Raw genomic sequence first — 72,089 nt, 5'->3', positions numbered from 1 at the left:
ATGCTCATATTTTCAATATATCAGTTCATTCTTTATGCAAAAACTTGCAACCCGATTTTGCTTCTGACAGTGAGGTAATTTCATTATGCCCATCATTTCTTGTTCTTGAATCCACTTCTTACTTTAACATCTGGTCATGCACAGGATCTTGAGTTTACTCCCCCAGCCAAAGCAATCCAGTACTATTCGGCTGGTCCCAAGCCTGCTCTGGGGTTTGATGCTCCAAACTTAAAGGAATTCATGAAAACTTCTGCAACTTTGGATTCAGCACCTCTAAAGGCACTCATGAGAACTCCTGCTACTTCAGCTGCTGCATCTTCGAGAGGAAAAAGCAAAAGGAAAACACCTGAAAGTTTTCTCTTACCCAAAAAACCAAGGACCAAGAAAGCCAGATTATCCCTTAAGGCATGAATCTTTTGTTTTCTTATCAGGTCAACCATCTCACTTAGCAGTAAGCCTGACTACCTCTATATTCATTACTTCATTGCAGCCACAAGTCGAAATTCCAACACTGAGCAATACCTCAGCGCCTGCAGAACCAACCCCTAAAGTTTCTACTGAAGATGAAGAAATTCATGATAGCGAAATTTCAGAGACTCATGAAGCTGAAGGTTCAAAGGCTCATAAACCTGATGAGACTATAGGTAACATTGTTCAACCAATTCTCCTTCTCTTTCTTTTTAATAACATCTATTCTCTTACGCTCATTATCATTTACTTCACTGAAAATAGATGAAATCTTAGATGAACTGGCAAGGGAAACCTCTCCTGATCAAGCTCCAAACCTGTCCCCTCTGAATCTTCAGCCAAGTTCCCCATCAAGCCAGGGTATAACCCATCCCGATGATCAACCAGCTCAGCAGGTAATTCCTTGTTTCACACTATATTTTAGCAAAATTACCCAGTCGGCTAACACCTTCTTTCTTTTCTTTTCTTTAGAAGAACATCACTAAACCGACCACCAGTTACTCCTTCTCTATTGAGGACTACATCATTGAGAAAGGTGAAGAAATTACTTCCCACCAAACCTTATCGCTGGAAAATCAGGCCCGGCTAAAAGAGGTGATCATTCTGCTAAACAAGGATACCATCAGTCTAGTTCAGGATGCAGACCAGATAAAAGACCTCCTCGAACTCATTGATCAAGATATCCCCTCTGCTCTCAAGGCCCCCCTAGAATCTGCAGCCCATCTTGATGACCATTTTGCTATGGTGAGAAGGGCAACCAAAAATATATCTTCGAGGACCGCTCTGCAGAAGGATAGATCTCTGAAAAAGCTGGAGATTAAAGATCTTCACTCTCATATCCAGACTACGAGAAATTCCTTGGCAACCTTGGAGCCTGAACTGAAAACCATGGAGGATGAAAAAAGCAGACTAGAAGCTCAACTAGCCGAACTGAATGCCAAAATTCAGTCTCACAGGGCCCATATAACTAACTTGCCGAAGAACATAGAAGCAGCTTCACTAAAGATAGCTTCGACCATCAAAGAAGATCAGCAGATCAAAACTAAGTTATCCAGCATCCAGAGTTCTGAAGATGAAGATCAAAAAGTGCTAGATAACGTTAGCCGAATCAGGACTGAGGCTATAGATGCAATCAATCATCTTCTGAACCAGTAGACATTGGGTTTGTAATAAACTTAAGTGTGATATCTTCTTTTCCTTGATTAACCAGCTTTATGTTCACTTATTTTTATTCATTCGAAAGCAATCGGCCCCTTTCCCTTTAATTACTCGATTAGAATGTAGCCGATTGTCTCCATTCTTCCGATAGCCGAACGAATCCAATTCAAATATTGTGAGGGTATAACCGAACAATGTCGGCTCCAACAAACCAGGGAGATATTCAAGCGACGTTCGACTTAACCCATGCCTGGCCCAGCCCAGCAACGGCCCAGCCGAAAGGGAAAAAACCTACTCCGCCGTTCGGGATTCTCGCCCCACAACCCCGTGGAATTCGCCACGATCCTTCGCTTCGGCTTATAAATAGACCTTTCCGTTAGCCTTCATCGCTATCTTCGCCTTAGCGTTCTCACATCCGTCTCCTCCACTTCCTTCGTTCGATTCATTCCAGAAGAAAACCCTAACCTCCATCAAAGCAAATGACGAACAGTGGCAACCGTGGCAAGCGTCCTGCCGATGGAGAGGCTGAAGGAAGCAGAGCATCGCGCTGCCGGCGTCGTGGGTATGATTCGGCTCTTTGCCCCCTTTGCAATTTCCTTGTTCATCTCTTAATTTCGATTTTTCCTTCCTCACTGATCAGGATAAGGGTCATCAGCTCCAGTCAATACCATCTCCTTCCCCCGGTGACGGCAGCTCAACCGGGAACTCCATCATCCGGCTCCTCCGGGTCTTCCAGCTCTTCAAGTTCTTACCATTCCAATCCTTGGGGTTCGGCAGAACCAGCAGATGCACACCATCCATACTCTCACGAGGAGGCACTCAAGTTTCGCCAGGAGAGGGACGAAGCCCGGGAGGAGCTAGGCGACGTCTCCAAGAAGTTCGGCATCGACCAAGCCGAATGGGAGGACCAGCGGAAGCAATTCTGCGACGCCATCACCGGTTTGATATCTTCATTTAGTTTTATCATCCTGACTTCCTTTGCTTGCCGACCCATTTCTTCTTTTCTGCCCAGCTCTTTCCGCGGAGAATGACCGCTTGAAGACGGCGGCGAACAAGATTGCCGACAAGGTGAATGCTCAGGGGGAGACATCCGAGGCACGCCTTGATGCTGTGGACGGCCGCATTGATCAGGCCGTCATCCAAGGTGTGCACCTCGGTGCTTCTCTCGGGCTGGCGGCAATGACCTCCCAAACCAACGAGGACTACTCCTCTCAGCCAGTTGGCTTCGTTGGAGGACGCCCGGACGAGGTCGACGACATCGATGAGCGTCTGGAGGCCTACGACGATCATGCTGCTGCCCTTGCCGAAATCACAAACCCCCAATCCGTCCTCAACAAGTTATTTGAGGAGTAGTTTGTATTAGGATGAACTTTTATAAATAATCTCGTCCTTTGGAATAATATTCACCTCTTTGACTCTTTTCGGTAAAATTCCACTTGCGACTGTCAGAAAGATGCTGAAAACAACCCAGTTTTGGATAAACATTCTTGTGCTAGAGGCGATGCAAACTGCATCGGCTATTTTGTGCTAAAGGCGATATGAACGATATCGGCTATTCTCAGCCTTGTATCCGATCTTTAGGTTAAAGGCGATTTTCTCTTTGTCGGTTTTTCTGATTTACATTCATGAACCAACCTCAACACTGGGGTAGTATTTCTTAAGAAATCTTCCATTGATAGCTCTGGTAAACCCCTCCCCAAATAAAGTCTTCAATATGTATGCATTGCCAGGTACACATTCTACTATTCGGAAAGGACCTTCCCAATTTGGAGACCATTTGCCGAACGCTCTATCCTTTGTTCCAACTGGCAATATAGTTTTCCAAACCAAATCTCCTTCTGCGAATTGCTTCAGCCTAACCCTTTTGTTATAATACCTGGCAACGCGTATTTTATTTTTCTCAATATTTTCCAATGCCTTGAGACGAATCAAATGTAAATCTTCCAATTCATCCATCATCAGATTCTTATAATCTTCACCTGCCAATTCTTTCTGTAACACAACTCGCCTTGAATCTGACCGTAATTCCCATGGTAGTACGGCATGATGCCCATAAACCAGTTCATAGGGAGACGTTTGAGTGGATCCATGACAAGCCATTCGGTAAGCCCACAGTGCTTCACTAAGAACCAAGTGCCATCTCCTTGGTTTTTCATCAATCTTTTTCTGAATGATTTTAATCATAATCTTATTTGATGCTTCTGCCTGACCATTAGCTTGTGCATAATAAGGAGAAGAATTATACAACTTAATCCCCATACTTTCGGCAAAGTCACAGAATTCTGAAGAAGTAAACTGAGTTCCTTGATCAGTTGTTATAGTCTGAGGAATCCCGAATCTGTGAACTATATGTTCCTTAACAAAACTGATCATATTTTCTGACGTTACCTTCTTCAAAGGGATAGCCTCTACCCACTTGGTGAAATAATCCGTGGCCAAGAGTACAAATTTGTGTCCCTTACTAGAAGGAGGATTGATCTGACCAATTAAATCTATACCCCATCCTCTGAACGGCCAAGGCTTGATTATAGGATTCATAGCAGACGCTGGAACTTTTTGAATATTGCCGAATTTTTGACAATTGTGACACCCTTTGTAATATTCAAAACAATCTTCCAACATAGTTGGCCAAAAATAACCAGTTCTCCTAATTATCCACTTCATCCGATAAGCTGACTGATGTGCACCACACAATCCTTCGTGAACCTCATACATCACTTTCTTGGCCTCTTCTTGACTTAAACATTTGAGCAATACTCCATCGATGGACTTGTAATATAACTGATCATCAAGAAACACAAATTTGAGAGCTTTGTACCTGAGTTTTCGGGAAACCTTTTGAGATGGATTTTTCAGATAATTGGTAACTTCGCATCTCCAATCACCATCTACTGGATCAGTATTTAAAACATCTTCCTCCATAGCAAAAACTTCCCGACTCTCTCGATATCCAGAAGCAGCTTGAGCTAATTTATTTGCTTCTTCATTGTACTCTCTAGGGATATGATGCAAGGTCACCATTAGAAAATTCTTCAAAAGTTCTCTGCACTCTTCATAATATTCTCTTAACACATTGTTCTTGCATTCATACTGATCATTTAGTTGATTAATCACCAACTCAGAATCCCCAAAGATTTCAACAGCAACGGCCTTTACTTCTATAAGAAGCTGAAGCCCTCTAAGCAATGCTTCATACTCTGCCTGGTTGTTAGTAACATGAAATTCAATAGGAACTGCATACTCAAAAGCTTTTCCTCGTGGGGAAATCAAAAGAATACCAGCACCACCACCTTTGCTACAAGATGATCCATCGAAGAACAAGGCCCAAGGCACAATGCTTATCGCCTCAACAGAAAGATCCCGATGTTGGGTAATAAAATCGGCAATAACTTGACCCTTTACCGCCTTTGCCGATTCATATCTTAAATTAAATTCCGACAACGCTAGAATCCATTTGCCAATTCTTCCATTCAAAATCGGCATTGATAGCATATGTTTGATTACATCAAAACTAGAAACCACCACACATTCGGAATTCAACAAATAGTGCCGAGATTTGGTACATGAGTAATACACACATAAGCAAAGTTTTTCTGCAGCCGAATACCTTGTTTCCGGGTCTAACAGCTTTCGGCTAAGATAAGCTATGACTCTTTCTTTTCCTTCAAACTCTTGCATAAGGGCCGATCCTATCGTCAGGCTATCGGCCGCTACATACAGCTTAAAAGGCTTGTCAAGTTGCGGAGGTACCAGCACAGGTGGAGCCTTCATATATTGCTTGATTTCATCAAAAGCCTTTTGTTGTATGTCACCCCATACAAATTTTTGATCCTTCTTGAGCTTTAATAAAGGAGAAAAGGGCAAAACTCTCTCTGATAGATTGGATATGAATCTTCTTACAAAGTTGATTTTGCCTAACAATGATTGTAATTCCGTGAGATTAGTTGGTGGCACAACTTTGTCTATCGCTTCCATGCTCTTTTTCCCAACTTCAATTCCTCCTTTATGAACTAAAAATCCCAAAAACTCACCAGCCGAAACTCCAAAGGCACATTTGTTTGGATTCATCTTCAAGCCATGCTTTCTTGTGCACTCCAGAGCCTTTCTTAAATCGGCTAAATGTCTTTCATGATCTCTAGATTTGACTACTACATCATCGATGTAGATTTCTACAATCTTGCCGATCAGCTCGTGAAAAATATAATTCATAGCTCTTTGATAAGTTGCACCGGCATTCTTTAACCCAAACGTCATGACTATCCATTCGAACAAACCAATATGACCAGGACATCTGAAAGCTGTTTTCGAAATATCTTCTATTGCCATAAAAATTTGGTTATAGCCAGCATTACCATCCATGAAACTAATGACTTCATAACCTGCTGCTGCATCTACCAGCAAATCGGCAACTGGCATTGGGTAACCATCCATAGGAGTAGCCTTATTAAGATTTCTGAAATCTATGCAAACTCTCATTTTTCCATTTTTCTTGTATACCGGTACTATATTTGAAATCCACTCTGCATACTTGCATGGCCGAATGAAGTTTGCTTCTATTAACCTTTCAACCTCTTTCTTCACATCGGCCAATACTTCCTCTTTGTATATCTTCCTTGGAGGTTGTTTATAAGGACGAAATCCAGGTTTAATGGGTAATCGATGCTCAACAATGGAACGATCCAATCCAGGCATTTCCGTGTAATCCCAAGCAAAACAATCTTTAAACTCTTTCAACAAATCTATCAACTTTGATTTATATTCTGGGTCTAACTTTGCACTAATATACATCGGCCTTGGCTTAGATCCATCACCAACATTAATTTCTTCCAATTTATCAGCCGACATAAAACCACGTCCCAACTTTCCTTTGTTGCCATCGACGGGATTTCCCATTAAAAATTGCTATGAGAGCCGACTGCTTGGATCGGCTGTTGGCCTTCGCTGAAAACATTTACAGGACCTTCTTTCCACACCTTTCCAGAGAAACAATCGATGCCCTCATACTCCCAATAGGTAGATTCTGTGGCAGCAACACTCACCGAATTATCAGCATGTACAACTTCAACATCATCTCCAATCCATTGAATGAGAATTTGATGCATAGTTGAAGGAATGCAACAATTAGCATGGATCCAATCTCTGCCCAAGAGTAGACTATATGCCCCCTTGCCATCAATGACAAAAAAGGTGGTAATCAGAGTTTTTGACCCAATAGTCAACTCGACATGGATAGCACCTCGGGTATCAGAAGGATTGCCAGCAAAATCCCTAAGCACCATGTCAGTTTTCAACAATTCTTCATTAGTCATCCCAAGTTTCCTGAAGGTAGTATAAGGCATGATATTGATAGCAGCCCCTCCATCAACAAACATCTTGGTCAAAGGCTTGCCATTGACATATCCTTTTAAATAGAGTGGTCTCAAGTGACGATTCTTGATTGGTTTGTCAAAAACAGCTTGCTGTGTTAATACAAGCTGAGCCATCAAATCCTGACATTCACTTTCATCAAAATCAGAGTACACCTCTTCTTGGACATCTTGACTTTCGGGAGCTATAAACTCTGATGGGAGGAAGAAAGCCATGCAAGCATTAGCCGAAGGACCACATCCATCAGGCTTCTTTTTAGGACGCCATATTTGCTTTGTTTCGGTAACTTCCAGTTCCAACTCCCTATTCCTCAACCGTTGCACTCTTCTTTTCTGACTTTTCCTCAGGCCTGGAGGACACCACTGTCCTTTTTGCCATACGTATTTATAGAAGTCAGCTTCTTCATCATGCACTCTATCATGAATCCAACCTGAACCTGCAACTCTTTTCCTTTGCTGATTCTCAAAGCCACCTATTTTTAAGCGCCGATCATCTTCAGGAACCTTCGTTCCAAGTCTTTCATAGACGGGACGGCGGTTGACTCGAGATTGCCTATACTCGGAGTACTGAGCACTACACTCCGGACAATTATTTCTTGCAGGCAACCTCAAACCTTCATTCCAACAATGCCTAAAGAACGAACAACCCCAATGAGACTGCTCCTGTTCTGTCATAGTATTCTTCTTGCTCCCTTCGGTATACTTCTTCCTCATACCTCCGGCATTCTTCCATAAACCATTGTTTCTTACGGTATTCCTTCTCTTGTTCCCTCTGCCACTTGTTTAGCAAAATACGTGATGTAACTCTGGGTTTGGAAGTTTGACCTTTCTCGGTTCGGCTACTCTGAAACCGAACTCGTTGCTGCAGCTCTTTACTGGTGACTTGCCGATCCGGGTCAACAGCACCACTCTCCTTTGCTCTATCAGAAGTCAACACTTTCACCTTGCCTTTACCTTTGAGATCATTGGCAGAGACCATATTCACAGAGAAAGAAATCATATTTTGTGGAAAAGGCTGATCATCAATTTTCATTTTGCCATCAAACCTCAAGTGTCCCTCTTGGATAGCTTTCTGGATTCGTATTCTAAACACTCGGCAATCATTGATAGAGTGAGAATTAGTGTTATGAAAGCCACAATACTTTTTGTCTTTCACTCCTTCAGGACGTAACATAGGATGTCCTTCTGGCAACTTGATGCGTCCTTCCTTTATCAACAATGCAAAAAGTCTGTCTACTTTAGTAACATCAAAATCATAGGTTCCCTTTTGTTGTTTCAACCAGCGTTGACTAACTTGGGTGGGTTCCTTTGCCCAATTTAACTCAGCTGCAGCTATCTCATCCTCATCAATATATTCAGTCGCTTCATCCAGAAAACCTTGATACACCTCATTAGTGGCATTGTTTTTCTGAAAGCGATTATCTCTCCTGAATCCTTGGGCTTGATTACTCATAGCTGCTAAACGCTGTGCAAGTTGGCCAAGATCATCAAACTCTAAACCGAACAACTTCTCCCTGATATTCGGCAACATTCCTGCTATAGCTATTCCAGGTAGTTGATCATCTGGTAAATTTAGAGAATAACACATATTCTTGGTCTCCCTAAATCTGCGAAGATACTCCAATGGTGTCTCATTCGTTCTCATCCTCAGACTCATGAGATCAACCAACTTCTTCTCATTAGTACCCGTATAGAAATATGAATGAAAACTTCTGCTCTAGTTCTGCCCACGTACCAATGGAATGAGCTGGTAGAGACGTGAACCATGTGAAAGCTGGTCCTGTAAGAGACAAAAGAAAATATCGAATTCGCCAAGCTTCATCTGAAGCAGCCTCTCCAAGCTGCATTAAGTACCGACTGACGTGCTCTATGGTACTAGTATCATCTTGACCAGAAAACTTGGTCAATCTGTTGGAGGCTTCACCCTTGGAGGCAACGCCACTCTGTTGTACCATTCTGGATAAGGAGACTTGTATGAATAGGATTGATTCTTTGGCTTCAAGCCGAACTGATTTTGCATCATATCAGCCATCCTGTGCATCAAAACATCAATGCCTGGATCCTAATTTCCTTGTACTTGCACTCCAGAAGGCAATCCTGAAACACTTCTATACCCTGGATTTGGCACAGCATTGATAGCATTGTAATCAGTAAATTCCTGATACCCATCTCCATACATATTCTTCTGCAATCTGTTTGATGCTGGAGAAACTCTATAAGCTGAAGGTGGCACTTCTCCCGTGGTACCAAATGTTACTTGGCCATAGGTGGGATGTGATTGCTTTTCAGTGTGAGTCAATCCACCTATATTTGAAGGCGACGCTACTTCTTTTCCAACAGGCTTCTCTTGATGCTTTGGAACATTGAAAAGCGTCGGTCCACTGAGTGGTCCAACATTTTCTTCGAAATATTTATCAACCATTGGACCAAAAGTACTGATCATGATTGCCCGAAAGGTATTCAGAAAAGCTGTGTGATGATTTGTCATGGTTTCTCCCATAGCTTTATAGACCAGGGCTGTCATCTTCTGAGCATCCTCCTCTTCAATGTAATCAGTTTAATGCGGAAGAAGAACCCTTGGCATTGATTGCTTTCGAAATACTTTATTGCTCTTGTTTTTGGAAAAAGACATCAAGCATTTCCGTTGGTATTGCTCACATGCTTGTAGCACTAAATCCTTATAATTATCTGGCAATTCTGCCATGCTTACATCTAGAACATGATCATTGTTGATCTCAGATGCCATCTTAAACTAGCAGATTGTCCCACCGGGCGTGCCAAAAAGTGTGTTGACACAAAATGTGACGCACTGTGCCTCACACACAGCAAGCCGAAAAGCGTAGCTTCAATCGGGTTCCCGGGTGTTTCGTTATCCGGAAGCGTGCCAGTCAGTTTAACCTGAAAACTAACAAGGGATAAACAATTAAATGTCAAACTGGAACATGTCGGGTAATACCAGACAGTTCCACATATATGGCCCTGAAGCCACTTACAACGACATACAGCTATAGAGAGCTGTCTGCCAATGAGTTCATAATCTGTTTCGGCTAATCATAAAATAAATGCACGTGGAGACCTGATTGCCGAATACACGTGCATGGGAAGACATGTTTGAACAAGTGAAATTAATTATGAGTTAAGGCATAACCAAGCTTGGCAATCCAGCCAAGTTGGGGTCCATGAAGAAGGAACGTGCAAATAAAAACGATTAAACCAATCTAAAACCTGCATCTGCCGCACGACACCTGGTTTCGTTGAGGCTTAAACATGATTAACATGCATGAACCCGCGACATGTAACAATCTAGATTAAAATAATTCAGCCATTATGAGCATGTTATCTATTTGCAAAGGCAATATAAAAGGCGATGATCTTTGAAGCACGAATAAAACCAAGAGAGAGAGAAGGCCAAACAATATCAATCTAAATTGGGCAGAAGTGTGTTACAAATATAAAAAAGGTTTAAAACATGCAACACTGGATAACTTAATGAATCTATTTAGATTTGCCATATCTAATATAGAGCCGATAACTATCTCGCTTTCACTAAGCATATTGAGTAAACGCCTGCCGCACGGTATCTACTCATACACAAAGCATAAGCAAAGACTTCTTGATTGTCAAGCAAAGATCCGCCGCACGACCATTAAAACAAACAAGACTACTTGCATCACGTCTAAATCCACCGCATGATACTAAACATGATAACAAGGTTGTCGGAACTTACGGAGGTCGACGGGTCGATGACTCCTCTCGAAGAACTCGACGACACGACAAAAGGACTCGAAAGTTGGCGCGGGGCCGGTTGTATTGATTTGGTTGTGAACCCTTATTACAATGGTCGAGGGTCAATATTTATACCCTAGACAAAACACGAGTCCTAGAGGACTACGATTTTACAAAGGAACCTTTAAATAAACTTAGAAACTCACGATTCCTTACCCTAAACTTTTAGAGTCCTTTACTATTACAACTTTCACCTTTTCGATCGGCCTCGCCTGCCATCTTCTGTTTTTCCCGAATGGAGTCACCGCCTTCTGGAGCAACCGACCGCAATGCATTTAGCCGATCGCTTGCTTTGTTTGCCGAATACCCTTCTTCCCGCATGTGGGTCTACCTGTCATCTTTCAAAATCGACCAAAATCCAGTGTTAACAAAAACCATCACATTTGGAGTTAGTATGAGGGAGAACAACTAGTTACAAAGTTTACCCATAGATTAAAAAGAGAAATCACACTATTCTAGATGATCCTTACATGATCATAGTGAACAGTGTGATTTCTCTTTTTAATTTGTGGGTCAACTTTGTAACTAGTTGTTCTTCCTCATACTAACTTCAAATCTGATGATTTTTTTCCTAAAATTTTCTAAAATCATTCTCTATCAATTTATTTTGTTGGTTTTGTCAATATATATATATATGAAAAGTTTGAGCAATTTAAATTTTGAATTTAAAAAAAATGCAACTTCAGACAAGATTTTGGTACCCCAAATGATTTTAGCTGAAAAAGTGATAAATGCCAAAGTTGAATAACTCATCAAGATCTATAACTTTTGTATTGGTCATTTCTTCATATGACAAAATGGTAATGACATTGTTCACAAATATGACACATCTCTCATAAGGTTTTATAAACTATATGAGACATGTGTAAGATTAGTGAACAATGTGTGCTAAGAATTTATCAAATAAAGAAATGACCAAAATAAAAGTTGTATATATTCATGAGTTGAACAACTTTGATATTCATCACTTTTATGTTGAAATCAATTTGTGTCTCAAATTTTGGTTCAAACTTGTCGTTTTTCAAAATTTCAAATTTGAAATGTTCAAATTTTGTCAAATGACAAGATGACTAAAATAAAAGTTGTAGATATTAATGAGTTGAACAACTTTGGTATTCATCACTTTTTATGTTGAAATCATTTTGGGTCTTAAATTTTGGTTCGAACTTGTCATTTTTTAAAATTTCAAATTTGAAAGGTTCAAATTTAGTCAAATGATAAGATAACCAAAATAAAAGTTGTAGATCTTGATGAGTTGAACAACTTTGTTGTTTATCAAATTTTCATTTGAGATCTTTTATTATCCTTGATAAAAATACGATGAGATATAAACTGTTTTGAGTGTCTTTTTTTTTAAAAAAATCCGTGCGACCGTGCCCACTCCTTGCGCGGCAAAATTTCGCAAGTTGCTGTCGCTGGCCCGCGAAGGCGGAGGACATGGGGCCTTCCATCGCGTTCTGCCGTCCAGGTCATTTCCACGGCTGGGCCTCAAAAGGCAGCAGGCCTCGGCGGCCTTCTCGCGCGACTGGCTAGCAGCTAGCGGATAAAGAAGCTCTCCCTCTCGCTGAGCCCACCTACTCCCACTTGCATTCACCCGACTCCGCTGCTGTCCCTCTCCCCCGCCGTCGTCGTCGTCGGAGGCGGCGCCGCAGGAGGACCCGCGATGTCGCACTTCGGGAGGGTCGGGTCCGCCGGACATCCTTGCGCGGCCTTCTCGCTCCTCGTCCTCAACATCAGCTTCCGTGAGCGAGACCTAACCCTAGCCCCTTCAGCGCCGCCGCGCGGGCACCCTCTCTAATCGCTTCCGTGTGTTCGGGCGGGCGAGGGGGTTGCTTTAGGGTTTCGGCGGGTGCGGTCGCCGTGTAGGCGGTGGTAGGGTTTTGCCATGGCGGAGAAGGGCTGCCTCAAGCGGCTCCAGAAGGAGTACCACGCGCTCTGCAAGGTGAGCTCCGGTTGGATTGGGGTCGATTGGTGCGCGTTGCTTTGATTCGGCTTCGTCGTGGCTCGATTTCTAACGGTTGGTTTTGGTTTGGCTGGATTGCAGGAGCCGCCGCCGCAGATCGTGGCTCGCCGGCTGCCCAACGACATATTGGAGTGGCGTGAGTAGCCTCCTCCGCTGACCCTGCTACTTGTAGATTCGATTCGTTGCCTTTTGGTTGGCTAATGTTTGCAGTGAACTGGGTGTGATTGGTTGATTGTGCTCAATTTTGTCGGAAGCGATGGTGTAGGCATAACGGTTTAGGCGTAACGCGTAAAGCGTTACGTTCATGTTGGGTTTTTCGAAGTTTCTATATATGTGTGGTTGCTCCGTGCATTGCGTGATGTGCTCAGCTCATCAGCTCACTGCTTACGGTTCCTGAGCAGTGCGTGCTGCCTAGCAATTTATTGTTTAAAGTTCAATTTGTCGGATGTGAGCCTTAGTTCTGTATAGTGAGGTGAATTGAGTATACTGTTCGCTCATATAGACTAGCTCCTGGCAGTACTACACATTAGCAAGATTCAAATTCTACTGCATGTTGTGAGGGTCAATCATTGTGCATATAGAAAGTTCAGTGCCAAGAATTCTGAAAATAGGAAACAATTGTGTAACTGATTGTTGTTTTGTTTCAATCTTTCTATCTGAAAATAGACAATAGTGCATCAAGGTGTTTGCATGGCATGCTTGTGGTGCAATGTACATTTGATGCATTGGTTAGATATTTGTTCAACAATCATTTGGATATCTGGTTTAGTCGCACTATTGCCTTATCTAGTCATGTGAGAGATTGTGCTTGTTCTGCTTATGGTGCATGGCTCTGGGACTAGGCTTTGTTGTTGTTGTTGTTGTATGTGATTGCTATAGGTGTCTATGGAAAGGTTAGAAGTTTGTACTTCTTAGGTATTACACCTTCTCTGAATTTGATGGTTGCGCTTTTAATAAGTGATGCATTTATCAGTGGCAACAGAATACCCCTGGCCCTGTATTTTTGCCTCATGTATGCCTCGATGCTGAAGTGTCCTTACTCATTTGAAGCTTTGGTTTATAGTTACAATCCGTTTTATTCTTCAGATTGTATCTAGAAGGCTCTGTATTTGTCATGCTTATCTTAATGCAATACCAATTTTCTTGCTTTCTTTCAGTGCTATATTTGCCTGTTTGGTACTGACTTGTGTTTTTTTTCTTTTAATGCCAGACTATGTACTTGAAGGAAGTAAAGGCACACCCTTTGAAGGTAAAGATCATACATACTATACCGCATTATCTACTACATCCAATTTTTGTTTTGTTGCTTATAATCTCTAACAATGTTTTTCATGTTTTGATTTCCCACCTGTAGGTGGATATTACTATGGGAAGCTCAAATTCCCACCAGATTATCCTTTTAAACCTCCAAGTATCTAGTGCGGAAACCTTTAATGTTGTTAATACATGATAAATGTTTGTGTTTTAATGGCATGTTGCTTCTTATTAAAGTGTAAAGATTGAAAACTGTAACTAGAAGATTTTTATTAGATGTAGATTAAAATGCTAATTCTTTGTTTCTGTTTCTAATTTATTTAATTGTTCAGCATGACAACCCCTAGCGGCAGGTTTGCGCCACACAAAAGAATATGCCTGTCAATGAGTGACTGTAAGTTCTGAACTTGTTTGCGGATCATACCTTTTGTTATTACCTCTGAAATAATGCTCGTTATTACAATGCTTCGCAGTTCATCCTGAATCTTGGAATCCAATGTGGTCTGTTGCAAGGTACGCACATACCGATAACTGGCTACATGGTTGTAATGTGTTTTTGAAGCTATAGTGTACAATTTTTCTGCTACTGTACAATGTACAGACTCTAATTTCTGCTAGTCAAATCACTACTTTGTGGTAATCCGCAATCATTTCAACTTCTGTTGCCATGAGATGGGACAACTGAAACTGATAGGCTAGCCTTAGGACGTTGATGACAATGTGGACTTGTGGTATGGTTTGGATCAGACTTTGTAACGGTTTGGACTTTGTTTTGCATGTGGATTTGTGGATTTCTTAATGGACTATGTTATAATGATGGACTTCATAATAGACTATGTTGTAATGATGGACTTTATAGTGCATAATTATGACTTGTGATGATGGTCTAAATAATGGTCTTGTGTTTGTGGATGTATATATGTATATTTGTGACGGTCAGATTCGAATTTGAATTATATATATATATGCGGTCAGATTTGAATTTGAATTATTTTTTTTTTGCTGGAAAATCCACTATAGGGGCGGTTCTTGATTGAACCGCCCTTACAAATACACACAGCAGGGGCGGCTGGTGATACAGCCGCCTTACAGAAGTCCACTACAGGGGCGGCTGAAAACACCAGCCGCCCCTACAGAGGGCACTGTAGGGGCGGCTGAAAACACCAGCCGCCCCTACAGAGGGCACTGTAGGGACCCTCTGTAGGAACACCCTGGGAAGGGCGGCTGGCGTAGCCGCCCCTATAGAGTCTCTAGAGCCGCCCCTACAGTTAAATTCTGTAGTAGTGACGGTAGCTGGCGAGGACACCGGATGCCCGAGATCTTCAGTGCGGGATTGATGGAGAAGCGCAAAGCGGCGGCGCCTGGGGCTAGCGGCGCTGGCGGCGGGGTGAGAAGTGCCGTATTTAGACTTGGGGCGGCAGCGCCTAAGGCCTAGTGGCGCCGGCGGCGGGCTCGGCAACGTCCTATTGAGGCCGAGTGGAACATGTCGCAGAAGGACAAGAGGGTTACGTCAAAGTTCCACAAGCTCAATTACTAAAATACCCTCTATAATAGATTTCTCAATTAATTAATTAGAAAATAGAAAAAGATAAAAGAATCTGGAGCTACCAAGGTACTTTCTCAACCATAGTAAAAGATCTCATCTTATAACAGTAGATGTTCTAAGATGTATAACAGATAGGGATGAAAACGGATCGGATACGAACGGATATCACTGATATTACATTTGTTTTCATATTTCTGTCCGGATTCGGATTCGAATACGGATAGTGTCAACTATGTCGGATAGGATACGATTAGATATCGACATCATAAACATGCGATTTGAGTATTCGGATACGGATACGGTATCGGATGTTGGATATCTGGACTCGGATATGGACAGATCTCAACCCCTCTAAACGGATTCGGTTTCGAATACGGTCGGAAAATATCCGTATCGTTTTCATCTCTAATAACAGATACCAATACTTAAGTTAAAAGACCTTACTACGACTCATAGAAATAGAGATAGAAGATGTACTGGAAAAGAAAAAATATATATATTAAGAGAAGATAAATATGCGAAGCGAGAATGACAACTGCGATAACTTATGAGAGTATATTAATATAAGGGTTAAGTTCAATTTACACCCTCCAACTTGCAGCAAAGTTCAGATTTTAACCTTAAACTTTAAAATCGGACAACTTTGGTCCTCCAACTCTCGAAAAAGTTCAACTTTCAACTTCGGGCGGTTTTTTTGGGTGAATAGTAACTTTTGATATTTTCGAGAGCGCCAAAATTTTATATTATTTTTTCGAGCATCTTAACGTCCTCAAATGAAAAAACTCAAAACTACAAAGTTGTATATCTCATCAAGGTCTACAATTTACATATAAAAATTATCTTCATCCGACATCGTATTGAAGGGTTTTCTATTTTTTGAAATTTGAGTCTCATCACGCGATAAAATATGGTGCTGAAATTTTATATTATTTTTTCGAGCATCTTACTCTCCTCAAATGTAAAAACTTAAAGCTACAAAGTTGTATATCTCATCGAGGTCTACAATTTACATATAAAAATTATCTTCATCCGACATCGTATTGAAGGGTTTTCTATTTTTTGAAATTTGAGTCTCATCACGCGACAAAATTGTTTCACCCGCAAGTATAAGGTAAGTATTTTAGAACGGAGGCAGTACGCTGAAATCTCTCTGATACGGAGATGTAGAAGATACCGTACCCGTGCTCTGATGGAGGCGACGGCGGTTATCAAGGGGATGAGGATGATGTAGCTGTCGATCTCGTCTTTGGTCTGCCGAAGCATGGCTCTGCCATGTCGGCGGCCATGAACATCTGCCGGAACTGGCTCGCACCCTTTTGCTGCTGGCTGCAGGACCACACGAGCACGTACCCACGGAAGAGCGCCGAGCGCAGCTCGTCCAGCGGCCACTGACGATCTCCACCTTCTTCGCCAGCTGCTGGCACAGATCCCTGTTGCGCCGCGCGGTGCGCGCCGCCTGGATGATCATCGACACCATCCCGAACGCGTCGACGCCTGTCAGCTGCATCACCCTCGCCGCCTTTCCCAGCATATCCCGACGCCATCCACTACTAAAAAAAAAAAAATTATGGCGTTTTGAAAATAGCATGGGAGGCTGGCAGATAATTCAACCGTCATTAACTGAGGCGGTCACAATCAACCGCGGTCACAATCAACCGCCTCAAAAAATAACCGCCTCCTAAAATATATTAACGGAACTGGCCCGCCTAAAAAATACATCCATTTTTTGAGGCGAGCCTCCTAACTTAACCGCCACAGAAAAAAAGGCCGAGGCCCAAATAGGCCCAGATCGAGGCCCGATAGGCGCCTCCACTATAAATATGCAACTTAGGGTTTCAGTCGGCAGTCCACTCACCTCACCCTCTCTCGAGCGAGCGAGCTGCTGCCGAGGCCTGATAGCGCGCCAACTCCCTCTCGTGAGCGCGCCACCACCTCCCTCTCGCGACTCCTTCTGAGCAGCGCCGCCACCCTCTCCTCCTCCCTCTCCCTCACCGAGCAGCGCCATCATCCTCCCCTTCCTCCCTCTCTCTCAAGCCCCTCCCTCCCCTCCCCTCCCCGGCTCCTCTCCCGAGCTCCTCCCACAACGAGGCGGCACTGGCGGCACGGGCGTGGCGGGCCGGCGGTGCGGGCAAGGCGGTGGCGCTCCTTCGGCGTGGGCACGGGCGAGGTGGCGGCCGACGAGATCCGGCCTGAGGAGGTGGCGGCCGGTGACTTCCCGCGTGAGGACGCGCCCTCCTCGGCGCGTCCTTCTCCGACGATGGCGCCCTGCGGTGGCGCGCGAGGAAGGTTTGGTCCTTCTTCGACGACGGGTCTGGATACGGCCGCGGCGGGTCTAGATCCGGCCATGGCGGGTCTATATCCGGCCACGGCGGGTCCAGATCTGGCAGCGGGGAGGCCGGATCCGGCTCCGGCGAGCGACGGCAGCGACGGCTCATGGATGGGCTCGGCAGGCCCGTGGATGGGCTCGGCGGGCCTGTCCACGGGTTTTTTTTTTCTTCTATTAACCGAGGGAGGCATTTGAACCGTCTTGGTAAAGGTTTGATTTATCGTGACCTTTACATCGAAGCGGTTGCAATGCCCGCCTCGGTTAATCCAGTTTTCCCGCCTCACAAAAGTTTTTCAGTAGCAGTGATCTTGTTGCGCCGATCCTATCACTTGGCGAATCAGTTAGCTGCATGCCACCATAATCAATGTAGGACTAGGAGTAAACTGAATGCAAGCTCATCAAATAAAATACAGGAGGCAGAGCTCAACCGTCAGTTTGCAGCTGGTCTTGTTGAGCTCTTCTTCTCCTCCGACGATGGTACTGTCCTACCGAGAGCTGAGATTTCCTGTCGTTCTCCTTGTTCTGAGAGGTATGATCTCAAACGATTCCGCAATAATAACCGTAGTTAGAACGCGTTCCACACCACCGGAAGCTGCAAGGAACATTTCTGCAAAAGTAAAGATAGTGCGCGTGCGTTAGAACAGGGGAAGTGCCGCCAATAATTGGCATCGACACTTCAAGAGTCAACATCACAGAGTTAGACATGATAATTCCTTGAGTCAGGTCATGAAAAACGCCACCAAAAAATACTCGGCCCGAGACCGCCATGGGCCGATGCAAAAGATTTAACCTTGGCCCGAGCCGGCGGGCCACCGGCTGACCTAATGACCCGGCATTGGGGCGCCGCCGCTGCCGCGCTGCTCCACGAGCGCCACAGCCGTGGGCACCTGCTGCCCCTCCGCACTGCCGCCGTCATGGCCTCCAGCAAGCCGACGTCGTAGTTGGGAGAGAGTAGGCTGAACTCGTGACAAGGGGAGGAGGGCGAGACCGCGAGAGGCCGTGCTCGTGGCTTGGGGAGACGGGAGAGGGAGGGAGGTGCTAGCGTCTGAATGGGCGGACAGCAGCCTCCGTCCGATGGTTCCCAACCAATGAACTCCCGCCTAAGGAGCGCGTGGGAATAATTACCCACTACTGTCGAGAGACTACTACTGTCGAGCGACAGCGGCGGCTGAGACTGAGAGGAGTCCGTGAGGTTGAGAGGTAGGGTTACAAAATTACCCACTGGGCTTTTATATGGGCCACGATGGATTGGCGTATCAACAGATGATTATGATGATTTATGTTTTTATTTGGATCCATTTGACCTCCCACTGCATTGAGGCATCTATACACTGTGCTCCTTCGAGATCTACTTTTGAAACGTCCAAATGAAACACTTGTAACATACGTCTAAAACAGATGAACACTTGAAACATGCATGTATAGTCATAGCAATATATGCAACATTCAGATATACCTTTGCAATGTTTAGATAAAACAATTGCAACGTAACTCTAAAACATCTAAAACACTTGAAACATATATGTACAGTCGTAGCAATATATGCAACATCCAGATGAAACACTTGAAACATACGTCTAAAACATCCGAAACACTTGAAGCATAGGCTTTGCAACATGCGTATATTGTCAATGCAACATCCCAGATCAACTTTTATAACATCTAGACAAAACACTTGAAATATAAGTCTGAAATGCCTAAAACACTTAAAATGCGACGTCGCATGCGGCCATGGCCTACCTGGTGAGTAACTGCGGTAGCCAGCAAGCTTGAATCATGGAGACGTTGCTCCGCGCGTCCAATCCTGTTGGAGTGGCCTGTCGCTCCTTCTGCGATTCTCCTGCGCCTACATGCGGCCCAGGCTAGCGCCTGTCAGTCCGGCCCTATTGCTTCTACTCCAGCGTCGCTGCTCGCTTGGCCTTAGTCGTCCAGTATCGTCCGCTGACGGGGGATGGGTCCGCGACAGGGTGGAATCAGTCCGGCTAGTGCGAGATGCAGGTGCAGCGGCAGCATCGGGAGTCATTACTGCCTGCTATTGGTGAAGGAGGGATGTTGGTCGCCAGATCCAGACAGAGAAGAGAGAGGTAGCAGCAGTCGGCGGAGATCAGCTCGGCCGACGCGAGTTGCAAGTCATGCAGCGGCGACGGCAGCGTTGCTTGGGACTTGGGAATGCCTTTTCAGGTCGGCATGTGCGTTGTGGCGCGGAATGATGATTTTTTCTAGAGAGATGGGGCCAGTCTGCCGCGCAGGCTTGGGGGCCGCATCTAGACGGACGGACGCCTGTGGTCGAGCGTTACCGTATTCTATAAGTTCTATTTACCTCCAATTATTAGAAAAATAGTTTTTTAGACTTCTCTCATTATTGAAATCGTCCAATTTACCTCCTAAGCGGCTTTGGGAGTGGTTTTAGCTTATGTGGCTCCGCACTAATCGTCCTACTCCTAAGTGGTGTCGAGTTAGCCACCTCGGAGGTAAATCTGACAGGTGTGACGGCCAGGTTCAACGGTCCGGCTGGATGACGTCATGGATGAAGACGGCGGCTTCGAGTCACGGTCAGATTGACAAGTGGTTGATCGTGAGTGGGGTGATTGTCGCAGGGCTTAAAAAGTGCGGTAGCAACGATGGTGGTGAAAGCTACGATGCACTTGGTGCGTTAGGCCATGTTTAGTTCGTTCAAAATCCAGAATTTGACACTACGTAAAAAGAAGATTCCCCATTATATTAAACTTGTGGTACATGCATGGAGTACTAAATGTTGACGAAATCAAAAACTAATTGCACAGTTTGGTTGTACTTTGCGAGACGAACATTTTGAGCCTAATTAGTCAACGATTGGACAATTATTATCAAATAAAAATAAAATGCTACAATAGCTACAGTGTACCGACTGAATTCGGCGGCGCCGATTCAGTGGCCATCTAAACACGGCCTTAATGGAGACAGTTTGTTTGGTGATTATGCGACTGGGATTGGAGGTGGCTTCTCGGTGATCAGGTTCCGTGGTCGAGGATATGCAGCTAGGCGGTGGTACTGGTAGACGATTCGGTTGAGATGCTGAGGAAATCAATCGATTCGGTTGAGATGCAGGGGCTGCCCTGTTTGCTTTAACTTATCAGTCCATCTTATCAGTCATGGTATAGTATTTTTTTCTCATAATAAAATAACACTGGCCAGTTTATTAGTCGCAAAAATCAATTATTTCATATAGATCCTGAAGTTATCTATATGTGTCATATAGGTCCCAAAGTCTCAAAATGCACATCTGGGTCTTTGAAGTTATTTCCGGTCTCATCCACGTCTAAAATGGGTATTTAACTAACCTGATAGCTGACGTGGCATGCTAACTCAGCGATTACATGTATCTGATAGATGGGACCCATATGTCAGCGGCAAGACTCAATTTTTGAAAATCATATCTTTTTCATACGACATTGGATGGAGACGAATCTTATACGAAAATTATAGCCCTCGATGAGATCTATATTTCTCTAGTTTTGAGTTTTGTCATTTGAGATTGTTAAGATGATAAAAAAATAATATAAAATTTCAGTAGCATATAAATCGTGTACCAAGTTTGTTGCTTTAGAAAAATAATATATTTTTTATATGGTGTCAGATAAAAATACTTGATCTGTCTAGCCATCAACTGGTTGATTTAGCCCCTCCCCATCAACTGAATTTTTTATGCACTTACACCCTCTTGTAGTTATATTTACACCGCCTTATTACTATGTTTACAATGATTTATTCAATGTAATTTATTGGACAGAGTCATGTAATTTGGGAATAAAACAAGGTCTTAGATAAATATATGCTAAATTTTCAAAAAAAAATTTAATTTTTTTCTATGGATTCCAGATACCAAAGAAATATATATCAAATTATTCACAAATATCGTCAAATTGTTCACAAACTTACAAATTCACAAATAGAATAATAATCAGAGAATAGAACGGGTAGCTCAAACCTATAAATGGCCAACGGGTTGGCCTGGCCTGACATGGCACGGGCCCATGCCAGGCACGGCCCGATAGGGGTCGGGCCGGCACGGCACGTCGTGCCTCTCGGGCCGTGCCGAATCGGGCGCTGGGCCTGGCCAACAGCCCAGGCACGGCCTATCGGGCCATTTTTCGGGCCGGGCCGGCTAGAAAAGCCCGAGCGTCTTAGCAGGCCATGCTGGCCTAGCAGCCCGACAAGAGGGGAATGGAGGTGTCGTCATCGCCTCCAGGCCGGGCGCGGGTGGCGAAGGGGCGGCGCTGGCTAAGAGAGGCGAGAGGCGGTGGCGACGCTCGACGCCGGATCCAACGAGAAGAGAAGGGGATGGAGAGAAAGTTATGGTCGGAGTAGCGGACGAGGCAGGAGCCACAGAAGACGCTGACGTCCCTGTTGTAGGGGCACAACAGTTGTGCGTTCGGGAAGGCGGTGGGGACACAGGCCCTGCAGGAGGAGTCGGTGTCACCGCGGCAGAGCGTGAGCACGTAGAAGGTGTCGGGGACCTCACCGACGGTGGCCATTGCGAAGAGCTTCCTGGATGAGGAGGCATTCGTGGGGAGTGTGGCGGTGAGCCGCTAGATGTTGGCGTGGTAGGCGCCATTCGCAGTGTAGTGGCTACTGCTGTTCCCGCAAATCTGCCCCACGGGGTCATTGGCTTCCAGAGGCGTGGGGGTGAAGATGAGGAAGAGAGCCATGGCGGATCCGCCGGTACCCGACGTCGACGGCCACGCACAGCAAGAGGAGTGAAAGCATCTAGGCCCCTAGTTGGGTTTCGGTGATTAAGGACAATACATGATTACTATGACTAACGTGTATTTTGCATAGGCAATTAAGTTAGGTCACGGTAATGGAGATCGATTGGGCTATCATGGTGGTCATACCCCTACGATTGAAATCGTTTTGGTTTTCAAAGGATGGACGATAAGGTTAAGGATGGACTAGTTCTAAGTGTCGTTTGGTGTTGAGGAGACACTTAGAGTAGTTTAGGACATTATTTTTCCTTTGGCCATACTATTAATGGGGGTATGGATGGGTAGCTTGACCTAGGTGAGTCTAGTGAGTTAGGTATGGTGCACACTTGCTAAATCTAGCACTAGGTAGCTTCTAAAAAGCCCTTAGATCCATTGGAGCAAACTTCATTCATGTATGATTAAGAGTTGGAAGTGAATGGAGGGTCAAATACTAACCAGACGCTGGTTCCGGTGTGACCAGACCCTGGCGCAAAGTCCGGTCAGTTCATTTGATCAAGGTGATTTCGTCTGGTGCGACTGGACGCTGAGAGGTGAGCGACCGAACACTGGGTGCCAGCGTCTGGTTGACTCCAGTAAGGTTCCAGAGAGGGAAAATCGTGACCGGACGCGTCCGGTCACAACTTAAACACTAGAAGTCAGGGAAAACTGACCGGAGCGTCTGGTCAACATGACCGGAGCGTCCGGTCACCCCGCAGAGGCATATAACAGTTTATTTTGAACATGGATTTATAAATACTTCCTCCATTCGTGTGAGGGGGTACTTTTGCTCATTCCAACAGCTAAGAAACACCTTTGAGAGTGCTAAGAAGAGCAAGGTCTTAGTGAGGTGATTGAGATTTGAGAATCCAAGAGTGAGACCTCATTAGTGAAAGCAAGAGTAGCAAAGTGTGCATCCATCCTTTTCTTTAGGCTTGTCGTGGTCAAGTGAGAGTTTGTGCTTGTTACTCTTGGTGATCGCCATCACCTAGATGGCTTGGTGGTGATTGGGAGTTTGGTGATCATCCGTCGGAGCTTGTGCATGACCCAACTCAAGTTGTGAGTGGTTGTGGGTGATTCACCGCGATAGAGTGTCAAAGCATCAACCATAGAGAGCACTTGATCCTTGCGCAGATCAAGGGGGAGCTACACCCTTGCGCGGGTGCTCCAACGAGGACTAGTGGAGAGTGGCGACTCTCTGATACCTCGGCAAAACATCGCCGCATTCCTCCTTCTCTCTTTACTTTGAGCATTTACTTTGAGCAATTCAATTCTTGTCATTTACATTCATAGAATTGCCATGCTAGAGTAGGATTGGAACATAGGTTGCTAAACTTTTGTGTGGTAGATCAATAGAAACACTTTCTAGGCATAAGGGGTTAATTGGGCTAACCATAGGACTTAATTATTGTAAAGAAATTTAGAATTAGCCCAATTTACCCCCCCCCCTCTTGGGCATATTGATCCTTTCAATTGTTATCGGAGCCTCGTGCTCATGTTTTTAGACTTAACCATCTAGAGAAAGATGTCTTACGGGGATGGTCCTCCTCCTATCTTTGAGGGGGATGATTTTCCTTGTTGGAAAATCCGCATGGAGGCGTATTTAGAAGCTCTAGATGTTGGAATACTTAGAGCTGCCTCACAAGGCTTCTCAAAACCTTAGGATGCTACACACCTACAAGGCGATGAGGTGAATTACGAGAAATGGAATGCAAAGGCTCGAAACACCATCTTTAAAGGCCTTTGCAAAGATGTGTTTAACCGGGTGAGAAACCACAAAGACGCACATGCACTATGGTCGGATATTTGTGCGCTCCATGAGGGAACAAACAACGAGCGTGAGAAACACTATCATCTTATCATGAAAAAGCTAAATTCATTTGAGATACTTCCCAAAGAGAGTGCTAATGAAATGTACTCATGCTTGAATGTTCTTGTAGAGGAAGTCAATGGGCTTAGACTTACTCAAATGCAACCATCCGATGTTGTAAGAAAGATTTTGAGTGTCCTCCCCATTGACAAATATGTGCATATTATGACCATGCTTCATCAAGATGATCTTTCCACCGCTACACCGATACAAATCTTTGGAAAGATCAATGCTCATGAGATGTACATGCACATCACACCTCAAGATGACTCATCCTCTACAAAGAAGAAAGAAAAAGACTTAGCATTCAAAGCTAGCCAAGAGAAGGGCAAAGCAAGGCTTGAGTATGAGAGCTCAAGTGATGATGAAGTTGATGATGCTAGTCTTGCTCTTATGGTGAGAAAACCCACCAAGATGCTAAAGAAGCTCAACAAGAGTGGCATCAAGTTTGATGGGAAGAAAAAAAAGTTCTTCACTAGCTCTAGAAGGAAGCCAATCTTGGAGATGGATTGATACAAATGTGGAGAACTTGGTCATCTAGCATACCAATGCACAAAGCCCAAGAAAGACAAGTACAAGAACAAGTACAAGGGAAAGAAAGATGACTCAAGTAATGAAGAAGAAGATGAGAAGAAAAAAACAAGTCATACAAGAAGAAAGATGGCAAGAAGAAGGACTTCCACAAGAAGAAGAAGAATGGGAAGGCCTACATCGTAGGTGATTGGCTCACAGACATTGATTTATCAAGTTGCTCATCTGATGATGATAGTGATAATGAGAAGGTGGCCGCCATTGTGATTGACTCTTCATCATCTTCACCAACACCACCGCTATCATCCTTTACACACCTATGTCTTATGGCCAAGGGTAAATAAAAGGTATCAAATGATGATGATATTAGTAGTGATGATCATGCTAACAATGATGATTGCGATAGTGATAGTGATGATGATGAATTTGAATCACCTTCATATGATGAACTTGTCAAATTGCTAAACAAATATACTAGGATCATTAGAAAGACTAGAGCTAAGAATGACAAGCTAGAAGCTAAGAATGATTCTCTTTTAGCTAAATGTGATATATCCGAAAAGGCTAGTGTTGAGCTTAGAGAAGCAAATGATGCTATAACATCCAAACTCAAGGAGCTCAAATCTTCTAAGAAAGAGCTTAAAGAAAAATATGATAAACTTGAGAGGATACATAATGAGCTCATCACTAGCCATAACATGCTAAAAGAAGAATATACTACTCTTAAGATTAATCATGATAATCTTGTCATTGCTCAAGAATATTTATCCAATGAGCCACATGATGCTACTAACAATGTTGTTAAGATTGATATAGCTACATCATATGATGATTTGATCATTGAGAGCATTGAGCAAAGTTCTAGTAGCAAGGGCAAGCAAGTGGTTGAGACTGATAGTTATGATGAGTATGTCAAGCTCAAGAATGACAATGAAAAGCTCAAGAAAGATCTTAAAGAGATCAAAAGCTACACCACTATTGTGCTAGAAACTCTTGATCATGATGGTGATTTGATTCTTGAGAATGAGAAGTTCAAATAAGAGAACAAGAAACTCAAGGAAGAGAAAAACAATGATGCACTCAAGGAAGAGAATAAGAAGCTCAAGTTGGAGAAAGCGCATCTTAAGATTGGATTGAGCAAATTCAAAAGAGGAAAGCATCTACAAAGTGAGCTACTAATGAACACTGTTATGAAGATGGATAGAAGTGGTATTAGGTACTTGGCAAACCAAGAGAAGAAGGCTCAAGCTCAACAACAACACAAGTCAAAACCAAAAGCCAAAGAGATGTTTTGAGTGTGGACAAGAAGGCCACTTTGCCCATGAGTGTCAAACTCCACCACCACAACCCTTGCCCAAGCATGCTAGACCTTTTGCTTTCAATGCTCATTACATGCTTAGAAATGATTATAGTGGGAAGATGAAAGTCATGTTCTTAGGACCTCCCAACAAGAATAGGTCTAAGAAAATTTGGGTAGCAAAGTCACTTGTTGAGAAGGTGACGGGCCCTCAACAAGTTTGGGTTCCTAAAGCTTAATCTCTTGTATGTAGGTAAACTATAAGACCAGTGGAAGTCATTGGGTTATTGATAGTGGTTGCACACAATATATAACCGGTGATCCTCGTATGTTCACATCACTAGATGAAGAAGTGGATGGACAAGAAAGAATCACATTTGGAGATAATTCAAAGGGCAAGGTTAAAGGATTGGACAAAGTGGCAATATTAAATGATCATTCTATCTCAAATGTGCTATATGTTGCTTCATTGAGCTTCAACTTGCTATCCGTTGGACAATTATGTGATCTTGGCTTCCAATGTTTGTTTACCGAGAAGGAAGTTGTTGTATCTAAGAAGGATGATGATTAAGTGATATTCAAAGGATTTAAATACAACAACCTATATTTAGTGGATTTCACCTCCAAAGATGCTAACTTGAAGACATGCATATTCACCAAAACAACACTTGGGTGGCTATGGCATAGAAGACTTGCTCATGTTGGGATGAGCTCACTCAAGAAGCTAATGAAGGATGATTTGGTGAGAGGGTTGAAGGATGTGAAGTTTGAGAAGGACAAACTTTGTAGTGCATGTCAAGCCGGTAAGCAAGTTGCAAATACTCATCGAAGTCCAAAGCATATCGAGTATTTAGTCATGCTACTGGCTTGATTGAAGAAACACATGATGTAGAATTTGATGAATCAAACGGCTCCCAAGGAGCACATGAGAATCTTGATGATGTAGGTGATGAACCATTGAGGGAGACCATGAAGAATATTCCGGTTGGAGGCATCAAGCCTGATGATGATGAAGATGATGTACAAGTGATCAATCCACCTTCTTCACTAAATGTGCCACAAGATGATGATAAAGATGGAAGAGTAGAAAATGAAGACACTCATGTCTCCCATGAGCAAATGGTGACACAAGCACATGATGTTGATGCTCCACAACCTCCCCCTCAAGTGATTGATAGAAGAAATTCACCTCTACTCTAAGCTCATCCACAAGATCTCATCATAGGGAGTCCATCAAAGGGAGTAATGACTTGATCTCAAAAGCTTGCTTCATTTATTGAACATCACTCTTTTGTCTCTTGCTTTGAGCCTACTAAGGTAGAAGAAGCTCTTCAAGATCTAGATTGGATAAATGCCATGCATGAAGAGTTGAACAACTTCACCCGCAATGAAGTTTGGACTCTTGAAGAGCGACCACAAGGTGCAAGAGTCATTGGAACAAAGTGAGTGTTCTGCAACAAGCAAGATGATCAAGGCATTGTTGTGAGGAACAAGGCAAGACTAGTTGCAAAGGGGTTCTCTCAAGTTGAAGGTTTGGATTTTGGAGAGACCTTTGCACCAGTCGCAAGACTAGAAGCCATTCGTATCCACCTTGCATATGCATCATATCATGAAATGAAACTATATCAAATGGATGTGAAAAGTGCATTTTTAAATGGCTTTATTAATGAACTAGTCTATGTTGATCAACCTCCCGGGTTTGAAGATGCTAGATATCCTAATCATGTTTATAGGTTGTCCAAGGCGTTATATGGGCTTAAGCAAGCCCCAAGAGCTTGGTATGAGTGCCTTCGGGACTTCCTTATTGAGAAGGGCTTCACCATTGAGAAGGTCGACACCACACTATTCACCAAGAAGCTTGATGGACATATCTTCATTTGTCAAGTGTATGTTCATGATATCATCTTTGGATCATCAAATGAAGATTCTTGCAAAGAGTTTGGTGAATTGATGCCGAAGGAGTTCAAGATGTCAATGATTGGAGAGCTTACATTCTTTCTTTGTTTTCAAGTCAAGCAAATGAGAGAAGAGATTTTCATCTCTCAAGAGAAATATACAAATAATCTTCTCAAGAGATTCAAGATAGATGAATGTAAGCCAATCAAGACACCAATGCTAACTAATGGACATCTCAACCTAGATGAGGGAGATAACACGGTTGATTAAACTCTCTACCACTCTATGATTGGTAGCTTGTTATATTTAACCGCATCTAGGCCTGACATCATGTTTAGTGTGTGTATGTGTGCTAGATTTCAAGCTAATCCTAAGGAAACTCATTTGATTGTCGTTAAAAGAATCCTTAGGTATCTTAAGCACACACCAAGCATTGGCCTTTGGTATCCCAAAGGAGCTGTATTTGAATTAGTTAGCTATTCCGATTCGGATTATGCCAGTTACAAAGTTGATAGAAAAAGCACATCCGGAGGGTGCTATTTGCTTGGTAGATCACTTGTGTCTTGGTCCTCCAAGAAATAAAATAGTGTGGCTTTGTCCACTACCGAAGCAGAATACATTGCCATGGGTACTTGTTGTGCACAAATACTTTATATGAAACAAACTTTGCTAGACTATGGTGTAGTTCTGGAAAAAGTACATCTTTTGTGTGACAATGAAAGTGCGGTAAAACTTACAAATAATCCGGTTCAACACTCTCGCACCAAGCACATAGATATCCGTCATCACTTTCTTAGAGATCATGTTGCAAAGAATGATATTTCATTAGAAGGTGTAAGGACCGAGGATCAATTGGCGGATATATTTACTAAACCGCTAGATGATGCGACTTTTTGTCGATTGCGAAATGAACTCAATGTTCTTGATTTTAGCAACTTCTCTAGAAAATGAGCTTGTGTTGTCCCTTGCATTGCATTGTAATATACAACATGCTTACTTTATGATAATGCACTTAGGGCTTGTCTAACATGGTTAAGATAACCGCCATAAAGTGTGTGAAGAAGCTTAACATTGGATCAAACTTGACAAGCAACTAGATTTACTTTCAAGTATTGCATTGCATATGCATGAATGTTGCTTTGTTGTTTATCTTCAATTGCCCTCTTATTGCCTATTTTCTTAAAAAGAATTATTGCCTAAGGCAAAATATTTTGAAAAAATTAAGGGTTTGAGAGAGGTCACTCACATCAGTCCCAATTGGTGTTTATTTAGATCTTATTGAAGTTGGGACTTGATTGGGAATAGGCAGCACGAAAGACTTCAAAGATTTACTGGAAAAAGAGTGATCGGACGCTGCACCGGACTCTTAAGTCTAGCGTCCGGTCAGTTCGCAGGAGGTGAACCTGCTGTGATGGAGTGATTGGACTCTGTTGTTCAGCGTCGGGTCAGATGGTGGTTCAGCATCCAATCAAGCAAAGGCGATCAAGGTAGTGAGGACCAAACTCTGCCTACGTCTGGTCAGGGTTCATCGGACGCATCCGGTCATGATTCCAGGGGTTTTGGACCTCTCTAGAATCGATTGGACTCTAGGTGGCAATGTCTGGTCATTGCCACTGGAGCGTCCGGTCAGTAGAAATCGTGCGGGTTCAAGACTCTTTCTTCTTTCCTAATCCAATCCATCGGGGGACCCCATATAATGCCATCGCCGGTCGACCTAATCTACATCCACCACGAATCTGTCGCCCCCGTGCCGACTTCATCGCTCCCAAGCCAAGCCATCGTGCCGCATTGCGCCTCCCCGCTGCTTTCGCACCACCGCTCGTCTCCAGCACAGCCGTGCCGTGCCTTCCCGTGCCCGTGCACTACCGCATGCCCCGCATGTCACCACGCCCACGTCATGCTCCAGCGCTGTCACCGTGCCAAGCAGCAGCGCCGCCGTGCCCGAGCCTCTATGCCAACAAGAAGCACAGCCGGTGCCCTAGCCACTGCTCATCGCGCCACTTCACCGCAGTGCACCGCCGATCCACGCCCAGGCCCGGTCCTGTCAATTTATAGGTCTGGAGCGAAGCTAGAGAGATGGGCCCTTCTAAATGCATGTTTTTTTGGCAACATGAGGACACTGGAAATTTAGAAATTAGTAAGTACCGTTGTACTGGATTCAGTTCAACATTAAAATAAACCATGTGTTCATGAATTACCAAGTTTTTTTTGAGAGTTGCCACGGTGAGAGTATAATGAATAATAAGCCACGAAGGCGCAGCGGAGGCAAATCATTGACGGTGACGTACGAGGTGTGACCGCGACGTCGGATGTGAAGGCGCAGCGATGGAGCCACCAAGGAGAGCAGTCACGGCAGAAGGGAAATCGACGGACTTCATCATGCGTACAGCGCTCCTGGTATTTCCTATATGGGGCCATATACATATTTCCTATTAGACCAGAGTATACCAGCTATAGCTTATACATATGCAGACCTGGGATTGGGCCCCTTGGCCTCGAGGGCCCTGTGCCATCGCACAGCTCGAACCCCCCCAAGGCCAGGCCTGTCCACGCCGCATTGCCTCACCGAAACCCTAGCTTCATAGTGCTTTCTAGTGGTTCCCCAATTGTCGTTCCTCTTCTTTTTGGATCACTGGTTCGTTAGGTAGCAAGCCCTCGATTCTAATTTCATACCTATTGCTTGCTTCTTAGGGTTTCGCATCTCTAGATATATTGTAATTATTTATATATTCGATCTATTCTAACATACAGCGAGTCGGTGTTTCTGAGGTCACTTTGGCAGTTGACAGTTAACTCGGGGTCAAGCTCACGAGTACAAATCAAGGCCAAGCGTCGAAAGTGATAGTTGGCAGTTGATCTTTGTCAGCGTTAGTTATTCTTTTTTAGATCCATCGAATGGCTCGTGTCAAGAATGTTGGAGGAGGTCCCGGTGATGAGGATTCGAGGCCCTTGCCTCGCCAGCCTGCAGATGCAAAAGGCAAGGCGATAAAGAAGCACAAGTACCCTGATGCAGATATAGTGAGAGCAGCCACAGTTGCAGAGGTCGTAGAGTGCGTAGAGAGAGGAGGTGCTAGGAGTGGTGTTGTTATTGCAGATCAGCTTTTACCAACACATAGGGCTGCACTTAAGCAGGTTGAGCACCATCATGGTGGTCCAGCTGGGACTGTCATGGTTGGAGGACAACATGTCGCTATAGATGAGAGTCAGCCTTAGGGGGAGTCATAGCATAAGCCATAGCCAGCAAAGCAGACTCAGGAGGGAGAGTTGTGGCAGAACCTCCTAAATTATAGGACCCACATGCACCTGTCACTGTCCAACGACCTCTGACGACTATGCATATGTTCCTAGTAACTTAAGAAGACTGTCGGGTGTCCCCGTGGAACCCCGAATCATCCACGATTTCCGAGCAGGATCCCATTACAGAGTCATTGCAGTATTACAACAGTTTATTCAAATAGATATATCAGAGTAATTTAGCGGAAGTCTTACAATAACTTAGTTTACAAAACATTTATTTCAAACCTTTCAAACTAAGTTCGATTAATAATACAAACGGTAGCAGTGGAGTGGCATTATAACATAATACAAAACACAAAATAGAACTGCCCTGCCCAAGGGCCACAAATTTACTTATCATCATCAGATCGAACAACCGTCATGCAACACGGCCCAAAATAGACCTGCTCATGAGGCTCACCTGCAACAAGGGTCAACGAACCCTGAGTACAAAAGTACTCAACAAGACTTAACCGAAATAAAAATTGATAGAACTCAGGAATGCAGGCTCAGGGATTCAAGGTATGGCTTTAGCAATAATCAAAGTTCTTTTGCGTAAAAGCTCTTTAACGAAATTCTTTATGTCAACATTTAAAACTTCATAAGATCATATACAAAGCTGACACGATCCGTATTGAGATCATGAAACTTCATATCCAACACCTTCTCAAATTTCAGTTATTAAACTACGATGATGAACAGAGAAGTGAGTCTCCATAACCTAGGAGCAACGACAATTCGAACCGATTATAACCCAGCTGGGAATTCCAGACCACATGACATATGCAGGTCCCTGACCTACATATACCAACCTACCCTCAGATCCTCTAAAACAAGAACAGGTCCGCGCCACCCGAGAATACAGTACTCCACCAATCCAGCCCATTGCCACGTGGGTACACGCTATTCCTGCCATCTCTCCACTCCTAGTGCGCGAATAGCCATTCTCGTAATAGAATCGCCAAGTTAAGGCTTACCGAAGTATGTGGTTAGTACTACAAAGTCTCACCGCACACAGTTCAACAACGGTACGGACCTTAACCGACTCAGGCGGAAAGAACCCGCTCACAAGACATTACCAGGTCATGTGGCTCACACACACCAAGTCCGCCCGATCTAGATTTATTACTCCACATTCCCATATCAAGCATGACTAAGCATAACTAGCCATATACGAATTAAAACAGTTAACAAGGTAGATAAGGAAAACAAGGTTGGTCATGCATCAATTAGGTTTTCACTTAACTCCTAATCACTTAATGCAGTATATGAAAGCAAAAGCGAAATCAATTTGTAAAACACAAGGTAGGGTTGTATGCATCTGGGGCTTGCCTTCGTTGACGGAAAAGTTAGATTCCTGCGACGTTTCACAAGTATTCGACCCGACCTCAACAGACGGATTAACCTCCTCCGCAACTTGATTAACTATCACGTGTTCACCTTCGTTCACTACACGTAGTAACAATGCCATGTTTAACATGATGCGGAATACGAAACATGATGCTTGATGATGGATGCAAAAGTTAACAACTGGAATACAACTTTCCTTCACGGTACAATTGCAAGTAATTATCATAAAGCATTTTTAGTCATTCTTCTAACAAGTCAAAGGTTCACTTATCATACATGCTTACCAACTAAAGCCTCATCATGAAAAGACATGTATAAACAATATACAAGGAAATGTATAACTTTTACTTATTACCCAAGAGGTTGCATCTAAGAAGCAATCAAGTTTATTAACATGCATTTACTAACGAAATTCTTAATTAAGTCATTTAGAATTATTAACTAAAGGGTGAACATAAGCATATCAAGAAGGTAATCACTTGGCCATGACACAGCAGGGGTGGGGTGTTTCATGATCTATAATCAACTCCAAAAATCAATCAGGACATCTTATGATCTATGTTTATCATTTTGACAATTATTAACTAATAATTAAGGCATATAAATAAGAGTATAATTAAACATCATCAAATTAATCCCAAACTTTTTGTGGAGGCAAGCTTTAATAATAAACAAATACAATAAAAGTTTCATGGTCACTGGATATTTATTTTGACCTATAAAAATTACACAACAAGCATTTCTTAATTAAAAGGACTAATTTTTAAGCATCCAAAAACTGTTGATTTTCATGGTTTCATATTTTTCCTAAATAGTTTACATCTCAGAGAGGTCATACAAAAAATTTCATAGTATTTAAAGCTCTATTTAATTCTACACAAAAATAACAAATCACAACACTATTTAAAATAATCACGGACTTTTCACTTAGCATCGCTACAGGACCATCGTCTTCCTCCGAGAGACGAACGGCGCAAGGAACACGGCGGCGATGCTGCATTCCGACGTGTCCTGTGGACAAGACGAGCAACCGGTTTGCTTGTGAGCATCACGGCACAGAGGTAAGCGTAAAACAAGAGAGAGAAATGAGTGAGAGCAGCCGGAGTAGGCCGACCATGGCGGAGGCGAGCTCGGCGGCCATGACGGATGGCCGCGGCGTGAACGGCGGCGATGTCGTTCCCGCGTGCTTGGTGCGGTAGAGGTAAAACGAATAAGTTAACGAGCAACACGGCATCATGGAGAGCTCAGAACTATACTCGGAAGGAGGAGATAGGCACCAGAGCGCTCTGGCCACGGAGAGGTGGAGCTCGGCGGCCATGGCGGCGGAAAAAAAAACAGAGGAGTTGAAAGGAGGAGAACGGCGACGATGACTAGCTTTATAATGCGGCCAAGGACACGAAGACGACAAGCAGAAGCTTCTCCAAGCGAGCACGGAGCCGAAGGCAGCCACGACGACGACTAGAAGACGATCGAAGATCACCGACGGTGAGTTGGCTTCTGCGGTTACTGTTCACCGAATTTACAGAATTGCCACTCGCTTTGAATCCCAATTTACTCCCAAATTTATGTGGCAACTTAAAAATCTCCAAAAATAAAAGTTGCTCAAAATCTAAAGTTCTACAACTTTGCTTTTATAACCACCCCCTAATTCGGTCTACATTTTGAAATGCAAATTTGAATTAAAAAAAGAAACATTTAAAGAATCTCGCCTTTTCAAATTACTTCAAATTTCATAAAACAACTTTGAAAACTCCAAAAACCAACTTTATACAACTCTACAAGCTCTACACTTTTGCTTTTAGGCTCAACCCCAAAATGTGCTTAGATTTTGAAATGGGTTTTCCAGGGTAAACTTTAAATGCTGGAAATTTGGGTTTTCAGAAATCCAATTAAACACAAATGTTTTGAAATTGATTCATCCATACAAGTCAACACATATAAAAATAATAATAATCACACCAAGCATTGCAACAAAAATTATTAAACTTTTACTAAGGAAGAATTTGAATTGTTTAATAGAATTCACAAAGTTTCTTAATCACTATTATTTCATGTAACATATAACACACTTCATAACAACATTTACATGCTATAAATTAAACATGAAATGCATTCATGAGTTGATACATGATGATTATGCATAATGATGACATGATCACCTTTTAAGTACTTTATAACATCAAGGATGTTACAATCCTTCCCCCATAAAGAAATCTCGCCCTGAGATTTACAAAGTGCGAAAAGCGTTGGGTTGAGTAGTGGAAAAGAAAATGTGTCAAACACATTAACTTTCAAGTTGTTCACAAAACAATAAAGGTTGGTTTTGAGATTACAAATGAGATCAAAAGACAGTTGGAAGGGACAAAGGATTTAGTAATTTCAATGGAATGATGGAACATGAATTCCAAATGAGAGTTCCAAGATGAGTGAATCACATTAATTGTGGAGCTATAATGGATCATGACCGCAGACCTCGATACCAGCGAGCGCCCAGCAGTATTTCCTTATGGCTGCAGTCCACAGGAGACCCTAGGTTTCAACGTGGCACCGTAAATCATGGATCATGGCACCACCATAGGGCAGAACTAAAGTAACTCACAAGTAACACTTGTCAAGCTAGCAAAATCAAGGAACTAGCATGTGTTGCATTAGTAGAGACCAAGACATGACACATGCATAGGTTTGAGAATTCAAGGATTAGTCCCAAGTTTCAACATTGAGTAGGTGGTGGAAAATTAAAGTGCAACAAGAAATTCCCAAAGATGTGGAACTTATGAGCAAAAATAAGCAAAGAGTGGTTTACTAACAAAGCTTGGTACATGACCAAATTCATTGGGACAAAAATAGCTATAACAAACAATAGCCATTCTCTACATGGAAGGAGGAAGTTTTAAACATCATTATATTTCAACTTCATATGAATGATTATAACTGGAATATGTGCAGTGTTTCATTAATGACATGATGCATGAACGATTCTTACGTTACTAAACATCAAAGCTCCTATGGTATATAAACAATAGTTGTTATTATATAGGGCATAATAAGATTACTACTCCACCACGCAAAGCATTTTTAATCAAATAAGGAATGGCGAGAAAGAAATAAGATAAGTCAGAAGTAATTTGGACCAAAATAACCATTTAAATTTATTTGTCCAAAACATTTTGAAGTTTTTGTAAAACAATACCACAAAAACTTTGTAATGATCGCTCTGATACCATTCTGTGGCAGAACCTTCTAAATTATAGGACCCACATGCACCTGTCACTGTCCAACGACCTTTGACGACTATGCATATGTTCCTAGTAACTTAAGAAGACTGTCGGGTGTCCCCGTGGAACCCCGAATCATCCACGATTTCCGAGCAGGATCCCATTACAGAGTCATTGCAGTATTACAACAGTTTATTCAAATAGATACATCAGAGTAATTTAGCAGAAGTCTTACAATAACTTAGTTTACAAAACATTTATTTCAAACCTTTCAAACTAAGTTCGATTAATAATACAAACGGTACCAGTGGAGTGGCATTATAACATAATACAAAACACAAAATAGAACTGCCCTGCCCAAGGGCCACAAATTTACTTATCATCATCGGATCGAACAACCGTCATGCAACACGGCCCAAAATAGACTTGCTCATGAGGCTCACCTGCAACAAGGGTCAACGAACCCTGAGTACAAAAGTACTCAACAAGACTTAACCGAAATAAAAATTGATAGAACTCAGGAATGCAGGCTCAGGGATTCAAGGTATGGCTTTAGCAATAATCAAAGTTCTTTTGCGTAAAAGCTCTTTAACGAAATTCTTTATGTCAACATTTAAAACTTCATAAGATCATATACAAAGCTGACACGATCCGTATTGAGATCATGAAACTTCATATCCAACACCTTCTCAAATTTTAGTTATTAAACTACGATGATGAACAGAGAAGTGAGTCTCCATAACCTAGGAGCAACAACGATTCGAACCGATTATAACCCAGCTAGGAATTCCAGACCACACGACATATGCAGGTCCCGGACCTACATATACCAACCTACCCTCAGATCCTCTAAAACAAGAACGGGTCCGCGCCACCCGAGAATACAGTACTCCACCAATCCAGCCCATTGCCATGTGGGTACACGCTATTCCCGTCATCTCTCCACTCCCAGTGCGCGAGTAGCCATTCTCGTAATAGAATCGCCAAGTTAAGGCTTACCGGAGTATGTGGTTAGTACTACAAAGTCTCACCGCACACAGTTCAACAACGGTACGGACCTTAACCGACTCAGGCGGAAAGAACCCGCTCACAAGACATTACCAGGTCATGTGGCTCACACACACCAAGTCCGCCCAGTCTAGATTTATTACTCCACATTCCCATATCACATGATAACATAAGTAACCAAAGTTCCATTTAAAACTCGCAGGTGACAGGTAATCACCCGACCTTTATTTATCTAAGCATGACTAAGCATAACTAGCCATATACGAATTAAAACAGTTAACAAGGTAGATAAGGAAAACAAGGTTGGTCATGCATCAATTAGGTTTTCACTTAACTCCTAATCACTTAATGCAGCATATGAAAGCAAAAGCGAAATCAATTTGTAAAACACAAGGTAGGGTTGTATGCATCTGGGGCTTGCCTTCGTTGACGGAAAAGTTAGATTCCTGCGACGTTCCACAAGTATTCGACCCAACCTCAACAGACGGATTAACCTCCTCTGCAACTTGATTAACTATCACGTGTTCACCTTCGTTCACTACACGTAGTAACAATGCCATGTTTAACATGATGCGGAATACGAAACATGATGCTTGATGATGGATGCAAAAGTTAACAACTGGAATACAACTTTCCTTCACGGTATAATTGCAAGTAATTATCATAAAGCATTTTTAGTCATTCTTCTAACAAGTCAAAGGTTCACTTATCATACATGCTTACCAACTAAAGCCTCATCATGAAAAGACATGTATAAACAATATACAAGGAAATATATAACTTTTACTTATTACCTAAGAGGTTGCATCTAAGAAGCAATCAAGTTTATTAACATGCATTTACTAACGAAATTCTTAATTAAGTCATTTAGAATTATTAACTAAAGGGTGAACATAAGCATATCAAGAAGGTAATCACTTGGCCATGACACAGCAGGGGTGGGGTGTTTCATGATCTATAATCAACTCCAAAAATCAATCAGGACATCTTATGATCAATGTTTACCATTTTGACAATTATTAACTAATAATTAAGGCATATAAATAAGAGTATAATTAAACATCATCAAATTAATCCCAAACTTTTTGTGGAGGCAGGCTTTAACAATAAACAAATACAATAAAAGTTTCATGGTCACTGGATATTTATTTTGGCCTATAAAAATTACACAGCAAGCATTTCTTAATTAAAAGGACTAATTTTTAAGCATCCAAAAACTGTTGATTTTCATGGTTTCATATTTTTCCTAAATAGTTTACATCTCAGAGAGGTCATACAAAAAATTTCATAGTATTTAAAGCTCTATTTAATTCTACACAAAAATAACAAATCACAACACTATTTAAAATAATCACGGACTTTTCACTTAGCATCGCTACAGGACCATCGTCTTCCTCCCAGAGACGAACGACGCAAGGAACACGGCGGCGATGCTGTGTTCCAACGTGTCCTGTGGACAAGACGAGCAACCGGTTTGCTTGTGAGCATCACGGCACAGAGGTAAGCGCAAAACAAGAGAGAGAAATAAGTGAGAGTAGCCGGAGTAGGCCGACCATGGCGGAGGCGAGCTCGGCGGCCATGACGGATGGCCGCGGCGTGAACGGCGACGATGTCGTTCCCGCGTGCTCGGTGCGGTAGAGGTAAAACGAATAAGTTAATGAGCAACACGGCATCATGGAGAGCTCAGAACTATACTCGGAAGGAGGAGATAGGCACCAGAGCGCTCTGGCCACGGAGAGGTGAAGCTCGGCGGCCATGGCGGCGGGAAAAAAAACAGAGGAGTTGAAAGGAGGAGAACGGCGACGATGACTAGCTTTATAACGCGACCAAGGACATGAAGACGACAAGCAGAAGCTTCTCCAAACCAGCACGGAGCCGAAGGCAGCCACGACGAGGACTGGAAGACGATCGAAGATCACCGACGGTGAGTTGGCTTCTGCGGTTACTGTTCACCGAATTTACAGAATTGCCACTCGCTTTGAATCCCAATTTACTCCCAAATTTATGTGTCAACTTAAAAATCTCCAAAAATAAAAGTTGCTCAAAATCTAAAGTTCTACAACTTTGCTTTTATAACCATCCCCTAATTCGGTCTACATTTTGAAATGCAAATTTGAATTAAAAAAGGGAACATTTAAAGAATCTCGCCTTTTCAAATTACTTCAAATTTCATAAAACAACTTTGAAAACTCCAAAAACCAGCTTTGTACAACTCGACAAGCTCTACACTTTTGCTTTTAGGCTCAACCCCAAAATGTGCTTAGATTTTGAAATGGGTTTTCCAGGGTAAACTTTAAATGCTGGAAATTCGGGTTTTCGGAAATCCAATTAAACACAAATGTTTTGAAATTGATTCATCCATACAAGTCAACACATATAAAAAAACAATAATCACACCAAGCATTGCAACAAAAATTATTAAACTTTTACTAAGGAAGAATTTGAATTGTTTAATAGAATTCACAAAGTTTCTTAATCACTATTATTTCATGTAACATATAACACACTTCATAACAACATTTACATGCTATAAATTAAACATGAAATGCATTCATGAGTTGATACATGATGATTATGCATAATGATGACATGATCACCTTTTAAGTACTTTATAACATCAAGGATGTTACAAGAGTAGGCCGAGAAGACAGAGCAGACACCTCAGCCATAGCTTCGCTGCTCTAGTCGTACTCATGCTCCAGTCACACTGAGGCCAGAGACACAGCGGAGGGGTTCTCATCCACCACCTAGACCATAGGGTCTGCCTCTAGTGACTCACTTGGATTTGAGGCCACCATGGCCAAGCAGGTGCAGCAGCTTAGATTTGGGGACTTTGAGCAGTGGTTCCCACCGAGGAGAGATGACCGAGCTCCAGAGGGTTTCTACACACCACTGCAGGAAGATTTTTATAATACATATCTTAATAGTGGGGCAATATTTAGACCTCAAAGGGTGTGCAACATTGGGTCTATTGTAGCAGCAGTAGGAGAGCATATTCGCCCTTACCTATCTTACTTGTCAGGGATAACAGACTTACTCAGACGGACAGGCTTATATGTTCTATCTTAGGTCCATGAGTTCTATGCTACACTCTAGATTGACCCACAGCACAGATTTATACACTTTGCATTTAGAGGCAGAGATTACAGGCTAATGAGCTCTAGGGTCAGAGAGATACTCAGGCTTCAGGAACAGCCCATTCGGCTACATGAGGTTTGCTATGGATAGACAATGCCTCCTAGACGCCCTTATGGTGGTTTGGTACCTCCTACAGATTTGGTCCGCCATTGCTTCATAGAGCCTTTCGGAGAGGGGTTGAGCCGGACACCCAGTGATCTCACTCCTACTGCTAGAGTGCTTTGATGCTATTATGAGGTGGACACTGCTTCCGAGGATGGGGTATCATTAGGGCTTGACTCGCATACAACTATGGCTACTGAACTCTCTGATGTAGCAGACTGTGTTTGACATTTGAGATCTCCTTCTATCAGAGATGGAGGATACTATTATAGAGGGGTTCAGGGGTCACAGACAGCTACCATATGCTTATTGGATTACATTCTTGATCCATAGGGCAGTTACTATGAGGCCACCTGAGATGCTGGCAGAGTATAGTGATGCCACTACAGAGTTCCCTACATACAACATGACTCAGATGCTCTGCCACAGTGCAGTGAGGACACCTAACCAGCCACGTTGTCGTCTAGAGGTGCCAGAGACTACAGCTCAATAGGATAAGACCATCAGGGGCATAGCGGCTATAGAGGAGGAGCAGTTAGATGCTTCGTAGGAGGGGATGGTCGAAAGCGACCCTAGTGACAACTCAGATAATGACTACCAGCCTATCCCTTAGATGCCTCCTCGATGACATGACCATGAGGCCGCTAGCTCCAGTTCAGCTCCACCTACACCGCAGATAGACCCCGCTCGACTTGCTATACTTGAGCAGATGAGGCAGGATCAGACTCGCCAGGCTTAGGAGACTACTACTACATTTGCATAGTTTCAGACTCGACAGGATGAGTTTCAGCGACAGCAGCAGGCAATCTAGCAGCAGCAGCAGGCCATGCATCAGTAGTAGCTTCTCATGCAGCAACAGCTACTTGCGTTTTTGTAGCATGTTGTGACAGCTATTGGGGCTCCACCGCCACAGCCTTTACCCCAGCTTGGTCAGCCTGCCATCACTTCTATGACTCTAGCTTTCCAGCCCAGTGGGCTTCAGAGTTAGGGACCGCCAGCGCCATAGTTTCCTTCACCTATAAAGCAGGTGTCCTAGTGGTTTGCTTTGCCAGTGCTAGCCCCGTAGTTCACACCTCTTCATACGGGCTTTACTCCGCCTCAGAGTTCGTCAGTGCTCACCCTAGTTTTTAGGAGCCTTGGTGCTTCATTCAGTGAGTTGACAGGGCAGCCTCTGCCAGAGCTACATGTCCCATGTCCTTCCACAGTTGCACCTATTACCGAGACTATAGAGATGCTCCCTTCTTTAGTTGCATCATCAGAGCAAGCAGCGCCAGTTCTAGATCCAACTCAGACTGCTTCAGCGTCGCTTCCAGCTACAAAGGGTCAGACTGCTCAGAGCTCAGGATCAGATGATGATGGCACACAGTTCCAGCTCGCTCCTTGCACCTCAGCGCCCGACTCGTCCGCTGCAGCCCCACCGATCGACCCTTAGGTTTTGGTGTTTGACGCCAAAGGGGGAGAGGGATCAAGTATGATAAACTTAGGGGGAGTGATTTATTTAGGGGAGTTTATCTACTATATTTGGTCCTTATGTGTGATACACTATTATGCATTCATGTGTTTACTTTCATGCATCGAACTATATTTATGTGATAGTGATATCTACGTGACCGTGGTATTTGACATGTGTGCTCTCTACATTGAATTATTTATATGTCATATTACTTGTGTTATTCTCATTTGCTTTGCTTCCACATTTTACTCCGATGCAAATGAGCTTTATTACTTGTACTCATGCTTATTTCATATCTTTTGAGTACATCATGTTGGCTTGGGTCATATAAGGTTGCATAACACTTTTATTCTTATTGTCAAAAGCAGCTTATATGAACCAAGCATGTTAAAAACCTCATATCTTTCACATACTCGAGGTGGTATTGTTATCAATCATCAAAAAGGGGGAGATTGAAATCATCTAGGTCCCTAGTTGGGTTTCGGTGATTAATGACAATATGTGATTACTATGCCTAACGTGTGTTTTGCAGAGGTAATTAAGTTAGGTCACGGTAATGGAGATCGATTGGGCTATCATGGTGGTCATGCCCCTACGATAGAAATCATTTTGGTTTTCAAAGGATGGACGATAAGGTTAAGGATGGACTAGTTCTAAGTGTCGTTTGGTGTTGAGGAGACACTTAGAGTAGCTTAAGACTTTATTTTTCCTTTGACCGTACTATTAAGGGGGGTATGGATGGGTAGCTTGACCTAGGTGAGTCTAGTGAGTTAGGTGTGGTGCACACTTGCTAAATCTAGCACTAGGTAGCTCCTAAAAACCCTTAGATCCATTGGAGCAAACTTCATTCACGTATAATTGAGAGTTGGAAGTGAATGGAGGATCAAATACTGACCGGACGCTGGTTTCGGTGTGATCGGACTCTGGTGGAGGGTCAAATACTGACCGAACACTGGTTCCGGTGTGACCGAACCCTAGCGCAGAGTCTTGTCAGTTCATTTGATCAAGGTGATTTCGTCTGGTGTGACCGAACGCTGAGAGGTGAGCGACCGGACGCTGGGTGCCAGTGTCCAGTCGACTCCAATAAGGTTTCAGAGAGGGAAAATCGTGACTGGACGCGTTCGGTCACAACTTAAACACTGGAAGTTGGGGAGAACTGATCGGAGCATCTTGTCAACATGACCGGAGCATCCGGTCACCCCATAGAGGCACATAACGGTTTGTTTTGAACACGGGTGTATAAATACTTCCTCCATTCGTGTGAGGGGGTACTTTTGCTCATTCCAACAGCTGAGAAACACTTTTGAGAGTGCCAAGAAGAGCAAGGTCCTAGTGAGGTGATTGGGATTTGAGAATCCAAGAGTGAGACCTCATTAGTGAAAGGAAGAGTAGCAAAGTGTGCATCCACCCTTCTCATTAGGCTTGTCGTGGTCAAGTGAGAGTTCGTGCTTGTTACTCTTGGTGATCGCCATCACCTAGACGGCTTGGTGGTGATTGGAAGCTTGGTGATCATTCGACGGAGCTTGTGGATGACCCAACTCAAGTTATGAGCGGTTGTGGGTGATTCACCGCGACGAAGTGTCGAAGAATCAACCCGTAGAGAGTACTTGATCCTTGCGCGGATCAAGGGGGAGCTACACCCTTGCGCGGGTGCTCCAACGAGGACTAGTGGGGAGCTGGCGACTCTCCGATACCTCGGCAAAACATCACCGCGTTTCTCTTTCTCTCTTTACTTTGAGCATTTACTTTGAGCAATTCAATTCTTGTCATTACATTCATAGAATTGCCATGCTAGAGTAGGATTGGAACATAAGTTGTTAAACTTTTGTGCGGTAGATCAAAAGAAACACTTTCTAGGCACAAGAGGTTAATTGGGCCAACCGTAGGACTTAATTATTGCAAAGAAATTTAGAATTAGCCCAATTCACCTTCCCTCTTGGACATCTTGATCCTTTCAAGGAGGTAGGGCCATAGGGGCACACCGGCGGCGGCGGCGCTTCCAGGGCGTGACCGCGTGGAGGTAAGGAGCCCCTGGCCATGCGAAGGTTGACGCATGACGCCAAATTTGTCGAGGTGAGCGCCTGAGCGGAGGTGAGGATCCTCTACCCTCTGGTGGGCGCAGGGGGTGGCAAGTGTGACTGCGAGAGAGAGAGAGGCGCCGTAGCTGGTGGCCGGTGGGTGGGAAATTCCCACTGGGAATGGGGATTAGGGTTTGACAGGGGAGGCGGTGAGAGTGGTCGCATCGTGCTTCCCCTAGCTAGCGGGCTGGCTCTGTGCCTCCCTTTTTTGGCCGAGCAATGCCGTGCCGGCCGCCGGGCTGGGGGAGCAGCCCAAGCACGGCCTGCTACCCAGGGTCAGGCCGGTACGGGCATGAAGATGGCCGGGCCAAAAAGGCGAGCTGCGGCTGCATATATATATATATATATATATATATATATATATATATATATATATATATATATATGTATATATATATACACACACTCAAACCCCATTGCCCATGCAGTGCAAGCACGTCTAAAGACGACGATGAGTCACGCTTGCGTTACGTACGGTACTGAGACTATTTTCTTTCACCGTCATTTCATACGTACTGACTGTACCTCGACATGACATGCCTAGCTACCTCTAATGCCTGCTCGCCAAGGCAGGCACTAGAGAGGCTCTGGCGTGTAGCTGTCCCGAGAGCTCTCTCTCACGTGCCCTCGGCCAGTCGGAGGACGACACAGGAGTACAGGACAGAGGCAATGATACGGCACGAGGTAGTCATTCCACTGCGCAGCTGGACACTGTTCCGGGGGACAATCGGTTGATGGGAAGGCCTGAATAGGTAGCCTTTCTGAAATACTTTATATATAAAACTGTAGCGTTCTATAAGATTTATAACTTTTAAATTTTGAGTTTTTTTTTATTTAGGATCGTTAAAATACTTAAAAAAAATATTATAAAATTTCAGCAGTATATTAATCATGTACAAAACCTGTTGTGTTATGAAAATCATACTTGTGTATATGAAGAGTTACGATCAACCAGCCACGCTCCGGCCGAAGAAAATAATTCATTCCGGCGACGCGGCCAGCTTGGCGAGCTCCCCGAGCAAAGCATCGACGTGTTCTGGCTTGACGAACGTGGACGACACGACCACCCCATCGTCTCCATGCCTCCTCGCCCTGCGCGGCGGCGGGCACACCACACAGCCCGGCACCATTGCCCTCCTGGCGTGCCTCAGCAAGCACCCGCTCCGGTGTCCCGCCGCCGAAGTCCACGCGTCCAAGCCCAGGTTCGTCCAGTCCGTCACGGTGAATGTCTCGTACCAGAGCGGCGACTGCCCCTGTCCCTGATGATTTGCGGCCGCCCCGCCTCCGCCGGACGTGGACAGGAGGTCCGGCACCTTCTCCTTGGCGCGCCTGATGAGACCAACAAGGTGGCCGATGCAGCTGTTGAACAACCACGCCAGCCGTCGCCGGGACGATCAGCACGCGGATGCAGTTGCCGTAGTATCAAGCCGGCGCCCCGACGTGCGCGCGCATGTTGCACGCGAACTTGAGCGGCGCGGGAGTCTCGGCCTCGGTGTTGCCGGGCGACATGGTCGCGCGGGTGCGGCAGCGCCAGAGCACCGCCATGACGGCGTCTAAGACCGTGCAGCTGGGTCGCTCGGCGCCACCGCCGCTGCTGCCGAACCCTCCTCCAGCTCTGATCCGGCGGATCAGGTCCGACGGGATGACGATGTCGAGGGGGGCCAGATGCTGGGGCTCATGCTCCATGGTGCTCGCCTTCGCGGCAAGGACGGTTGACGAGACCGGGAGCGACTCGTCCCAGCTCCTGACTGGGAGGCACGACGACGGCGAGATCTCGCGCGCGAGCTCGCCGACAGCCCGCAAGAACTGTGCCATCCCCGCGCCATCCGCGACAACGTGGTTCGACGTCACCCCAACAACGAACCCGCTGCAGGCGAACTCCGTGACCTGCACCAGGAGCAAGGGATCCGCGTCACGGGAGAGCAAGCCGGGACCGGGATAGCAGACGGCGAGGTCCATCTCCAGCAGCGCCACGGTGGCCTCATTCAGAGCACAGCTGGCTGCTGGGCCTACGAACGTCACACCCTCGTCGGTGCACGCGATGCCGCCAGCACCGTCGAGGCGCCCGGTGATGGGGCAGTAGTGGGTCAGTGCTGTCGACAGCGCTCGCTTTATCGTCTCAACGGGCTCGTCGATGGTGCAATCGAACACGAGCAGCGATGTGGCTGGCATAGTGGCACGTGTTTGTCGAAGGAGGATAGAGGAACGGTAGTGGTCTCACCGGGCAGCGGTGGCGGCGTTCGTAGCTCCAACTCCGACGGCCGGACGACCACCGGTAAGGCCTTGGTCACTACGATCGACACCAGCAGTCCACTCATTACGCTGGGCGCTTGCTTCACCATGCATTTTGTGAGTCTGTCTACTGAACAAAGAGTTGTTTTGAGGCTTCAAAACAACCGGTTGTTTCAAAGAAAAAACAACAACAACAACGACATAGTTTTTGAGTCCCAAACAAGTTGGGCTGACTAAAATCCAAAGTCACGGTTCAAGCACTTCAATAACTGCTTTTCAAGTACTCCTATTCAAACAAAATTTAAAAACGTCAAATCCAAATCTGATGGCAAAAAAAAAAAAAGGTAATGGTTTTTTTTTGAAAAACTGAAAAAATAAACATATCAAAGGCTAAATAAAAAAAAAACGCAAACAAACATAAATATAAAAACCCAAAAACATAAACAGAAAAAAATACAAATTCTTGGCAAACTGCGGACAGGAGGGGGGACACAATCGCGCCTGCGCCGAGGAAGCTGTGGTTTTAGAGCCGCGCCGTCGTGGTGGCTGCCGCGGCTCTCGCTGGACAGCCGCGTGTGGTGGATACCAGGGCAAGCTGTTTACGCGCGAGATCCGGACCTCGGCTGCCGCCGACGCGTCGCCGTCCATCCCCGCGTGGAGGACACGAGCGCCGGTCCCAGCGTTGCGGAGCGCCGGTCCCCAGCGTCGTCGCGCGGCTCATGGGCCTTCTCGCTCCAGCAGCCATGCTGCCTTCGAGATCGGGCAGCAGGGCGGCGCCGCAAGCCTAGCCGCGATCCGCGTCCGAGCGCGTGCCGCCCAACCCGTCGTAGTTAGGCTTTGGAAAATTCGGTTGTTGGTGAAGACCAAAACAACCGGTTACTAGTTAGCGTTTCTCTATTATAGCAACTGAAACGATCCATGATTTTTTCGAAGGGAAATCCACTTATTACATCATAATATGATAATCTTAGAAAGATCAAGCTATCACATTATCATTATTCAGCTGATATCACAGTCATACATTACGGAAGTAAAAAATTACAAGGCATTACAACACTGGGTAACACACCTAAATACAACATTATACTAGCAGAAACGCACACAGAACATCATAGTCGACGTAGCACGTAACAGGTGAAGGCTCCTCCTTCACGGGTAATCATTAGAGTCGGCATGGAATGTCAGCGGGTGTAGATTTCATCTCCTCAACCAAACTTGAGCGTAGGAACGAGACCACCTAATCCTAATCCTTGAATCACCATTGTCGTCGTCGTATATGACATCCAAAACATGCCAAATATCTTTCAGTACGATTTATACTAGCCACTGACTCCAACCCTATGCTTTGCATATGCTTTGTGGTAGGTGGGATGCAAGGATAGAGCAAAAGGCCTATATATGGCTGTAGGTTTTCTATGTAAGTTCATCAATATTTTATAATAGTTCATCAAGTTTTAACCCATCCCATCCACACGTTCACCCATCCCATCACACACATCTCACCACACTCTCACTCTCTAGGCGACAAGGACAACTCTCTCTCTTACCTTGCCTTATCGGCTAGCAGCCGAAGTCCAACAAACCCAGGGGGAGAAGAAGAAAGGACACCTCTCACTAATCAAGGGAAGCGTAGGTCATAGGAATGTCCATATCCGTGGACATGGCTATACATATAGATCGATCAACTCTACATAGCGTGTACACCTGGAACCACAAGATCTTCCATCATCGACAACCATCATCATCTAGGCTGATTCCGGGTTGCCTTCCAAACTAGTGCAATACCACCCTGCCACTTAGCCCTGGGCCACCCCAGAGTCCACCGGCACGCCGAGACTGTGAGATGTAGTACCGGCCCCCCAAAGGTCACCACACTATCTTAGGAGGGTGTGGGCCATATGCTCGTACCTCCCTACACTATTTGCTATCAACCTAGCAGTAGTGGCACCATCCTAGTAGGTTAACATCCGTCCCCCGCTCGACCAGGGATGAGTGGTGTATACGTAAGGTCCTATGATCCAGTTCTCTCGACATACCAGTCCTTAGGGGACCAGACAGGACATCTTCTCAAGGGGCCAACCAATGCCCCGTGCCTCGATGACACCTCCATTCAGGGGCTTCATCCCACAAAGACACTCCACCTCGGGACCTCCTCATGTCACATGTACCCGCCACAGGTACCTCTCATAGGGAATGCCTTGGTCTCATCCCCCTAGCAAGACTTGTTCAAAGACTCGTCGTAGAATCTTGTCCAGTCGACTCAACCCTCACCACACACGCAAGATGCACACCAAGATCTCCCCAAATTGTTATCACATTATTACCATATTATCATCACCATGTGCCTTAGCCACTCACAAACAATCCTCCACCAAGCATCACATCATAGATATAATGCATAGTAGAAGCAAGTAGTAAGTAGTATGCGAGCGTCTATCCTATCAGTGGGTGTGCAGGGGTAAAGGTTGTGTCATGGTAATGGTTTTCAAGCAAAACTACCATGCAACCTATCACAGATCATTTGCATAAAAGTAAAGCACTAGCAGCTACATTATTGCATGTTTAATAGGATTCTACGAGGTTGGGTAGGACGTGACACCTGTTGACTAGTCATCTCTGAGATCTTCAGTGTACTTGCAATTGATCTCCTCAAAGTCCTATTGTCGTCTGTGTTTCCTTCCTCCAATGGGTTCCAGTCCAATCAATGCTATCCTCGATGCAACTATGTTGATAGAGCGACAAGCAAGACAGAAAGCAATCAATACTCTAAAAAAGGCAATAAGACACAGAAGAACAACTACATCGAAAGAACACCAAGGGAAAATGACTCAGCCCTCTTGGCGGCTGTCCGATCCCTGGGCCAAAGAAACAGGAGTGCTTGCTCGCTAAGCACAAGCTTAAGTCATAGCCTAGCCAGTACTTCCCTGGTCGATCGTGTCGACCTGTACGGCTTCAATAAAAATGGCATATACCCTAGCTCATCTTAAGCGAACACCATGATTTGTGGTCTTTCAATCCGGGCATCATGGAGATTGACAGGAATCGAAAAGAGCGGCTAAGGGGGAAAGGAAGCAGTTTCGGTCTCTCTCTCAATCCATACGCCATTATAATTGACGAGAATTAAGAGAGGGTGGAACAGGAAAGAGAAGAGAAGGGAGGTGGTCTACTTCTTCCAATCCACACACCATGGCAAGAGATGGGGCATCGAAAGGAGTGACACACAAGAGAACATGAGTCCCCAACTACTTGTAGGGTACCACGACCTAGGTGCACTAAATGCACTAAGACATCCCTAGGGTTCTTAGCGGTGCAGTTTGTCACCGCAAGAACCAAAGCAATGCTACGGTCTAAATAGGTACAAGCATACAAGGGCTTAAGCATGACAGAACCAAAAGAGGGAGACATGGGATTCCGCTTCCTTTGATCCACTCACCATAGCAAACGACGGGAATCGAAGGAATGGAATCAAGAGAGCAATAAACACCAAACAAGCAAAGGGCTCAATTCACATCTTACTGGATCGATGAGGATTGAGAACAAGAGAGGAGAGAGGAATAGAATCCGCACTCCTTCGACCAACTCATCATGGAACAGATGAAGGTTGGAAGAAAGGAGACACGATCTGTTGGTATTTATTAACGCACACAGATAAATCTGTAAGCACACGGATACCGCTGTAGCTTTCACCTAGAAGTATTCTAATTATCGTATCCATAGTGAAACATGTGAGACTAACTATGATCTAACTTAACTAAGGGTAGAAACAAGGTTAGGATAAAGAGGAGCATATAGAGGATAACTAAGGTTCTCTAATTTTGACTTTGATAAGCTATGTCTTCTACTATTCAACTAGGGACATTACTAGGGAAAGACACCAACAGAGGATGCTTTCCTTCGCAACCGCGTCCTACGTGCCTTACAAATAGGAGGTGGACTACAGAGGATTCAACGAGGCTGTAAGAGTCACCCTCGTGAGATATCACCGACCTGGAATGCAGGATGCATCTACGATTAACTTAAGTCTAAGCACCATGCTTAGACTTATGATTAATACTTTACTCCCCCTAGGAAGAGAATAAAGCACTTAAAAGAGTCGCAAACCTAATGAACAATATAAACAATATGCTTACTTGGATCTAAAGTTGATTACCAGAGAAATCTCAGAGGCAAGCTCAGATAGAACTTAGATCCGGCAAGGTACAAGCCATAGAGAGAGCACCGACAGACTGACACCTCCTCCAAACTCTTCCCTCACTCTCTATCTCAATATTATTTACAAGACTATATCCTAAAGAGGTCTAATGTTCTCTTGATAGCTGGCTTTGATCCTAACAAGAAGAATATGAATTAGGGTTTTAGGATGGCTTCAGGGAGGGGGGCAGGGGCTGGTATATATAGGCCAGAGCATTAATTCTAGACCCTCAGATCAAACTGACTTGAAAGAACGGCGTAGATGCAATCTAGGCGGTAGTGGGAAATCGACATACGAAGGAGGGGCTAACTAGTGGGACCCATAGGCCGGCCGGCCTATAGGTGAGGCTGGCTGGCCCCCCATGTCAGCCTCTCATGGTCATCTTCGGTGGAGAGTCTCCTGGAGTCTTCTAGAGTTTTCCCACACTGTTTACGCGGCGGAATTCTGTGATTTCCTTTGACGAATAAGTCCTCCTTGGCGGTTTTATGATTAAATCCTGCTGAAAACACATATTCACCCAAACTTGTGAAATTTATTAGTTTAAACCCCTTGACCTATGTTGGTGATCCTTTTTATGCATTTATACAAGTTATGTTGATGGTTTATAATTGATGTTAGTGACCATCAACAAGCTCCCCCAAGCTTAACCTTTGCTTGTCCCTGAGCAAAGCCAAATTTAGCAATGGATCAGGAGTTGCATCAATGTTTTCACTCCTCAAACGTACACATGCATTCAAACCCATATTACCTTCAACCATGGGGCTTCTTAGCCTTCACTTGGGTCTTGAGCAATTGAAAGATAGAACGATCAAGTCAAGCACTATGTCTCAAGTTCTTTGTTCAACCATCATTCTAGAGTTTTTATAAGTTTTCAAAATAAAACTCAGAGATTCCATTGTATGACTCTCAAGTCTCTCAATATATGTGGTATTTGTGGATCCTCACCAAGGCAATATTGATGTTATGCGTTTTTCTTCCTACAACTAAGGCTTATGTGGAGTTCATAGGTAGCGAGAAAGTTAGAGCATACTTGTAATGCATATATTGTAAAGTCAAACAATGGATCCAAAAAGAGTTAAGTCATACAATCAAATCAAGAAGTGGATATATGGTGGAAACCTAATTCTACTTTGCTCCTTGAAAACTTATCCCTCTTTTGAGACTTAGAAACATTTGCTAGAGAACAGGGGCTACCTTATTCATCTTCTCTTCTTTTTTTTTCTTCAGGCGGGCATCTAAGTACCCATTGTTTTAGATATCTCGGACACTTGTCTATTTTTTCTCAACTATTTTTTTTCTTTATCTTCCTTTTTTTATGAATAACTTTTGCATAGCCCTATGCCTCTTTTTTGTAACAATACTTTAGAGAGATAGCAACAAGAACTTGGATCATTTATTTGGTGGATGAAAAACCTATCAAGCATATTTTTGTGTTCACTCCCAGTGTAGGAGTAAAACATTTTTGGGTGGATCTAGATGGAAGGCATGTTTTTGCACCTACCTCCAGTGTAGGAGTAGGGCCTATGTTGGTGGTGTATATGTGATCTTGATTTTAAGAGTGTGACAAACCTCTGATAAGGGTCAACAAAGCTTGACAAAAGTCAATGCAAAATCAAGCGGCATATGTGTGGAAGTTTTCCTAGCCTAAATAACATGTATGGCTCTGGTGGGAATTCAAGCTTGGTCATACATGAACTCATCATGTAGTATTTTTATGTTTTTCAGAGATAAATCTTCAGAACTTTAGTTTCACTTGGAACAAAATAAACAGCAGATCAGACCTTCTCATATCGTATCCGTCAATTATCTAGACTTAGATCAAACATATGCTACCCATGAGTTTCAAGTTCAGAGTAAACCCTTATGTCAAAACAATCTTATCCAAAACTCAGGAGAATTTGAGGCTGAAAGCTAGGTACTTGAAAGGAATTACAACAGAGCAACTTTTCATCATTTCCATTCAAGAGATTATTCTGAGTCCTCTTTATTTTATTTAGCTCTTAAAAACAAACTATCATAGAGACTTTTTTTATTTTGTTTCTATTTTTAGATCACACATTATTACTATAACTATATATATTTTTTATAAAGATAACTTTTTATTTTATTTTTAGTTATTCATCTTTTTTAATTATTTAAATATGCGGGTAAGAACCGCGTCGATATCGACATCAAGTCCACAATGGCCATGTCCTAGGGACGTGGATAGGAGCTAGCGATCTTAGTACTACAAAGCAAACCAAGAAGCGAGGGAGCGAGTTATGCTCGGCGTTACAGCCATGGAGGGACGAACCCATGACCGAAACTATCGAATGAAGTACGATCCCTCGACTGGCTCAAAGGCACGGTCCCCAGACGACCCACAAACAACACACAAAGGAACCACAATGCAACAACAACGATAGACGGAGTGGCACATATCCAAAGCACAAGAGATAGACCGATAGCGAAGGCACGTCACAGGCAATCATAGATATAGATAGTTGATCATGTATGAACAAGTATAGATGATAGATGATAAAATGATGTATGAACAAGTGAATGAAATGAAAAGTGGAGCTTTGCCGACGTCTAGGAAGGCGTTGGCTAGGTTAAAAAGGGTCGACCTTGCTGCGATGAGGAAGAAGGGTTGTAGTGGCGCATTCCGGCGAACTACAGCTAGCTACGGCTTGCTGTGGCTAGCTATGGCTTGCTACTAGCTGGCTATAGCTGGCCGACGGTAGGTTGCGATATTTCTATTTCTATACACTCCGTCTGTCTTTCCTTTAGCTACTGAGTACTGACCCTACGAACCAGTACAACCATTTATAGCCATAGTCTCATAGCCGATGGCCAGATGATGTGGCAGAACCGTCGTAATAACACGCTTTCAGAGGCGCTCGTCTTCCACTAGACACTAAGCACCCTGAAATTTTGCTACATCGGATAGTTCCATCAAGCACACCCCATGGGAGAACTCGAATCAATCCATGTTTTACCTCTAGAATCCAATAATGAGTATGAGCTTATAATACTTAGTCCATTTCATACAACAAGAGTTCTTAGAAATTATTTATTACAATACCAGAGTTTAGAGTGCAATAATTAAACAGCAAAATAAAAATAAACATCTAGTAGAAATGATACAAGGATCCGTCTATGCCCACCAGAAGAATCTTCCACACAAGAGCTACTCCTAAAGCTACACTTGTAACAGGGTAAAATAAACCCTGAGTACACAATGTACTCGTAAGACTTACCCGACTAGCGGGAATAGTTTCTCGACTACAAGGGGTATGATAGGCAATATGGGTTTGCTATTTTCTTTTTGTTTGTGAAAAGCATTACTAGAAGTGCGTCCTTAAGATCAAGTTTAATTAGCAGTAATGATTACTTCATTAGCTAAGCATTTTAGGTAAGCACCTGTTCTACTTTCAAGCAGGGGTTGAGCAATTAGAACCATTTCACCATCTTTCATCTTCTAGTTCTTACTACGGTGTTAGACCATAGCCAAGTCATACCATCTCACGAAAATGATGATTCACGAACCAATGTATCCCTGCTGGGTACCCCAAAACACACGCCCCGTTTGCACCCTAGGCACAAACAAGACCAACCCATTCTACTCCTATCGAGAGGTCCAGGTCCCTGTCCAAACTTGGACTCTAAGCCCCCACACTTGAGACTCGGTCTCAATATGGTGCTTAGATCTCCACCTTTCCCCACCTCCAATCAGTCGGTCCGGAAAGAGCCGGAACCCACGACAAGAGTGTAACGAGTCTTCCTGCTTCCATAAGAAAGTATGTGCTCAGGATAAAAAGTCTTTGACCTAACTACCATCCACAGCAATGGACGGTCCTTAATGGACACGGATAGGGAAAATATTGTAACTAAGCTAAGCCCTATGGGTAGCCTATTACACCCACCAATACCCATACCACATCCCTGCTCAGTCTCTATTTTCCTTTCATCATTTTTATCCTGAGAGTAATTATAATAATCACCTATTGGGAGTAACGGCAGGTTACTCACGCTACCGAAAAGCTAAGCATAGCAGCTACTCGAACCTATACTAGTAGGACTCATAGGATAGTTATATCTATGCATGTGGTTTTCATAAGATTCCTATAACGTAAATGCGCATAACATATATATATAGTGATTATAGAAAATAAGGGGTTATGCACCGGGGCTTGCCTTGGGCAGGCGCGGTGTCAACTGCGTCAGTCTGTGGCGGCTCTAGGACCTCCTCCTGCATGAGAATCTTCTCCTCGTACTCCTCGATGATCTCCTCGAACTCGTGATCGTCGGTGGTCACGATGTCCACCAACTCATTCTCTATATGCATGCGATGATGATGCAACAACTTAGCATTTAGATAACAACAACTCTTAAAATAAGAATACACATGTTAAACTACTAAGCTAGTTCTAATGACTAAGATACTAAGCTAACTATTAGCTCTATGAAATCAAGTGTCAAGCTCACCCTAACAAGTGCTTAATTTCCTAAATCAATGTTTTGCTCTTATTCATATTAAAGGTTTAATGGATATGTAGCTACCTTAATAAATAAGCTATATTAGGGCTACAAAAATTACAGTAAACACATAATAATACAATGAAGCTAATATAAAAATTTTAGGATGAAAGCTATCACCAATTTACCACAAAAATTCTTACAAAAATTACCCTAATAATATTAAGCACTTTTAAACGATTTAATGGCCCTTAGTATCAACACAGATATGCATGATCTATCTATACTACCAGATAGATCACAATTTTATGAATCTAACAAAATTTGTCTCACAATTTTTGGACACCTACACGAATTTATATCAATTATACAAATCTAGCTCAGAAATTGAAACAGAAAGCTATTACTAATTCCTTAAGAAAAAGAAAAAACAAATTCGATCGCGCGGCCCATAAACGCACAAGGCGGCCCACGACGGGGGAGCCCGCGTGCGATGATGCTTTTGCAGAAACGTCCCCGCGCTATCCGATATTAACGCGACCGCTTTGCGCACTATTCCCACAGACAGCGCTTATGCAAGGAAGCCCTCGCATTAACATGTCATCGCAACAGAATGGTCCCCGACGTCCCCGCGCTCTACCGGCGTGGCATTGACCGACACTGAGCAGCTACGTCGGCCAATTGGGGATCCCTACGGCGCATCTAAAGAGCCGTGATCACCTACGGGCCAACGCGCAATGATGGGCAGAGATGAGGAGACCAGAGACGAACTACAGTGGCTCCTCCACGCCGGCGGACAATTCACGGTGACAGCGGCGATGTTCCGGTGAGCTAGGACAGCTACCGGCTTAACCAGCTAGCGTGCGAGCAGCAGGGTCTCACCGTGGACCTAGCTGAGGTGACCGTACGGCCGGGGACTGCCCGAGCGATGCCGGCCACATGCGATCGAGCGGCACGGCGGTGCACCGCAGTGGACATGACCGCGTCAGCAGCGCCGGGGTAGCGGTAGAGGTATGGCTAAGGAGCGCAGGGCGGCGTAGAGGTGAAAGCGAAGCTAGCGGTGCAATTGGATTGGGTCACGGTGGATAGATGGAGGACTGCCCACGGCAATGGCCGAGCTCGGCCTTATCGGCACGGCGGTAGGGAAAAACTCCAAATTGGAGCTTGGTCGTGCTCGCTTCAAGGTTGGATGGGGTCGGATGGCTAAGGAGTTAATGGCGGAGCTAGGGGCGTGACAAATCAGGCAATGGTGACCTCTCCCTGCTGGATTTAATGAACGACATCGCATCGGATAAAAACAACAAGGAGGGGAGGGAGGTCAGCCTGCGCTCGGTGTGACATAGTTAAAGACGATGGCTGCTGGGGGTATGACTGTCGCGGTGGCTTGGGCGCACATGGGGACACCGCGGCTGCGAGCATGGCCATGAGTCGGGCAACGAGTGTTCCATGTGCGCGCGCGCGACCATGGCAGCGCCAACAGAAAGGGCCAGGCAGTGGCACGGAGCTATAGGGGCGCGGATGCGATGGCGACGCGACGACGATGGTATCCAGGACAAGCCTACACGCGTGCAGGCGAGAGGGTCAGCAACAGCACCACAGTTCGAGGCGGAGGGGCGACAGCGGCGGCAGCAGCATGGCAGCGAGGTGGGGTAGCAACGCGACGGCTAGCAGTTGCAGGGCGATGACAGCGGCCCGCTGGGGCCGGCCACGGCCAACCGACGGCTAGACAGGCCGACTGGGCTCGGCACCGCGGCGTGTGGGACGCGGCTGGCCGCGCGACGCTGAGCGGCCGCATGAGGTGACTGTGCGCGTAGGCTAGGCATATGACGTGCATGAATTTTAAAGCGTGTCTAAAAACTAACCTAACATAGTTGATGCTAAATTACCTTGACCATGCTAAAGAGGGTAAATCAGTCTACCATATGGAGCAAAAACACAACATTGACCTTTAGCTAGATTTTTCCAGAATTAATTCACCAACATTACATTGTCACACTGTTTTCAGACTTAAGAATTTGCTAAGTCTTGGGCTTAATTTGATTTCAAGTTCCATTTCTAAGCTATTAGAAATACTAGCTAGCAGTATTATTTTTCTAAGACAAGAGTTGCATTGTCCTCTACAAAGTTTATACTTCAAAACTTATTTTGGTATCACACATATGTTCTGTAATACTTTTGCTCAATAAAAATTAGTTTTCAACCCTACTTGATATACATGAGCTATTGAATCAACTTTCATTTAACATTTTTATTAATCATTTTAGATTACAAGAAATTGATCTACGCACTTTATCACATGCTTTATTACATAAACATGATGCTCACGACATGATTTAGTGGTTTATTTAGGACGTAACACCGAGGGTGTTACATACGACCATCTTGCCTATTTGACTTGAGCAGAGCTTGATTTTTTAGTGGGGCTGTCTAACCGTCATTCGGATTTTTAATTGTCTACCAACAACCGCATGTTAACAGCACATGAAATGACAACCGACGGTAGGCATACGTATGAATCGAGTGTTTTGACAGCTTCTAACACACCAATTTTGAACCGTCAAATTTTAATCTAACGTATTCTGCAATTTTACTGCTTTGTTGTCTTTGTCTGTGGTTTGCCAGGTAAGAACTTATATCGAGAAACTTATTTGAATAAGTTAGGTGGTATAAGTTATATATAAAAACATTTTTTGCTATGTCTATGTAAACTTGTAGCACATACTTTTAGGATAAAAATATTTTCACGAGAACTTGTATATAGAAACTTATTCGAATAAGTTATGTACTGGAAGTTATATAAAAAATTTATTGCTATGTCTATGTCAACTTCTAGCTCATACTTTTAGTAGAGAAAAATATTAGCATGAGAACTTATATGGAGAAACTTATTCGAATAAGTTACGTAGTATAAGTTACATTTACTGCGTCTGATAAGATTCAATGAATGATGACAAGAAATAAGTAGGCGTGGTTCCAAAAAAAAATCAAAAGCAGAGACCTGTGTGTGGGTCACCCTCACTAGAGAAACAACATAGTAGATCAAACCATCCGATGGATGAGATAACAGCGAGACAAAATCTGATGGCCATCAAATCGCGTGAGCAAAGGCAATAAAACAACCGGTTGATGGATAGCATTAATTCCCCTTTTTTAAGCTTCTTGATGAGTAGAACTCATCTTGCTTCGACTTGTCCACCTTGTGTAATTTTAGCTAATTATTTTCTCTGCTTGCGATGGATATGTTTGGGTGTGTACCGTGTTTAAATAAAATTTGGTAAAATACAAGGTCCTCAAATAAGCTCGGGGGCTGTAATTCAGGTCGTGAAATTTTCAAAATGCACATCAAGATCTCTAAACTTATATTACTATATAATCGTGTTAAATGAGGTCTAAATCATCATAATTTGAGTTAATCTGCCTATATGACAAGTTTATTACACGAAGAGATGTCACCAAAATGTGTGAATGTGTACTGTGTTAAAAGAGAATTCTTGTATATAATGAATGACGCAATGACATGTGCCAACTCGTCAAGAGTCTGAAGTGGACATGGGGCAAGCTGCCCACCGCCGCCCCACTTGCATCTCTAGATTTTTTTTAAGGGAGGCGTAGCCTCTGCTTCTAAGAAAGCATCCATACAACCCTGGAAGAACCAGGTTCACAGACGCGACACCAACACTACAGGGAACACCAGTTTCAAAGACGCGAACATAACTCCAGAAACAAAGCTACTCCCACTCTAGAGTTCGTAGACGTCAGTAGAGCTTAACACCGCCGGCTAAGTCTGAGGGTTTTACCCGTGTGTTATTATAAAAGTCTGTAATTACTCATAAGCCATTAAAAAGTTTAAGCGATCACAGGTGCCACTAGTCGGAACTTCTTTGCCCTCTACGCCATTCCGTCCACCTTATGTTAGGTTTTCACCATTTGCTAGCCCTGACATGTGGGCCTGGTGACTTGAAATGTGTAGAATGCCCTCGGTGGTTGTTTTTCTCAATCCCTCGCCGTCGGTCCTCCGTGGCGTACACTACTAGAGAACAGACTTTAGAACGATGTCCCAATTTGGCATTAGCCTCGGCATTTTTTGCCCCCGGAACTAAAGGTCCCTGCCCAACGGTCGTCCGCGGGGCAGGGATCTTTTAGTCCCGGTTTGGGTGATGCCCCGGGAATAAAGATTAATCTTTAGTCCTGGTTTGGCCCCCTAACCGGGACTAATTATCCCGGCCTATAATTCAGCTCATTTCTTCCTCCCCGAGCCCGAGCCATTCCATTCAAACTCACTGCCTCTGTTCTTCAGCTTGCTGTTGTTCTTGCTCTCTCCCCCTCCATTGGTGTTGCTCTTCGATTTTGGAGGTAACAAACTTAATCCTTTTATGTTTTATCAGTAGCTTATCTCATTTTGCGATGTAGATGCATGTGTAACTTTATATGTTAGACTTTATTATGATTTTATATGTCATTTTTAGCTCAAAATCACATGATGATTTGCATATATGTTTGGATAAACAAAAGTTAAATTAGTTCATCAAAATCACGCCTCGCTCGTCCTTACTGGAGCACGCGCCATCCTCGTCCCCGGTGGCTTACGTGATCTTAGAATTAATTTTTCCATGAAATAAAAAACTTAGAAAATTGTAGAAAATCCGTACTAGTTGAACTTGCGAACCGTGTTCAGCTCGGCAAGCATGTTCTCTGCCGAGCGGTAACGGACGTCAAGGCGGAGCTTTGATTCTATGAGGGAGAGCGGCAACGGTCGTGGAAGACCGTGTTCCCTTTCTCGTAGAATCAGAGCTCTTCCTTAGCCAAGTACGGTGCCGTCCAGTGGAGAAATGCTCGCCGAGATGATCACGTAAGCAAGGTCAACTAGTACGGATGGTTATTTATTGAAACATATTTTTGAGGTATAATTTGATGGATATTTGATAACTTCAGACCTACAAATGTCATCTGCAAATGTTACTATCCTCGGCAACCTAAACGCCCGCGAGCTCGCCGATATCGAGCAGGTCACTTAGAATTATTTTTTCCATGAAATGAAATACTTAGAAATCATGCCTTTTATTTTTTAGAATTAAATTTTCCATGAAATGAAAAACTTAGAAAATAGTTAGAAAATTGTAGAAAATCCGTACTAGTTGAACTTGCGGACCGTGTTCAGGTCAGCGAGCATGTTCTCTGCCGAGCAGTAACGGACGTCAAGGAGGAGCTTTGATTCTACGAGGGAGAGCGGCAACGGTCGTGGAATATCGTGTTCCCTTTCTCGTAGAATCGGAGCTCTTCCTTGACCAAGTACGCTGTCGTCCGGTGGAGAAATGCTCGCTGAGATGATCACGTAAGCAAGGTCAACTAGTACGGATGGTTATTTATTGAAACATGTTTTTGAGCTATAATTTGATGGATATTTGATAACTTCAGACCTACAAATGTCATCTACAAATGTTACTATCCTCGGCAACCTAAACGTCCGCAAGCTCGCCGATATCGAGCAGGTCACTTAGAATTATTTTTTCCATAAAATGAACTACTTAGAAATCATGCCTTTTATTTTTTAGAATTAAATTTTCCATGAAATAAAAAACTTAGTAGATAGTTAGAAAATTATAGAAAATCCGTACTAGTTGAACTTGCGGACCGTGTTCAGCTCGACCAACATGTTCTCTGCCGAGCGGTAACGGACGTTAAGGAGGAACTTTGATTCTACGAGGGAGAGCGGCAACAGTCGTGGAAGACCGTGTTCCCTTTCTCGTAGAATCGGAGCTCTTCCTTGGCCAAGTACGGTGCCGTCCGGTGGAGAAATGCTGGCCGAGATGATCATGTAAGCAAGGTCAACTAGTACGAATGGTTATTTATTAAAACATGTGAAATCCATACTAGTTTTGTTTAAATATATCATTTTAAAAAATATGAAATTTACACTAGTTTGCAAAAATAAGTATAGAAAGTAGATGACAACTGGTACCAGATCCTTGGCCTCTCGTTCGGTTGCGAAACGACTGAGGCCAGAACTCCCTCTCATTATCTGCGGCAAGTGTAAGCAGAAGATTGTGATGGAGTACCAAGTCAAGAGACAGGGACCCAACAAGGGTCATGTTTTCTACAAGTGCCCGGATCGTGATGTGAGTTTCTTACGCATTTTATAATTATGGCTAATTGACCTGCTTTTCTTGAATATTTTTTACTAAATATTTTTTTGCTTTAATTTCAGTGGGAGGGCAATGGATGCGATGGTTGGTACTGGGAGGAAGATTATGCTACATACGTGCAGAATTTGGGTGCGCTTGAGGTAGTGGCTACTGATGATGAGGCAGTGAGCCAGCAGGAGAAGCTTATTGATATTCAACAGAAGAATGATTTGTCTATTTTAGTTGCGTACGATCACGAAATAATTATGTTACTGAAGTGCATTGTAGTTTTAGTTTGTTTAGTGATAGTTGGGATTACTTACGTTGTAGCCAGGCTTAGTTAATTAATCAACCGTGTGTGTGTCATCTATGTTGTGTAATAAAATACTTAATTATGTTCAAGGTTTTCATAATTTGTCGTGTAATGCAGATTATGTCACGCTATTGGATGTATAATGCCGATCGCCGCTCCCAAGACTTTATTGAGGGCGTGCACTATTTCTTAGGTGTGGCCGAGGCAAATAAGCGGGATGGTTTCATGTGCTGTCCATGTGCCATATGTAAGAATTTAAAGGAATATTCAAGCTCAATGAGTCTTCATTCACATTTGCTTAAGTCAGGTTTCATGTCAAACTATATATGTTGGACTAAGCATGGAGAAAGTAGGGTCATGATGGAAGAAGGTGAAGGAGAAGATTTAGACATTGATGACATTATTGCTCAGTATGCTGCCTTTGATGATACTACAATGGAGAGAGATGAAGAAGAGGTAGCGGCAGAAGATGATCTCGGTGATGCTCTTGGCGATGCCATTCGTGATGCACAACAAGAATGCGAAAGTGAAAAAGAGAAAGTTAAGTTCGAGCGCATGCTTGAGGATCATAGGAAGTTGCTATACCTGACGGCCGAAGAGGGGCAAAAAAAACTAGGTAAAACACTGGAATTGCTACAGTGGAAGGCAAAGAATGGTATATCCGACAAGGCATTTAGGAATTTATTGAACCTCATAAAGAAGATGCTTCCGAAGCCAAATAAATTGCCCACCACTATGTACGAAGCAAAAAATGTTGTCTACCCTTTGGGATTAAAAATCCAGAAGATACATGCATGTCCTAATGACTGCATCCTCTACAATGGCAATGAATACGAGAATTTGGATGAATGCCCGGTATGTAAAGCAGCGCAGTATAAGATCAGGCGCGATGATCCTAGTGACGTCGAGGGTGAACAACGTCCTAGAAAGAAAATCCCTGCCAAGGTTATGTGGTATGCTCCTATAATACCACGCTTAAAACGTTTGTTCAGAAATAAAGACCATGAAAAGTTGTTGCGGTAGCATAAAGAAGACCGTAAGGTAGACAATATGCTGAGACACCCAGCTGATGGGTCCCAGTGGAGAGCGATAGACAGGGAATTTCTAGAGTTTGCAAATGAGGCTAGAAACTTAAGGTTCGCCTTAAGTACAGATGGTATGAATCCTTTTGGGGAGCAGAGCACTAGTCATAGCACTTGGCTAGTTACTCTATGTATCTACAACCTTCCTCCATGTTTATGCATGAAGCGGAAGTTCATTATGATGCCGATCCTCATCGAAGGTCTGAGGCAACCTGGCAACGACATTGATGTCTATCTGAAGCCATTAGTTGAAGAACTTCTAGTTTTATGGAACAAACCAAGTGTACGTGTCTGGGATGAGTACAAACAAGAACACTTTGACCTACGAGCAATGTTGTTCGTAACAATCAATGATTGGCCTGCTTTAAGTAATCTTTTAGGTCAGACAAACAAAGGATATAATGCATGCACACATTGTTTTGATGACCTTGACAGTATATATTTGAAAAGATGTCGAAAGGTCATGTACCTTGGCCATTGTCGATTCCTTCCTTTGAATCACCAAGTAAGAAAGAAAGGTAGGCATTTTAAAGGTAAGCCAGACCACCGAAAGAAGCCTCATAACCGAACCGGAGAAGATGTACTCGCAATGGTCAAGGATGTGAAAGTAGTATTTGGAAAGGGACAAGGCAGCGAATCTATTCCCAAATATGCTAAGGGACACGCACCCATTTGGAAGAAGTCCATCTTTTGGGAGCTACCCTATTGGCAACTCCTAGAGGTTCGCAACGCAATCGACGTGATGCACCTGACAAAGAATCTTTGTGTGAACCTGTTAGGATTCATGGGTGTGTACGGGAAGCCAAAGGATTCACTTGAAGCACGCCAGGACATATAGGGCATGAAAGAATGAGACAACCTTCATCCAGAGAAGACAAATGATGGACGTCATTACTTAAATCCTACTAGCTACATGCTTAGCAAAGAAGAGAGGGATAGCATGTTCGAATGTCTAAGCAGCATCAAGGTCCCATCGAGATTCTCCTCCAATATAAAGGGTATAATAAATGTGCTAGAGTAGAAATTCCTAAACTTAAAGTCCCACGACTGCCACGTGCTTATGACGCAATTGCTTTTAGTTGCTTTAAGATGAATTCTACCTCCACATGTACGTCTAGCCACCGTGAAGCTATGTGCATTCCTCAATGCAATTTCTCAGAAGGCAATCAATCCAGTGGAACTAGCTACTCTACATAGTGAAGAAAGATCCAAGCATCATGTTAAATGATGAAGACACTCCATGGTTACGACAAGATCATAACCAAGGGTCATACGTCAAGAAAAAATTCACTGTTGTGCCCGCATGATACAACGATGCAAATCCTAGATTATCTCCAATTGAAAAGTTTTGAATACCAAGTTTGTTCAGATCATCAAGATATACAATCCTTATATAGGCCATTTTTTCATTTGAGAAAGTTTGAACAAAATGTAGTTCAAATTTCACAAGTGTGTGACATAGTTTTAGAAAGTCTATATGAGAATCAAGGATTTATGACTAGTGTTTGATAAACTTTCCCAAATGGAAAAATGAGCTATGTAACAATTGTAGATCTTGCTGAGATGACCAAACTTGGTATTCAGAGATTTTTCATCTGAGGTCATTTAGTGTCTCATTTGAGCAAGTTTGACCAAGTCAAATTTGGTCAAATGAAAAAACAACACTTTGACTCTAGTATTATGAACTCTAAATGACTTCAAATTGAAAAGTTTTGAGTACCAAGTTTGTTAACATCATCAAGATCTACAATTGTTGTTTTGGTCAACTTTCCATTTGAGATAGTTTGGACGGTTCAAATTGGCGATTTTTGAATTTCGACGCCTACAAACTAGTTTTTGGAACCCTAGATTATCTCCAATTGAAAAGTTTTGAATACCAAGTTTGTTCAGCTCATCAAGATATATACAATCCTTATATAGGCCATTTTTTCATTTGAGAAAGTTTGAACAAAATGTAGTTCAAATTTCATAAGTGTTTGACATAGTTTTAGAAAGTATGAGAATCAAGGATTTGTGACTAGTGTTTGATAAAACTTTCTCAAATGGAAAAATGAGCTATGTAACAATTGTAGATCTTCCTGAGATGATCAAACTTGATATTCAGAGATTTTTCATCTGAGGTCATTTAGTGTCTCATTTGAGCAAGTTTGACCAAGTCAAATTTGGTCAAATGAAAAAACAACACTTTGACTCTAGTATTCTGAACTCTAAATGACTTCAAATTGAAAAGTTTTGAGTACCAAGTTTATTAAAATAATCAAGATCTACAATTGTTGTTTTGGTCAACTTTCCATTTGAGATAGTTTGGACGATTCAAATTTGTGATTTTTAAATTTCGACGCCTACAAACTTGTAACACCCCGGGTGTTTAAATATTAAAAACATGACATGTCATCATATGCATTGTAAGGCATTTGGTTAAATTGCAAACTTTGATATGCATTCACTAAAACAAGTTTACATTTGTGTTATGAGTGTTGAATTGAATCGTTTGAATCATGTCAAAATTTGGTTTGGATGTGAATTTTCTAGAAAACCCTGATTTTCAGTATTTAAACCCTACCCTGAAAATTCATTTCAAAATCTAAGCATATTTTGGGGTTGAGACCAAAAGCAAAAGTGTAGATCTTGACAAGTTATACAAAGTTTATTTTTGGAGTTTTTCAAGTTGTTTAGAAAAATTTGGAGTAATTCGAAAAGGCGTAATTCGTTAAATTTCCCTATTCAAATTCAAAAGTTCATTTAAAAATCTAGACTGAATTAGGGGTTGGTTATAAAAGAAAAGTTGTAGAACTTTTGATTTTGGACAACTTTTATTTTTGGAGATTTTTGAGTTGTTATGAAAATTTGAGAGTAATTTGTGAATTTCGGCGAATGGCAAACTTGTAAATACTGTGAACAGTGTTCACCGCCGTAGCTACAACGCCGGCGACCTTCGGTTCGCTTCCTGGCACGCGCGTGGACGTCCTCGGCTTCGCGCTGGCATGGAGAAGTCTCCTGCGTGGGTTCCTTGTGCTTCTGAGCCGCTCTATTTAGCCCTGGCCGTCGCCGTTTGCCCCCGCTCCTTTCCTCTGTTTCCACCACCGCCGTTGCCATAGCTCCGTTGAGCTTTTGCTGTCCAACCAGCGCCCGAGCCATCGTAGCAAAGCATGTCCCAGCTCCGCTAGTTCCTTGCGCGTCTAGCAAACCAGTCCTTGTGGCTTGTCTTCACCGGAAACTCACGATGCGCGCTCTTCTTCCTCGCGGCCGGCAGCGTCCCCGTCGTGAGCGTTTCGCTGTGGCCAGCGTGTTACGGTGATCCTCTGCCCCTGCTGAGTCTTGTTTCAGCTTCGCCATGATGCTGTAGTACTCCATGACCCATTGATTTCTCATTTTGACCACCATAGCTCCCAAAACATCGCCACAGATGACGATCTGCTCCGCCGTGCTTGCTTGGAATGTCGACCCACCTCTCTGTTGCTCCTCTGACCCTGCGCGTTGCTCAGTCGTGTTCGAGGTGAGGTGCTAAACCCTTCTGTGCTAAGCGTTTAACCTCTACCATGCTTGCATCGCTGGCGTAGCACAGCCGTGCCACCACGTCCGCCATGGTCGACGTTAAGCTTGTGCCTCGCTGTAATTGCTTAAGGTTGTGCCGTCAATCGATGCGGGGTAGTGTGGGGAGTGTTTTGGTGCTATGGCCGTCGCCGTTGGTCTCATCGTTGTCGAGATATCGCTGGTCAGCGACGTCGTTGCCGTGGTCAGCGCGCGAGGTTAGGGATGACAGGTGGGGTCGAGTTGTTAGTGACTCAACGTTCAAATGGATTTTTTCTATTTTCAGATTTGAATGGATAGTGTCTATTTTTGTTAATTTTGTGTAGATTTATTTAGAGCTCCAAAAATTATGAAAATTTTTGTGTGACTTCTCTGTGATGTATAGTATTTAAGAAAAATATGAAATAATATTTTTCAGTACTTTTTGAATGTGATAAAAATTACTCAATTTATTAATAAATGGATTTCCATGATTTTTCTAGGCTTATTTAATTATCTAAAAATTATGAAATTTGTTTTGCCACTTACTTATTATGTAATGAACATTTACAAAAATTTTGAGCTCAATTAGAATAAGTTGATTTATTTCATAATTTTGAATTAAATAATTAATTCATAAAAGCAAATAGTAACCTTTAATGAATTAGGTTTTGTTTGAATTTTTGATTGAGTGATGTCCTTGGGTCATTTGTTGATAACGATCCTTGGCAATTGATTTGGGTGTTGCGAAAAAGGTTTGATTAGTTTGACTTGCCACTGTACCGCGAAGGAAAGTTGTATTTAAATTGTTAATTTTTGCATCCATCATCGAGCATCATGTTTCGTATTCCGCATCATGTTAAACATGGCATTGTTACTATGTGTAGTGAATGAAGGTAAACATGTGGTAGTTAATCAAGTTGTGGAAGAGGTTAATCCGTCTGTTGAGGTCGGATCGAATACTTGTGAAATGTCGCAGGAACCAGACTTTTCCATCAACGAAGGCAAGCCCCGGATGCATACAACCCTACCTTGTATTTTACAAATTGATTTCGCTTTTGCTTCTTTTTACTGCATTAAGTGATTAGGAGTCAAGTACAAGTCAAATTGGTACATTACCAACCTTGTTATTCCATATTTACCATATTACTAGTTTTAAATTCATATATGCCTAGTTTTGCTTAGCTATGCTTAGAACGATGAAAGTCGGGTGATTACCTGCCACCTGCAAGTTTTAAATGGAACCTTGGTTACTTATGTTATCATGTGATATGGGAATGTGGAGTAATAAATCTAGACCGGGCGGACTCGGTGTGTGTGAGCCACAAGACATGGAGGTCTTATGAGCGGGTTCTTTCCGCCTGTGTCGATTAAGGCATGTCCGTTGTTGAATTGCATGAGGTGAGAATTTATAGTACTAACCACATACTCTGGTAAGCCTTTACTCGGCTATTCTATTATGAGAATGGCTACTCGCGCACTAGGAGTGGAGAGATGGTGGGAATAGCATGTACCCACGTGGCAATGGGCTAGATTGGTGGAGTACTGTATTCTCGGGTGGCGCGAACCCATTCTTGTTTTAGAGGATCCGAGGGTAGGTTGATATATGTGAGTCGGGGACCTACATATGTCGTGTGGTCTAGAATTCTCAGCTGGGTTTAATCGGTTCGAATCGTCGTTGCTCCTCGGTTATGGAGACTCAACTCACTGTTCATCATCGTAGTATTAATAACTGGAACTTGAGAAAGGTTTGTGAAAGAGATCGATATGAAATTCATGATCTCATTATGGATCATGGCAGATTCATATGTAGTACTTATAAAATTTTACCTTTGAATTAAAGAATTTTGTTAAAGAGCTTTTACGTAAAAGAACTTGGATTATTGTTAAAGCCATACCTTGAATCCCATGAGCCGGCATTCCTGAGTTCTATCAGTTTTTTTTCGGTTAAGTCTTGTTGAGTACTTTTGTACTTAGGGTTCGTTGACCCCTTGTTGCAGGTGAGCCTCATGAGCAGATTTATTTTGGATCGTGCTGCATGACAGTTGTTCCTTGTGATGATGATGTGAAGTAAATGTGTGGCCCTTGGGTAGGGTAATTTCTTTGTGTGTTTTGTATTATATTATAATGCCACTCCACTATTTCGTTTTGTAATAAACATCGAACCTAGTTGCGAGGTTTGAAACTATTGTTTTGTAAATTATGTTATTGTAAGACTTCCGCTATTTTTACTCTGGTATTGATATTTGAATAAATGTTGTAATACTGTAATGACTCTATAATGTGATCCTACTCAGAAATTGTGGATGATTCGGGGTTCCCCGAGGACACCCGACAATCTTTTTAAGTTAATGGAAACATATGCATAAATGTCAAAGGTCGTCAGACAGTGACAGGTGCATGTGGGCCCTATAACTTAGGAGGTTCTACCACAGAATGGTATCAGAGCGATCGTTACAAGGTTTTTGTTGTATTGTTTTACAAAAACTTCCAAATGATTTGGGATGACTAAATTTAACTTGATAGTTTGGTCCAAATTGCTTCTGACTTATCTTATTTCTTTCTCACCATTCCGTATTTAATTAAAAAGGTTTTGTGTGGCGGAGTAGTAATCTTACTATGCCCTATATAAAAATAAATGTTGTTTATGTGCATTATAAACTTTGATGTTTCTGTTCGTAAGAATGATTCATGCATCATTATTAATTTACTCGTTACTTCCTTCACCTCTTAGTCTGGAGTTGAGTAGTGAGACTGGTTTGAGTAATGTAATCCATCATAGCTGCTCTTTAGACTTTGATCAAATGGTCTTACTTGGATTAAATTGGCTTCCTACAGTATGGCTCGTGCCAAGATGACGCCCCGTAAGTCCACTGGACCCAAAGGAGTTCCTCGTCACCAACTTACCTCTAGAAATGACGGTGCTAGCAGTAGCAGTTCAAGGCCTGATCCCCAGGTAGAGATACAGAGGATTTCTGTAGAATTAGCACAAGCTACTAGAGATAGGGCTTTGGATGCTATACCGGTAGGAGAATTATATGATCAATTGAGGCGTCTCACCACCGCGCACAGGAATTGCGAAAGCATGTTAGTTCATATGGTGGAGGGAAGGAATGAAGCATGGCATAGGGAAAATGTAGCTAGAGCTAGAACTCATGAGCTAGAATTCTATGTAGAAGATTTAGAAGAATATAATACTTATCTACATGAGGAAGTTCATAGGCTTAGCAATCTACTAAATCTGAATCATGAGCCCCAAGCTGATGCCATGGACCCCGGTGTCATCCTTGCCGATGATAATGAATTGGAAGAGGAAGACAGGACGGGTGTTCTATATTTAAGATGGAGAAATTCCGGAAGGGGAGCCAGTGATGATGGGTATGTTTCCTGTTGCCAATCACCCTACAGTTATACTTTTTGATTCTGGCGTATCGCATTCATTCATCAATAGAACATTTGTCGTGAAGCATGAAATTTCTATTGGGGCAACAAAGGAAAGTTTCTTTATACAGTCGCCCGGGGGACGTCTGTGTACTAAGGAAATGGTATACTAGGTACCCGTAAACCTGGGTGGGCATATTTTTCCCACTGCCATGATTATCCTTAAGGATCAGGATATAGATGTAATCTTGGGAATGAATTGGATGTATCAGCATAAGGCTGTTATAGATGCATTGAATAGGACATTAAGGGTAAGTTTGCCTGATAGTACTTCTCAACTTCTCATCCAACTTCCAACCCTAAGAAGATCAGTGGGCAAGATTTGTGCAACTGCTGTCAAAGAGATTAGAGATATTCCAGTAGTGTGTGAATTTTCGGACGTGTTTCCTGAAGATTTACCTGGTCTACCACCTGATAGGGATGTACAGTTTAACATAGAGCTGCAACCTAGAATAGCTCTGATTTCTCGGAGAGCTTATAGGATGCCACCTAAGGAATTGGCCGAGTTGAAGACTCAGTTACAAGAATTAATTGAGAAGGGGTTTATCCAACCTAGTTCCTCACCTTGGGGATGTCCGGCAATTTTTGTGAAAAAGAAAGATGAGACCCTGAGGTTATGTGTTGACTAACGTCCGTTGAATGAAGTGACCATCAAGAATAAGTATCCATTACCTCAGATAGATTTGCTTTTTGATCAATTGGCTGGAGCCAAAGTTTTCTTCAAGATAGATTTGAGATCAGGATATCACCAAATCAAGATAAAGCCTAAAGATATTCCCAAAACGGCATTTACCACAAGATATGGATTATATGAATACTTGGTAATGTCTATTGGATTGACAAATGCTCTAGCTCATTTCATGTATCTGATGAACTCAGTATTCATGACTGAGCTAGACAAGTTTGTAGTGGTGTTTATTAATGACATTTTAGTATATTCTAAGAATAAGAAAGAACATGCGGAACATCTCAGAATTGTTCTAACCCGCTTGAGAGAACATCAACTATATGCCAAGTTCAGCAAGTGTGATTTTTGGCTTAAGGAAGTGCAATTTCTTGGACATGTCTTATCAGCCGAAGGAGTTGCAGTTGATCCCAGCAAAGTGAAGGATGTGCTTGATTGGAAACCGCCAACCACAGTTCATCAAGTTCGGAGTTTTCTAGGATTGGTGGGGTATTACCGTCGGTTTATTCCAGATTTCTCTAAAATATCAAAGTCCATAACGGAACTATTGAAAAATCAAGTCAAGTTTGTCTGGTCATCTGATTGTGAAGAGGCTTTCTAGACCTTGAAGAGATTGTTGACTACTGCATCAGTATTAGCCCAACCTGATATCGAGAAGCCGTTTGATGTGTATTATGATGCTTCAGGTATTGGTATTGGATGTGTGTTGATGCAAGAAGGCCGAGTCATTGCCTATGCGTCCAGGCAACTTAAGCAACATGAAGAACACTATCTGACTCATGACCTAGAGTTAGCAGCTGTGGTTCATGCTCTGAAGATTTGGCGGCATTACCTGCTTGGTAATACGTGCCATATGTATATAGACCATAAGAGCTTAAAGAATATCTTTACTCGGTCAGAATTGAACATGCGACAAAGAAGATGGTTAAAACTGATTAAAGATTATGATTTGGAAGTACATTATCACCTGGGTAAAGCAAATGTGGTTGCAGATGCCCTCAGTCGCAAAAGTTATTGCAATTGTCTGATAGTGAGAACAATGGGTTTGAATTTATGTCAAGAAATGGAGAAGTTGAATGTAGAAGTAATTCAACAAGAAGTTTGACCAACCTAATTATTGAAGCTACTATTTCAGATCAAGTTATTGCTGCTCAGAAGGAAAACAAGGGTATAGCCCATATCAAGGAAAGAGTCAGGAATGGAAAAGCAGAATGTTTTAGCATAGATGATGAAGGTGTGCTATGGTTCAAGGATCGTCTGGTGGTACCAAAAGTTCCTGAGTTGCGGCAGTCAATTCTAGATGAGGCACATGCTACTAGGTTATCTATCCATCCGGGAAGCAACAAGATGTACCATGACTTGAAGCAAAGATTCTGGTGGACTAAAATGAAAATAGAGATTGCTAGATATATAGCAAAGTGTGATACTTATCAAAAGGTGAAAGCTATACATTTGAGGTCTGCTGGTGAATTACAACCATTATCTATTCCATCTTGGAAGTGGGAGAACATAAGTATGGACTTTATTGTTGGTCTACCCAAGACATCAAAGGGATTTGACTCAGTATGGGTTATTGTAGATCGACTCACTAAGTCAGCACATTTTCTTCATGTCAAGACAATATATCCTATGATCCAATATGTCAAGATGTACTTAGCAAGAATCATGAGCTTACATGGAGTACCAAAGACCATAGTGTCAGATAGGGGTACACAGTTTGTCTCTAGCTTTTGGAAACACTTACATGCTTCATTAGGTACCAAACTTCTGTATAGTACAGCTTATCATCCACAGACTGATGGACAGACTAAAAGAGTCAATCAAGTACTTGAAGATATGTTAAGATGTTGTGTCCTTAACTATTCCAATAAGTGGGATGAGTGCTTACCTTTGGCCGAGTTCTCATACAACAATAGTTATCAGGAAAGCATTAGAATGGCTCCATTTGAAACACTCTATGGTCGTAGATGCAGAACATCGTTGAGTTGGTCTGAGCCTGGAGAAAGAAGATTCTTTGGAGTTGACCTTGTGAAAGAAATAGAAGACAAGGTTAGGCAAATACAGAGTAATTTGAAAATAGCTCAGTCCCACCAAAAGAGTTATGCGGATAGAAGACAGAGACCATTGGTATTTAACAAAGGAGATTTTGTATATCTGAAAGTATCACCAATGAAGGGAGTTAACCGTTTTGGTGTTAAAGGAAAGTTGGCACCCCGATACATTGGACCGTATCAAATTTTGGAGAGGTATAG

General features: G+C 43.2%; 1 protein-coding gene and 1 pseudogene across 1 annotated transcript; one reads left to right on the top strand and one right to left on the bottom strand.

Moving 5' to 3' along the window:
- Positions 1-12,322: 12,322 nt before the first annotated feature.
- On the top strand, positions 12,323-14,812 carry LOC136493041 (probable ubiquitin-conjugating enzyme E2 33). The gene is made up of 6 exons (XM_066489071.1): positions 12,323-12,720; positions 12,823-12,877; positions 13,952-13,990; positions 14,096-14,159; positions 14,328-14,389; positions 14,469-14,812. Exons 1-6 carry the CDS (start codon positions 12,664-12,666, stop codon positions 14,561-14,563), a joined length of 372 nt encoding a protein of 123 aa, XP_066345168.1. The 5' UTR covers positions 12,323-12,663; the 3' UTR covers positions 14,564-14,812.
- Positions 14,813-44,782: 29,970 nt separating this feature from the next.
- On the bottom strand, positions 44,783-46,148 carry LOC136491567 (acyl transferase 15-like; annotated as a pseudogene).
- Positions 46,149-72,089: the final 25,941 nt, after the last annotated feature.

Source organism: Miscanthus floridulus, chromosome 11 (genome assembly GCF_019320115.1).
Source record: "Miscanthus floridulus cultivar M001 chromosome 11, ASM1932011v1, whole genome shotgun sequence".
NCBI classification, from domain to species: domain Eukaryota; kingdom Viridiplantae; phylum Streptophyta; class Magnoliopsida; order Poales; family Poaceae; genus Miscanthus; species Miscanthus floridulus.
The sequence above is the reverse complement of the archived record's forward strand: the minus strand, read 5'-3'. Positions and strand labels throughout refer to the sequence as shown.

Bases quoted from the DNA above. Each gene is read 5' to 3' on its own strand.
- LOC136493041 (XM_066489071.1), top strand. From the start codon at position 12,664: ATGGCGGAGAAGGGCTGCCTCAAGCGGCTCCAGAAGGAGTACCACGCG. The intron at 12,878-13,951 runs GTGAGTAGCCTC...TTTTAATGCCAG, and splicing joins CAACGACATATTGGAGTGGC to ACTATGTACTTGAAGGAAGT. The intron at 14,160-14,327 runs GTGCGGAAACCT...TTAATTGTTCAG, and splicing joins TTTAAACCTCCAAGTATCTA to CATGACAACCCCTAGCGGCA.